Here is a 72,089-nt window from a genome sequence, read left to right as displayed (position 1 = left end):
TTGACCCGGATCATCAAGCATTGCTCTTTCTTGGGTCGGAAGTTAAATTTTTCCTCTTTACCATTTATATGGAGTCGGATTTCTCCGGCCCCAACATCAATATGTGCATCTGCTGTATTGAGGAACGGCCGTCCTAGAATGAGAGTAGTCTCCTTCTGATTATCCATATCTAGTACCACAAAATCGACTGGGACAAAACAGTCCCGTACTTTCACGGGGACATCCTCAGCAATTCCTTCTGGGTGCCGTATTGAGGAGTCAGCCAATTGCAACTGCATGGGTGTCGGTGTCAACTCTGTGTAGTTGAGTTGGTCGAAGACCGCCTTCGGCATCACACTAACACTGGCTCCCAAATCACATAAGGCTTTGTCGAAGTTCTGTGCCCCTATCGAACATCTGATAGTTGGGAATCCTGGATCCTTCTTCTTCTTGGGCAATTATTGAAGTATAGCTGCACTGCATGCCTCAGTGAGCTTGATTACTTCGGTAGTTGGCAGTGGTCACTTGTTGTTGATTATGTCCTTGATATAATGAGCATAGGTCAGAACCTTCATCGCATCCATCAAGGGCACATTGATGTTCACTTGTTGTATTATCTCAACAAAGTGGCTGAACTGCTCAACTATACTTGGCTTCCTTGCCCTCATAGGGAACGACAATACTTGGGTATCATAAGATTCATGCGGAGCCGTCTTCCCTTCATAAACCTTCTCGGGTTCCTCCTCCCGAGGTGGTTCTTCTGCCACCGGGCTTGCTTTCTTCCTGTTAATATGGTTAGGATAAGGTGGGTCTTGAGTAGTTTTACCTCCTCGTGTGGTTATCGCCTTAACATTCTCCAAAGCAGGGGGCATGGTAGCAGCCACTTGAGCTAGTTGAATCTCAATCATCTTGTTGAAACTAAACTGATTCTTGATGGCAGTGGAGAATCTGTCCATCTTGGCATGGATGGTCTCCATAGATTTGTCCATAGCGGCCAACTTCTTCTGAAGGGACTCACTGATCTTCGCTTGGCCGTAGACAAGGTCTCTCAAAGTAGGCTAGTTAGGACCGAAAGAATTCGAATTCCCATTACCTCCTTGGTAATATGGGCGTGGTTGATTCCACCCCTGACCTCCTTGTGGACGAAACCCTTTGCTGCCATTGAGGAATAGAGCTTCTTCTCGGGTTTCTGGGCAATTGTCGCCCGAATGTCCAACATTTCCGCAGACCTCGCATGTCATGCGAGTTTCCAAGGCTTGAAGTATTTGCATCTGAGCCTTATCTTGGGAATAATCCTCAAATTTCTTGAGGAGGAGATCAATCTTCATAGCGAGCATGTCGGCCTCCTTGACAGAGTGCATACCTCGCTGGCGCAGTTTGAGGCGATCATCGCTCCAACCTTGGTTGGAAACCATCTTCTCGATCAATGATGTAGCTCTTTCAATGGTCAGCGAGAAGAAAGCTCCACCCGCAGCGGCATCCACATGATCACGGGATGACTGTGTCAACCTGTTGTAGAAGTTCTGCAGAATGAGCCAATTATCCATTCCATGGTGCGGACACGCCAGAATATACTCCTGAAGCCTCTCCCAAGCTTCCGGAATTGACTCATTTGATGCCTGCTGGAAGTTCGAAATCCGACCACGAAGAGCATTGGTTTTGCCCGTCGGGAAGAACTTCGAGAGGAACGCCTTGGCACATTTGTCCCAAGTTTCCACAGCAGCCTTGTTAGCATAAAACCATTGCTTCACTCTCCCCAAGAGAGAAAATGGAAACAGACGGAGCTGGATTGCATCTTGCGATACACCCTTGATAACAAAAGTACTGCAGAGCTCCAGGAACTGCTGGAGATGAGCGCTGGCATCCTCATTGGCCCTGCCACAAAATGGGCTGGCCTGCAACATGATAATGAGACCTGTCTTGATCTCGAAATTTTCTCCTCCGGTGTTAACCTCGGGTCTGGTCGGGACCTGGCTAGCAGACAGAGCAGAGTAATCACGTAGTGTCTTCTGGGCCATAGCTCTAGGAGCTAACGACGATGCGATGACTGGATCAACTACCGAGAGTGATCTCCGAGGTGATACGAGATGAGCTCGCGTCCTCCTCAAAAGTGACTCTGGATCGGAATGAAAGTTTTGCAGCAAGTCAAAACCGGTCATACACTACCCTGTTTTCATATCAACGAAGACAAGAAAAAAAGCCAAGTTAGCCTATTTAGCAAGCGAATACCAATTTCGATTTTGTTCACAACTCTGTCTATATATTTCACTCTATGCCTTCCCCGGCAACAGCGCCAAAAATGATTGTTGGCACCTACCAACGTCACCTAGCGATGACGCCCGCAGACGCCAATTTGGGACGACAGTATTTCATGAACCACGAATAGATCCGCAAGCGCACGGAATACTGCTGTAGCATTTTACCCGGGAGTATACCGTGGTGTCATTTATATTTCCGCAGGGAAGGCGATGAGTGAGAGAATATATAGATTAGTTGGTGAGCTCTATCTAGATTGGATATTCTCATGCATAAACAGGGGTAAGATAATAATATGGTAGGAGGTAGTGTGACACACACACAAACTACTCCCTTGGATAAAAGAATAAAGATTACTTTAGGCCGGGAGCAAGGTAAAAGTCACAGCTCGAGTCAGCTGTGCTTGGCTAGCTATATCTACACTTTCTCATTAGTTAGCTCACCAGTACACAATAGGGAGATCACTATCGAAGTAACGGGAGGAGCCCATACACCCCGGTGACTTTATGTACCTCCTACCCCCATACCGAATGTGGAGGATTACTAAAAGGCACGGACAGGGCTATCACCACCTGCCGGCTACCTCTACAAACCGTGGGTATAGCTGACATCCAGTAACTCTTAGTTAATCTAGACACCATGTCTACACTAGTAAGGGATACTCTAGTGTCCCGCGCGGAGCCCCCACCCTCCAGATAGACAGACATCACACTAGAGCAATCATATGAATATTGGAGCAGTTGATAGAGTTCTAAGAACAAAAGACTAACCATCTCCAGCACAGGGCGATCATGCAATGCAAGCATTGAATAATAATTCAACCATGACAAGAAGCATATACTCGATAACTCAGAATATACTTCAAGCAGATATCGGTAACCATAGTCTAATTCTATTACGAACGACTGAATATTACAAGAGAGAGCTACATATGAACCCATACCAGACTCTCGAGCAACTCCGGCGATTCGATGACTCCTAGACTTCTCCTAAACTCCACTAAGCCTAAAGACTATGCAAGGAATGCAAGAGAGGAAGTGATGTGTGGTGTGTGTGTGTTCTATTCTCTACCCCCTTCTATTTATACTAGGGAGCCACCAGCCGCTGCACCCCAAACCGACGTTGTGAGCCAACAGGGAAGTGCCACGTGCCTTGGTTGAGGTGGTGGGGCCCATGGCCTGGCCGACCGACCTACCGGGCCGCCAACCGCCCCCAACTTCCTGGAGTGGGCTTGTCTTGGTCTCCCCTTGTCCTAAAGTTGAGGCACGGCCTGCCCCAGCTGGGTTTGCTTCAGTTCTTGGGCTTCACTTGGTCCATTTGATCCTGAATCAGTACTCTGATATTTTCTCTGATTTTGTGTCGGGCCAAAGTGTGCTTTTAACCTGCATATTAGCTTGAAAACACAACTTGCATATTCTAAAAGGTAAAGTGTGATTTAGGAATTTTATTGGATAAGGATGCGTGTAAGAAATACAAACTCTCACGATTTTTTGATCAAGTTGACGCAAGTTTGCTGCTTGCTTAGTTTACTATGGGAATCTCCACTACGGAGTCTTTTTGCCTCGAGTAGTTGACGAGTACTAATCGCTTGCTTGAGATACAAAAAGAACTCATGTTTTCCCTTAGTACTCTAAGTAGTTGTCGAGAGCTGACTGTCCTCTTATCTATCAAGAAACCCCTTATACCTCCTAGATACTCTAAATAAGATCTCCCCCCGATTTGGACAATAAAGTCCACAATAGCTACGCGCTAATAAAACATTTCCTTTGAAAAGGAAACCCATACTAAGCTATGGCTTTGAACACCCCCATAGTGCAATTCCCACTTGGTTAATCCCGAGGGATTCAATCCTAACCGGTTAGCACCATGGTTTCATAACCATACAGATTCGATTCTATTCGAGAATGCCTCCCGTGGCACTTACGGATACAATGCATCGTATCTACTGTTATAACTGAGTGGGCATGATGTCGCCTACACTCAGGACCCTCGAGTGCAGCTACTCAACACAACAAAGGACTCCATAATCCTACCTCCAAGTACTTAATATTACACAAATATCCAACATTTGTTTAAAGTACTTCTGGCTCACACGCCAATTCAATTACAAGACAAGCTTAAGGAAACTCTGCCCTACTCAAGGCTTCTACAATCTGATCAGCCACCCCGGAGGTTGCCGCCAAATACTCACGGAACTGATCTTCCGTACAGTCAACCTTGGCACCTTGTCCAAGGGCATCTAGACGAGTGGTTGGCCAATAAGACTTCACCAGCCCAAGCACGTGACCTACGTACTGACGGGTGATGTCGGAGACAAACCTCTCGAAGGCTCCTGGCACCCTGCGAAGCCTCCCAGCCAGCTTGAACGATTCGTCCCCATCCTCTTGTGGGATGTCCATGGCCTCCATCACCTCCAGGGCAGCATCTCTGACTTCTCTCACCTCCACAAGTTCTCGCTGCAGCGAGTCTCGAGACTCTAACAAATTCTTGAGTTGTTGCAGCACCATCGCGGCCTCATGGTCAGAGTCCTCCTTGATCTTCTTAAGCTTCTCTATTTCATCTGCGTTGCAGTACATAAGAATCTTTTGATCCAGTACCAAGCTTTCTTGAATCTTTAAAGATTCTGCACAAGCTGTGTACTCAATAAAAAGAAAATCTTATAAACACCAAGCAGATCTACTAGTCGAGTGCATATCAAATGCTAAAGACTAACCTTTCTTTGATTGGGAAAGCTTCTTCATCTTCCACTCAAGAGCAGTCTTCTCAGACGAGAGCGTTTTAACCCTCTCTTTGAGAGCATTTAGCTCTGTCTCATCTAGAGACTGGACACTCATTCATCCTAGTGCTTCCTGCAAAACAAAAAGATCAGAATACTACTCGATCTACTCCAAAAGTACTCGAAGTATTCGACTACTTCTAGCAGCTTGACAGCTAGCTCCACATTCTCTCTTGGCAAATTGCTTCCCGATGTGACCTGGGAAGCACTCGCCACCACCTCTGTAACAGCCCTCTTGGGCACTTCTTCAATTTTTCCTACAGTATTCCCTGTGACTTGGGAACCTAAAGGAAGAACATGCCACTTAAATTATAATAAGGGCAAATAAAAGAATACTTTTCCTACAAGGCACTACAAGCTTACCTGCAGGGGTCTCCGAAGGCTGTTTATTATCGTCTCCTTCAGGAAGCTTCTCGCCTTCTCCTTCTTCCGGAAGCTTGACGCTTCCACCACCTTCCGGGATCTCCTTGTTGGCCCTCTCAGAATGGGGTAAAGGAGAATCCAGAAGCATGGAGTCGGCCATAGCCTCCGCATCACAAGCACTCATATCGGGAGTACTCGGGGGCTTCCCCAGCTCCAGCTGAGAAGCCGAGTGGCTCTCGGCTCCCACGTCCTCTCCAGGACTGCATCTCTGCAAAGACAAAGTAGTTACAAACTATTAGATTCAAAACAGATCCTACATATACAAGTTCTAAAGAACTTACGCAGGAGCTCTTATGAGGGCAAACCCCTTGACGCCAAATTTGCAGGCAGGCTTTGTAATCACGGTCAGCTTACCCGCATCGACGGTCTTATTTATATCGGATCTACTCGCTGAAGGAGTAGTCTCGATCCCACTTGACGGGTCCATTGTGGTGGAGGGGACAGTTTGTACCACCGCAGTATCATCCCTAGTTGATGAGGTCCGTGGCATCTTAGCCGCCGGACTTAGAAAAGCAAAAACACAAATCAAAACTTGCAAATCGACAATTAGAAAGTACTCGATTGCAAATATAACTAGCTATTCACCTGTTGCTAGTAGTTTTGGAGGAGCTGCTATGCTTCCTCGCCACTGACCGAGTACTCCTCAGGCGCTCGGTCTGGGCATCAGCACTTGGAGTGGGGCTATGCTCCCCATCACTCCTTTCTCCAGACACTTCTTAATCTGCATAATCAAGTCTGGACATCAGTACTGTTCATATGAAATCTCATATGAGCATACTAAGATTTGATTAATAGATTGACGAAATTGGAAGAACAAAAGAGCGAATAAATGCCTGGTAGCGAAGGACTACTCTTAAAGCGATCCACATCCTCCTACAGAAAGCAAATCCTATCAGATTTACACTATAGTAAAGTACTCGATTTCTATGAATCGACTACTCTTATCAAGTACCTGCTTCGGTGGATTCGCAGCAGAAAATGTACCAAGAACAACTGGGATAGTATTTACATTCTTCAGAAGTCGTTGCATTTGACTAAAAACTAGATCATCCGAGATCTCTTCCTTCGAGTATCTTGACGGATCAGTTGTTCCCTGATACTGGAATCCAAGCAATTCCCGAGCCTGCAATGGCTGGATTCTTCGCTTCATCCAGTCAAACATGACTATTTCCCCAGTCAACATACTTTGCCTTAAAATGGCAATCCACGCGAGTAGTTCAGAGATTTGACTCTCGTCGGCTGGTTTTTTATTCCATTCGGGCCATTGGAATGGAGGGCCGGGGGTAATGGATGGAAAACTTCTCGACTGGTTCTCGAAATAGAACCACTTGAGTTTCCATTCGATTACTTTATTACTAAGGTCATAAGGGATATATACTCTATCCTTCCTTTGCCTAAGTTGGAGACCCGCGCCCCCTACTACATCTAAGACGAATCTATTGGGCTGCGGTTTCAAATGAAAAAGAAAGCAAAAGAGTTCGAAATGGGGCTCGATGCCCAGAAAAGCTTCGCATAAATGCACGAAGATGGAAATATGGACAAAGGAATTGGGTCTCAGATGATGCAACTGGATCCTGTAGTAGCGCAGGAGTCCAGAAAAGAAAGAAGAGCAAGGAAACCCCAATCCTCGTTCCAAGTATGAGGTGAAAGCAACGATTTCCCCTGTATTTTCATACGAATGATCTGAACCCAAGGCAGGACGCCATTGGATAACAGATTTGGGAACTAAAAGACCCTGCGACACTAGAGAATCTAAGTCAGATTGAGAACACTTACTTGTGTTCCAACCCTCATCATGGGTTGGCTCTGCAGCCACACCCTTCCCCTTGGTCGCTTTCTTGGGGGCCATCCGGAAGTCTACGGATCGCTACACGTGCATAAACTAGCGGAAACCCTAAGAGGGAGATGGAGAACGACAAGGAGCAAGAACTTTGGATTTGGGAGCTTGAGAGCGAAAGACAGATCTAAAGCAGTAAAAACTAGTGGCGGCCGGTGGGGTAAAACCTAAGTCACCATTTCATTTTATAATGACGGTGGCAAACATGGTAAAAACACCCAACAGGCCAACAGTCCATTGCAAATTGCAAAGAAAAACGGGATTTAAAAGAGACATTCCTTTTTCTGAGATTACATTCTGGAAAAGAAAACACTCACATCCCTAGTCGACTACTCGACACTCGTTTCCTTAATTGGGATTACATTCCAAAACAAGGATAAGTACTTGACCCAGTACAACTACTCGATATTATAACTCGAGTACTTTTTCCTAACTAAACTTTACAATGACTCGAACCTGCATGCCCATCACCTGGATCTCTTGGATCTTCTAGTCGACGTCTGCTGCAGCTAGATTGGCCCGAGGCCATGACAGAGTACAAACTTGTTATTCCCATCAAGGGATTAATGATATTGTATTTAGGGAGATAAGCTACAAGAGGTTTGGAGGCAGATTACAATAATTACCTCGCAAGTCCTCTTGTAGCATCTTACGGAGAAACTCATTTTTCTCCCTGAACACATTGTGACAAGATTATGTCTCCTCACCATAGATACAGTTCTTGGGGGTTCACACCCCGGGAATCCCTAGGATGTGACACAACAAGACTACCCTAATCCCCTGAAAACCTGCCTCATTGGAATATGCTAGGACATGATGTCCAACATGGATCCGATGAGAACATTGGGGATGCAGGAGGAGGCAGCAGATACTTCTCTTGTCACTCGCAAGTTCTCTTCTAGCATCTTTTGCTGGGAAGAACTACACAAATCTCAGGAGGGCGAGAGCAAGAACACCAAGGAAAAGCCATGGCTGCTACACTTTGGTGCTTCTGCTAATTGCCTTTCCCCTACCTTTTATAGCCATAAGGGGGCTTAATATGGAGAACCCGTGAATCAATAGTGCACGTTTTACGGATGCATTCATGCAGCATTCACGGACGCAGTCAAAGTTGCAATAATGCAGATTCTCCAAATAGTAACGTCCAAACATGAGCACTTAATAAAGAGCCGTACATCCTGGGTTTTATTCTTGAAATTATTTCGGGCGCAATCAGTGTGGCAGATCTAATTGTATCATTTTTCTAGAATTTTACCCGAAAAAGAGGCCTTTTCGGATTCCGAATCTGATGAATCCTGCAAATAATCTGAAGGATAAAATCTGATGCCACGACTTAAATCCTTAATTCCAAATCTACGCTCGGGGGCTGCTGGATATAGGCATCAGAGATTTATTTTTCAAATTTTTTGGAAAATAGAGAAGGAAAAAGACTGAAGTGACCATCAGCCTAATTCTGCAATTCAACCTAAGGCTCGGGGTGTCGGTGTTTACCCCCAAGCCTGCTCAGGGATACCCTTAGCAGTAAGGTTTGTAGGTAGGGATCGGCAGCTCTAGAACTCGATGGTACTAGGAACACAAAGATTTAGACAGGTTAGGGCCACGAGTTTGCGTAATACCCTACGTCCTGTGTGGTTTGTATTGCCTTCGGTGTTTATGATTGTTTGGAGGGGGTCCCTGCACACCCTTATATATCCGGGGTGACAGGGTTACATGGAAAGTCCTAGCTGAGTACAGTTGGAGTCCTATTACAATACAATCGGGTAGTTTCCTTTGTATTGTAGCTAGTTCTATGTCTATTCGAGTAGTTACAAAAGAGGTAAGGTACATTCATGAGCTATCCCTTACTCTAGAACATTCTATGCCTATAAGCAGTCCCGCTGCTCCGGGTCTGATAAGCCCCCGAGCTATTCGTAGTCGAGTTCTGCAGGCGTCGAGTACTTGGCAGGGCGTCTTCGAGTTCTTCAAATAATCAGAACCTCCTTCTGGTTACTTCTGGTCCTTCATTCAGATACATCGAGTAGTCCTTCAAGTACTTCTGTTTGCTTCGAGGCTGTGAGGTGCTCAAGCCCCGAAATCTTGATCATATATGGTGTGCGAAGTACTCGCGCTCCAAATGGAGTAGCCCCCAAGCCTTAAGTTGAATCGTAGAATCAGGCTGAGGGTCACTTCAGTCTTTTTCCTTTTTTATTTTCCAAAAAAATTGAAAAATAAATCTCTGATGCCTATATCCAGCAGCCCCCGAGCCTTAAATCAAAATCCCTTTTGCTGCGAGTAGCCCTCGAGCGTAGATTTGGAATTAAGGATTTAAGTCGTGGCATCAGATTTTATCCTTTAGATTATTTGCAGGATTCATCAGATCCAGAATCCGAAAAGACCTCTTTTTCGGGTAAAATCCCCTTATTTCTGCGATTTGCAATGGACTGTTAGCCTATTGGGTGTTTTTACCATGTTGCCACCGCCATTATAAAATGAAGCGGTAACTTAGGTTTTACCCCACCGGCTATCATTTGTTTTTACTGCTTTAGATCTGTCTTTCTGCTCGTGAGCTCCTAGATCCAAAGTTCTTGCTTCCCTTTGCTCCCCAGTATCGCCCTAGGATTTCCGCCAGTGTATGCGCGTGAAGCGATCCGTAGATTTCCGGATGGCCCCCAAGAAAGCGACCAAGGGGAAGGGTGCAGCCGCAAAGCCAACCCATGATGAAGGCTGGGAACCAAGTAAGTGTTCCAGATCTGACTTGGAATCCTTAGTAAAACAAGATTTCTTGGCTTCTGAATCCGTAATCCAATGGAGTCCCGTGTTTGGTGACGCCCGTCCGTATGAAAATACGGGCGAGATCATTGGATTTGTTCCGTATTTTGAGCGGGGGTTTAGTCTTCCCGGCTCTAATTTCTTTTCTAGACTTCTGTATTATTATGGGATCCAGCTTCACCATCTTACTCCCAATTCTTTTGTGCATATGTCTGTCGTCGTACACTTGTGCGAAGCGTTTCTGGGCATCGAGCCCCATTTCAAACTTTTCCGTCACCTTTTCCATCTTAAGCCTCAGCCCAATTCGGCTAGTTTAGATGTAGTTGGTGGAGCGGGAATTCAATTGAGACAGAAGATGGATAGGGTTTATATCCCCTATAAGTTATCTCAAAAGGTCATCGACTGGAAACCACGATGGTATTATGTCGAGAATCAGGGAAACAATCTTCCATTCATCACAGCTGGTCCTCCCGTTCAGCGTCCTGATTGGCTGAAAAAGCCTTATGATATGAGCCAAATTCCAGAACTCCTGGAAATGATTGCAAATCTGAGGCAAAAGGGAATAAGTGGAGAGTCTGTGGCTTTTGACTGGATGAAACGTAGAATCCAGCCTCTCCAAGCTCGAATTACTTTTGGTTTCGAGTATCAAGGGAGAAGTGATCCCTCGCGATGTTCGGATGAAGAGATCACAAACGGAGAAGCTCTTCGTCGAGTACAATGGTTATTCGACAAAGTAGAGCATGTTCCTCAACTCCTCAACACTTTTTCAGTGCTGAAGCCTCCCAAAGAGGTAAGTGCAAAGTAGTCGATTTGCCAAATCGAGTACTTTATTCGGACTTCTCACAATATTTTCTTTTGCAGGATAATGTGAATGTTTATAGGAGTAGTCCTCCTTTGCTAGGCATATTTCGCCCGTCTCATCTCCTTCCGAGTGCTTATAACCCATTTGTGCCTGATTCTGAAGATTCTTCAGAATTTGAAAGTTTTAGTTCTGATAATGAAGCTGCTAATGCAGAAGCTGCAGAGTCGGCTAGAGATGAAGACATGGCGGATAGTCCTAGTCGAAGCAAGGGTACTTGTGCGGATCACCCGATGACTACTCGCTCAGCTGCGAGAAAGCGAAGTAGCTCCTCACAAACTGCTGACAACAGGTATGTTGCTAGTCGACTTTAATCAGGGTCTTCCATTGTCGATTCACTGATTTTGTGTTTTGATTTTTAAGTTCGGCGGCTAAAATGCCATGGATCGTATCATCTGGGGATGATACTGCGGTGAGACAAACTGACCCCTCCACCATAGTGGACCCATCAAGTGGGATCGGGGCTACTCATTCAGCGAGTAGTTCTGATATAAATAAGACCGTCGATGCGGGTAAGCTGGCCGTGATCACGAAGCCTGCCCGCAAATTTGGCGTCAAGGAGTTTGCCCTCATAAGAGCTCATGCGTAAGTTCTTTAGAACTTGTATATGTAGGGTCTGTCTTGAATCTAGTAGTTTGTAACTACTTTGTTTTTGCAGAGATGCGGTCCTTGGTGAGGACGTGGGGGCTGAGAGCCACTCGGCTTCTCAGCTGGAGCTGGGGAAGCCCCCGAGTACTCCCGATATGAGTACTCGTGATGCAGAGGCTATGGTCGACTCCATGCTTCTGGATTCTCCTTTACCCCATTCTGAGAAGGCCAACGAGGAGATCCCGGAAGGTGGTGGAAATGGCAAGCTTCCGAAAGAAGGAGAAGGCAAGAAGCTTCCTGAGGGAGGCGATAATAAACAGCCTACGGAGACCCCTGCAAGTAAGCTTGTAGTGGCTTGTAGGAAAAGTATCCTTTTATTTGCCCTTATTGTAATTTAAGTAGCATGTTCTTCCTTTAGATTCCCAAAATGCGGGGAATACTGTAGGAAAAATTGAAGAAGTGTCCAAGAGGGTTGTTACAGAGGTGGTGGCGAGTGCTTCCCAGGTCACATTGGGAAGCAATTTGCCAAGAGAGAATGTGGAGCTAACTGTCAAGCTACTAGAAGTAAGTAGTCGAATACTTCGAGTACTTTTGAAGTAGATCGAGTAGTATTCTGATCTTTTTGTTTTGCAGGAAGCACTGGGACGAATGAGTGTCCAGTCTCCAGATGAGATAGGGCTAAATGCTCTCAAAGAGAGGGTTAAAACACTCTCGTCTGAGAAGACTGCTCTTGAGGGGAAACTGAAGAAGCTTTCCCAATCAAAGAAAGGTTAGTCTTTAGCATTTGATATGCACTCGACTAGTAGATCTGCTAAGTGTTTATAAGATTTTCTTTTTATCGAGTACACAACTTGTGCAGAATCTTTAAAGATTCAAGAAAGCTTGGTACTGGATCTAAAGATTCTTATGTACTGCAACGCAGATGAAATAGAGAAGATTAAGAAGATCAAGGAGGACTCTGACCGTGAGGCCGCGACGGTGCTACAACAACTAAAGACTTTGTCAGAGTCTCGAGACTCGATGCAGCGAGAACTCGTGGAGCTGAGAGAAGTCAGAGATGCCGCCCTAGAGGTGACGGAGGCCATGGATATCCCACAAGAAGATGGAGACGAATCGCTCACGCTGGCTAGGAGGCTTCGCAGGGTGCATGAAGCCTTCGAGAGGTTTGTCTCCGACATCACCCGTCAGTACGTAGGTCACGTGCTTGGGCTGGTGAAGTCTTATTGGCCAACCACTCGTCTGGACGCCCTTGGACAAGGTGCCAAGGCTGACTGTACAGAAGATCAGTTCCGTGAGTATTTGGAGGAAACCTCCGGGGTGGCTGATCAGATTGTAGAAGCCTTGAGTAGGGAAGAGTCTCCTTAAGCTTGTCTTGTAATTGAATTGGCGTGTGAGCCAGAAGTACTTTAAACAAATGTTGGATATTTGTGTAATGTTAAGTACTTGGAGGTAGGATTATGGAGTCCTTTGTTGTGTTGAGTAGCTGCACTCGAGAGTCCTGAGTGTAGGCGGCATCGCGCCCACTCAGTTATAACAGTAGATACGATGCATTGTGTCCGTAAGTGCCTTGGGAGGCATTCTCGAATAGAATCGAATCTGGATGATTCTGAAACTATGGTGCTAACCGGTTAGGATTGAATCCCTCGGGATTAACCAAGTGGGAATAGCACTATGGGGGTGCTCAAAGCCATAGCTTAGTATGGGTTTCCTTTTCAAAGGAAATGTTTTATTAGCACATAGCTATTGTGGACTTTGTTGTCCAAACCGGGGGGAGATCTCATTTAGAGTATCTAGGAGGTATAAGGGGTTTCTTGATAGATAAGAGGACAGTCAGCTCTCGACAACTACTCAGAGTACTTAAGGGAAAACAGGAGTTCTTTTTGTATCTCAAGCAAGCGAGTAGTACCCGTCAAGTACTCGAGGCAAAAAGACTCCGTAGCGGATATTCCCATAGTAATCTAAGCAAGCGGGAAACTTGTGTCACCTTATTTTAGAGTATCATGAACTTACCCGTGCTCCTTAAGGGATTTTCATAGTTGACCATTTAGGATAGGCCTTGTTTGGTTACCTAGATAGTATGCAGCTATTTACGAAGATGGCCCAAACTACTCGATCGTATCGAGTAGTATGTCCTTTAATGGACTGGATTGGTTTTTGGAATAGGACTGTTAGAATTGAACTCCGTCGAGTTAACCAAGACATGAATATTCTAGAAACATCCCAAACTTACTCGAGCAGAGCAAGTAAGGTGTCCTACCTGAGGACTGGAGTAACTCTTACGCAAGTCTGTTAGGTACTAACCCCGTCGAGTTGTCCAAGACGAAGGTGCCGAAAGAGTATCCAAGACCTACTCGATCCAGCGAGTAGGGTGTCCTTTAACCAAGGACTAGAGTAATCCTTAAGATAGAACTATTAGGTATGAACCCCGTCGGGTTGCCCGAGACGTAAATGTCAAAAGGATATCCAAAGCTTACTCGAGCGAGGCGAGTAAGGTGTCCCTTTAACTAGGAAATGGAGTAATCTTTAAGACAGAACTGTTAAGTACAAACCCCATCGGGTTACCCAAGACGTAAATGTCAGAAAGATATCCAAAACCTACTCGAGCGAGGCGAATAGGGTGTCCTTTTTACCAAGGACTGGATTAACTCTTAGGGTAAGTCTGTTAGGTACTAACCCCGTCGGGTTGCCCAAGATGAAGGTGCCAAAAGAGTATCTAAAACCTACTCGGGTGGGCCGAATAGGGTGTCCTACCAGAGGACTAGAGTGTCTTTTAGGACATAATTGTTAGGTACGAACCCCATCGGGTTGCCCAAGACGTAAATGCCCAAAAAGCACTCAAGTGTGAACCGTAAAAACCGCTCGATAGCTGCTCGAGCTGAGCAAGGCTTTCAAGATGGGGTACTGGTCATGTGAGCGAGAGCCAAGTAGTCGATATATGAAAAATCAACTTTGTTTGGATTTGTCGAAATTACGATAGCTGTAAAGTGACAGATTCGGACTCTTAAGACCTACCCCTTGGTCGTTAGAAGTGAGCAATGGTTTACATGACTGGATAAAATATATTCGAAGAAGGAACTTAGTCGATATGATGATCGACTAAATTCGAGGTAGAACTAGGTGATGCAGAGGTCGACTAGATTTATCGGTGGTGTCTCCTTCTGGAGAGGTGCCCCAAGGGCCTTGTGGAGTGAGTCACACTGGAAGATCGTGTGAGAGCTCTTTGGGTGGATAAAGCACTTGCGTAGCAGTACTTTGTTGATCCTGTTTCTGCTCTGAGACGATTCACCTTGATGCTGGGTGCGTGGTTTACCCTGAGGGCGGGTACTGATGGTTGCCGACTTGTGCTTCTTGAAGGGAGCGGAAGCCTTTGGCGGGATACGGAAGTTGGAAGAAGGGCTGTATATTTTGACTTCCTCCTGTTCCTTTCTTCTTGAGATGATGATGTTGCGCGCATTGCGCCCAACGTTGATTACACTACGGAGGTCGCAGTTTGAGCAGGCGACGACGTTCATAGAGATCTTCTGCTGGATGCTGTTTGTCCAGTTGGACAGTGACGGTCACCGCTGGGGGAGGAGGATGAGTAGGTAAATCCTCCTTGGTAGTGACTTGGGCTTCTGTGATTGTAGGAGGAGTAGTTTCCATGTTGTCGGAAAGGTACTCGTTGAAATCATCAGAATTATAGTCGTCAAGGTTGAGACGCTCCGTGGGATCGCCCTCAGGTTCTTCTGCGATACGAACCATGAGGATTTCACGACAGAGGTCTTGAATTTCTTGATCTTGTTTGCTTGAGGACGGGTCCAAAGGAGTGCTCTGTTGGTAAGGCAGATCCGCTAGCTGTGAGGCAGAAGCTTTGGGATCTTGTGCCTTCCTGAGGTGCACTGTCCGTCCTTGCGGTGTTGCATATATAATCAGGTTAGGGAGGGAGTCCTGATCGGACTTGAGGTTCTTAGCCGAGTTGGACTCGACTTGTTTACTATACTGGATTAGGTCGTCCAGTTGTTCCTCCGGGTCGGAGGAGTACTCGGATTCAGAGTCGGTTAGCCCACCAATTTTTGAGTATGTATGCTTTGGGTGAGCGAGGAGCAGTATGCCCATCTCTACACGGAGAGCATTCTCGTTCATCCATTGTAGCCATGATTGAGTAGGAGTTAGCCCTTCAGGCTCCTTAATCCAGGGTTTGTCATAGATTGAGTCGCTGGATTGTTCTGGGGCCTTGGCTTTTCCTTTTTTTAAGCTTGGCCAGTTCCCAAAGAACGTCGGCATGCTCGATTGGTTTGGCCATGGCGTCCATGAAAAAGCTCGACATTGTCTGACTACTCTTCAAGATCGTCAAATGGTTCAAAGTTCTAGAGATTGTTCATGAAGCGGTCAAAGTCCTTATCGAACTTGGACTCGACTGGTTTCGGAGTTCAAGTGTGAGCAGGTTTCGGTGAAGGGCTCTGAGGTATCCTGGAGATAGACGGTCCCATCCGAACAAGCCGGGGGTTTGTCTCACCAGCTCCCCCGCGGATTCCTCCTCCCGATTTTGGCTCTTTGTCTTGCAGAGTGCTTTTAGCCACCTTAATGCAGTTGGGAAGTTTTGAATTTTCCCGATCGATCCCTGAGAGCATGTCGCCCGACCTCTTCTGTGGCAGGTTTGGTGCGTTAGGGTTCTGCTGTAGCGCAGATGGGCTGAGAGCAGTTTCTGCAAGTTTGATGCAGCCCTCGATTGATCGTGAAACTCGATCTACTCCAGCGAGTAGTTCTGAGCTTTTGATCTTGGGGCGTTTGATTGTCTTCAGACGAGCCAGGTATTTTCCAAGAGTTTAGGAAAAGTAAGGCTTTTCAGAGACAATTCGTGTCGAACTTGACCAAACCAAGAGTTCGGTTTTGAGTTGTCACGTTTCCTGGGTTGTCCGAGTCAAGTTCGGGTGGAACTCTATTCTCGTCGAGATCCGCGGACTCGCGGATGCCGGTGAGTTGGGAGCGGGTTTTCGATTTAGGCGAGTTAGGCATGACAAGGTGGCTGGAAAAGCCTCCCATTCCATCAGCGGTGCAAGCCCAGGAACCAAAAACGAAAGTCGTGCCCTCTGGCACGCTGTTGGCGTTGCTTGATCCGGCCATCGAATTTATTGGTGAACTCGCCGAATCCCCTACCTAGGGCGCCAGCTGTCGGTGTTTACCGCCAAGCCTGCTCAGGGATACCCTTAGCAGTAAGGTTTGTAGGTAGGGATCGGCGGCTCTAGAACTCGATGGTACAAGGAACACAAAGACTTAGACAGGTTCGGGCCGCGAGTTTGCGTAATACCCTACGTCTTGTGTGGTTTGTATTGCCTTAGGTGTTTATGATTGTTTAGAGGGGGTCCCTACCCGCACTTATATATCCGAGGGAACAGGGTTACATGGAAGTCCTAGCTGAGTACAATTGGAGTCCTACTACAATACAATCGGGTAGTTTCCTTTGTACTGCAGCTAGTTCTACGCCTATTCGAGTAGTTACAAAAGAGGTAAGGTACATTCATGAGCTATCCCTTACTCTAGAACATTCTATGCCTATAAGTAGTCCCGCTGCCCCGGATCTGACAGACTGTTTGTTCCACTGCAGCATCATCCCCAGATGCTGAGGTCCGTGGCGTCTTAGCCGCCGGACTGAGAAAAGCAAAAACACAAATCAAAACTTGCAAATCGACAACTAGAAAGTACTCAATTGCAAAGTAACTAGCTATTTACCTGTCGCTAGGAGTATGGGAGGAGCTGCTACGCTTCCTCGCCGTTGACCAAGTACTCCTTGGGCGCTCGGTCTGGGCATCAGCACTTGGAGTGGGGCTACGCTCCCCATCATTCCTTTCCCTAGACGCTGCCTCATCTGCACAACCAAGTCTGGATATCAGTACTATTTATATGAAATCTCATATGAGCATACTTAGATTTGATTAATAGATCGAGGACATTAGAATAACAAAAGGGTGAACAAATGCCTGGTAGCGAAGGACTACTCTTAAAGCGATCCACGTCCTCCTACAGAAAGCAAATCCTATCAAATTTACACTATGGTAAAGTACTCGATTTCTACGAATTGACTACTCTTATCAAGTACCTGCTTCGGCGAATTCGCAGTAGAAAAAGTACTAGGAACAACTGGGATTCTATTTACATTCTTCAGAAGTCGTTGTACTCGATTAAAAACTACATCATTCGAGATCTCTTCCTTCGAGTATCTTGATGGGTCAGTTGTTCCCTGATACTGGAATCCAAGCGATTCCTGAGCCTGCAATGGCTGGATCCTTCTCTTCGTCCAGTCAAATACGACCGCTTCTCCAGTTAACAAGTTTTGCCTCAAGATGGCAATCCGATCGAGTAGTTCAGAGATCTGACTCTCGTCGACTGGTTTTTTATTCCACTCGAGCCATTGGATTGGAGGGCCAGGAGTAATGGATGGAAAACTTCTCGACTGGTTCTCGACATAGAACCACTTGGGTTTCCATTCGATTACTTTATTAGTAAGGTTATAGGGGATATACACACTATCCTTTCTTTGCCTAAGTTGGAGACCCGCGCCCCCCTACTACATCTAAGACAAATCTGTTGGGTTGCCGTTTCAAATGAAAAAGAAAGCGAAAGAGTTCGAAATGGGGCTCAATGTCCAGAAAAGCTTCGCATAAATGCACAAAGATAGAAATATGAACAAAGGAATATGGGGTCAGATGATGCAATTGGATCCTGTAGTAGTGCAGGAGTCCAGAAAAGAAAGAAGAGTAAGGAAACCCCAATCCTCATTCCAAGTATGAGGTGAAAGCAATGATTTCCCCCGTATTTTCATACGGATGATCTTTCCCCAAGGCAGGACACCATTGGATAACAGATTTAGGAACTAAAAGTCCCTGCGACACTAGAGAATCTAAATCAGATTGAGAACACTTACTTGTGTTCCAACCCTCATCACGAGTTGACTCTGCAGCCATACCCTTTCCCATGGTCGATTTCTTGGGGGCCATCCGGAAATCTACGGATCGCTTCACGTGCATACACTGGCGGAAACCCTAGGGCGATAGTGGGGAGCAAAGGGAAACAAGAACTTTGGATTTGGGAGCTCGAGAGCGAAAAGACAGATCTAAAGCAGTAAAAACAAGTGGCGGCCGGTGGGGTAAAACCTAAGTTACCGCTTCATTTTATAATGGTGGTGGCAACATGGTAAAAACACCCAACAGGCCAAAAGTCCGTTGCAAATTGCGGAAAAAATGGGATTTTAAAGAGACATTTCTTTTTTCTGAGATTACATTCTGGAAAAGAAAACACTCACATCCCTAGTCGACTACTCGACACCCTTTTCCTTAACTGGGATTACATTCCAAAACAAGGAAAAGTACTCGACACAGTACAACTATTTGACATTACAACTCGAGTACTTTTTACATAACTTTACAAACAACTCGGGTCTGCACGCACACTTCTTGGCTTCCTGAGAAGCATGTTGTAGATAGATCGGCCCGAGGCTGTGGCAAAGTACAAACTTGTTATTCCCATTTTGGGAATAAAGATATTTGTATTCAGGGAGATAAGCTACAAGAGTATGGAGGCAGATTACAGTAATCACCTCGCAAGTCCTCTTGTAGCATCTTGCAGTGAAATTTCTCTTTCTTCCTGAACACTTTGTGGCAAGATCAAGCTTCCCCGCCAGAGATGTCAGTTCTTGGGCACCCAGAAATAGGCAACCCCAAGGATGTGACACAACAAGTCCCCAAATCTGCCTCATTGGACGATGCAAGGACATGTTGTCCAACATGGATCCGATGAGATCTCTAGGGATGCAGGAAGAGGCAGCAGAGACTTCTCTTGTCACTCGCAAGTTCTCTTTTAGCATCTTTTGTTGGAAGGAACTACGTAAAATTCAGGAGGACGAGAGCAAGAACACCAAGGAAAAGCCATGGTCACTATACTTTGGTGCTTTTGGCAAAAACCTCTCCCCTGCCTTTTATAGCCACAAGGAGACTTGCTAAAGGAGAACCTGTCAATCAACAGTGCATGTTTCACGGACGCATTCATGGCAGCATTCACGGACGCAATCAAAGTTGCAATAATGCAGATTCTCTAAATAGTAACGTCTCATGTGAGCACTGAATAAAGAGCCGTACATCCCGGGTTTTATTCCTGAAATTATTTCGGGTGCAATCAGTGTGACGGATCCAATTGTATCATTTTTCTGGGATTTTACCCAAAAAAGAGGTCTTTTCGGATTCCGGATCTAATGAATCCTACAAATAATCTGAAGGATAAAATCTGATGCCACGACTTAAATCCTTAATTCCAAATCTACGCTCGGGGGCTACTCGCAGCAAAGGGGATTTTGATTTAAGGCTCGGGGGCTGCTGGATATAGGCATTAGAGATTTATTTTTCAATTTTTTTGGAAAATAGTCTGAAGTGATCCTCGGCCTGATTCTGCGATTCAAACTAAGGCTCGGGGGCTACTCCATATGGAGCGCGAGTACTTCGTGCACCATATATGATCAAGACTTCAGGGCTTGAGCACCTCACAGCCTCGAAGCAAATGAAAGTACTTGAAGGACTACTCGACGTATCTGAAGGAAGGACCAGAAGCAACCAGAAGGATGTTCTGACTACTTGAAGTACTCGAAGACGCCCAGCCAAGTACTCGATGCCTGTAGGACTCGGCTACGCAGAGCTCGGAGGCTTGTCAGACCCGGTATAGCAGGACTGCTTATAGACATAGAATGTTCTAGAGTAAGGGATAGCTCATGGATGTACCTTACCTCTTTTGTAACTACCTGAATAGGCATAGAACTAGCTGCAGTACAAAGGAAACTACCCGATTGTGTTGTAGTAGGACTCCAACTGTACTCGGCTAGGATTTTCCATGTAACCCTGTCCCCCCGGATATATAAGGGCGGGCAGGGACCCCCTCCAAACAATCATCAACACCTAAGGCAATACAAACCACACAGGACGTAGGGTATTACGCAAACTTGCGGCCCGAACCTGTCTAAATCTTTGTGTTCCTTGTACCATCAAGTTCTAGAGCAGTCGATCCCTACCTACAAACCCTACTGCTAAGGGTATCCCTGAGCAGGCTTGGCAGTAAACACCGACAATCGGACAACCATTTGAAGGCTCTCTACATAAGGGGCCATGTTAATGGGAAGCCAATTTCTCGTATGCTCATGGATGGTGGGGCCATTGTAAATCTTATGCCCTACTCATTGTACAAAAAGCTTGGCGGGAAGGACGAGGAGCTGATCAAGACAAACATGACTGTTAGTGGCGTGGGTGGAGGGGATCCCATTGGTGCCAAGGGGGTTACTTCCATGGAATGGACCGTTGGAAGCAAGACGCTCGCCACATCCTTTTTCATTTCCGAGGTGCAAGGTAACTTTAGTTTGATACTTGGGCGTGATTGGATTCATGCCAATCAATGTGTTCCGTCTACCTTGCATCAGTTTCTTATTCAGTGGATCGGTGATGAGGTTGAAGTGGTGTATGGTGACACCTCATCTTTCATTGCTACGGCCGATTCAAATTCTGTTGGTGCTCATGACAACATCAAATACTTATCGGGCTTGGATCTGTCCGATTATGAATTGATTAGTTGCACCAAAGATGGCTTCGTCCCTGCTACTCTAAAGTCGATGGATAATCGGCTAAATCATTCAATGTGATCAAGATGAGTCAAGCAGACAACTCAGACGCAACCGGTCATACCGGGTCATGCAACCGGTCGGACTGGTCTTCATCGGATCAGCTACCAGAGCCGACCGGTTAGACTAGTGGGTCTAACCGGTCAGACTGGTCCAATGTAGATTGGCCACAGTAGAGGATTGATCACTATCGGACGCATACGAATGATATGTGTGAAGCCATTGAAGATTCTGGAGATCTAGATAAGTTGGGCCCAGGTTTCACGTCGGTTGATCCTTTAGAAAAGGTAGATTTAGGTGATGGTTCTATTCCTAGGCCGACCTTTGTAAACAAAAATTTATTGGTTGAATATAAATCCGATTTGTTTAAATTATTAGAAGAATATATTGATTGTTTTGCTTGGGAATATTCTGAAATGCCTGGTTTAAGTCATGATCTTGTTGAGCATCATTTACTGATCAAAGCTAGTTTTAGACTTTATAAACAACCGGCTAGGCATTTCAATCCTAGTATTTATGACCGAATCAAAGAAGAGATTAATCGATTACTATATGTTGGCTTTATTCGGTCTTGTCGTTATGCAGATTGAATTTCTAATATTGTGCCCGTTGAAAAGAAAGATTCGGGCAAGATTAGAGGTTGCTTTGATTTTAGAGATCTCAATAAAGCTACTCCCAAAGATGAGTATCCTATGCCTATAGCCGATATGTTGATTAATGAAGCCTCCGAACATCATGTTATTAGTTTTCTTGATGGTAATGTTGGTTACAATTAGATATTCATGGCCGAGGAAGATACTTCTAAAATGGCCTTTAGGTGTCCGGGATTTGTTGGGTTGTTTGAATGGATTGTTATGACTTTTGGTTTGAAAAATGCCAGTGCAACTTATCAAAGAGCTATGAATTTAATTTTCCATGATTGCTTGGTGTTATCTTGGAAGTATACATTGATGATATTATTATTAAATCAGCCAGTTTAAATCATCATTTAGCCGATTTAAGACTTGCTCTTAAGGATGCGTCGGTATGGTTTGAAGATGAATCCACACAAATGTGCTTTCGGGGTATGGGCTGGGTATTTTCTTGGTTTTATTATTCATGAGAATGGAAAAGAGATTGATCCTAGAAGAATTGAAGCCATGAGGAGAGTTGAGGCTCCTACTTGCAATGACTTGGAAAGGTTTTTGGGCAAGGTAAATTATTTAAGAAGATTTATTTCTACCTTGTCTGGAAAGGTTGAAGCTTTATTCCTAGTCTTCGGTTAAAGAATGAAGCCAAATTTACTTGGGGGGGCAAAACAACAAGAAGCGTTTGAAAAGATTAAGCAGTATTTGTCTTCACCACCGGTATTGAAGGCGCCTAGGAGGGGTGTTCCTTTTAGGCTTTATGTGGCAGTGGAGGACAAAGTTATTTGGGTTGTTTTGACTCAAGAGACCAAAGGCAAAGAGTATGTTATCACTTACATAAGCCGACGACTTATCGATGCGGAGACAAGGTATGCTTTTATTGAAAGGTTGTGTTTGTCTCTCTATTATGCTTGTACCAAATTGAGGCATCATCTACTATCTAGTGCTTGCATAGTAGTATGTCAAACCGATGTCATCAAACATATGTTGCAAAGACCGATTTTGAGTGGTAGAATCGGCAAGTGGGCATATGCTTTAGTGGAATATGATTTGACTTGTGAACCTTTAATATCTATAAAAGGCCAAATTGTAGCGGATTTTATTGTTAAGCATTGGATTAATGATGAGCATGATATAGAAGTCGGTTATATTGCTTGCACACTGTGGAAGTTGTATTTTGATGGCTCGGTTTGCGATGATGGAAGAGGTATTGGTGTTGTTCTTATTTCTCCAAACAGTACTGTTTTTGAGTTCTCAAACCGATTAGAAGACTATTGCATAAATAATCAAGTTGAGTATGAAGCACTTCTATTTGGCTTGGAAATTTTGTAGTCCATGGGCTTGAAGCATGTTGAGGCTTTTGGTGATTCGTTTCTGGTGGTGCAGCAAGTATCCAAGGTATGTCAATGTTATAATGGTTCTTTAAATGCATATCTTGATAATGTCTCGACATTATTTCTTCTTTTGATGAGTTTGTTATAAGACATTTACCAAGGGAAGAGAATGGACAGGCTAATGCTCGGGCTCAGCAAGCATCTGGTTACAGAGTTGAAAGAAAAAAATTTCAACATTAGAAAGCCGATGCAAATCAAAGCCGAGATACAGGTTCTGGACGAACCAGTCTGACCAGTCAAGTCAATCGGTCTGACCGCCCTGACTGGTCTGACCGCCCAGACAATTGAGAATACTGATTCGGTAACAAAAGATGATTTAATCATTAAAGCCGAAGATCAGGACTGGAGGGTTCCTATAATCTCCTATCTTAATGATCTTGGTCATGGTGCAGAGAGGAATATTTGGCATGTGGTATTTAAATATGTTTTGATTGACAATAAGCTTTATCGTCGGACCACCGAAGATTTGCTTCTAAAATGTTTAAACTCAGAGCAGACCAGAGTTGCTATGGGTGAGGTTCATGAAGGCATTTGTGGCACTCATCAATTGGCTCCTCAAATGAAATGATATCAGATTGTTTTGGATATTATAAAGGATGTGAAGAATGTCAGCGGTTTGGTGATTTGCAATCGGTGCCTGCTACGTTAATGCATCCTATTATTAAACCATGGCCGTTCCGAGGTTGGGGGTTGGACTTCATTGGGCAAACTAATCTTCCATCTTCGAAAGGGCATTGCTTCGTATTAGTTGCTACGGATTATTTTAACAAATGGACCGAAGCTATTCCTTTGAAGAATATGACACATAGAGAGGTAATTGAGTTTATAATAGTGCATATTATTCATAGATTCGGTACTCCTCAAACTTTGACAATGGATCAAGGTTCTTCATTTGTAACAAAGGAGGTGCACGCATTTATCGAATCTTATAAAATTAAATTACTCAATTCATCTCCATATTATACTCAGGCCAATGGTCAGGCCGAGTCAAGTAATAAAGTATTGATCAAGCTTATTAAGAAGAAAATAGAAGAGAATACCAAGAGGTGGCATGAAGTATTATCCAAAGCATTATGGGCTCATCACATATCTCGTCAGGGTGCTATGAAACTTACTCTTTTTGAGATTGTGTATGGTCAAGAGGATGTTTTACCCATTGAGGTGAATCTGGACGCTTATAGATTGGCAAAACAAAATGACTTTTCTGTTGTTGATTACTACAACTTGATGATGGATAATATTGATGAAGTAACTGACAAACGATTAAGGGCTTTGAAGGAGATTGAGAAAGATAAACTTTGGGTTGCTAGAGCTTACAACAAGAGGGTGAAAAGTAAGTCTTTTTAGGTTGGTGAACTGGTTTGGAAGAAAATATTGCCTCTTGGGATGAAGAGCAATAAGTTTGGTAAGTGGTCGCCAAGTTGAGAGGGTCCATATAAAATTGTTAAAGTTGTCTTCGGAAATTCTTATATGATGGAGACATTGCAAGGAGATTGTCTACCCAGGGCTATCAATGGAAGATACTTGAAGAAGTATTATCCCAGCGTGTGGCAAGATGCATGAAGACAAAGATGGCCGATTTATGAGATCGCCCTTAGTGGTATTTTTAGGCCCACGTATTGTATAGTATGATTCTGATTTTTGCTTTTTAGCTTATAAACTCACTAAAAAGCAGGGGGGCATATGTTGACAGCCAATTTTGGCACGTCGAAGACCGACCGGTCTGACTAGTTAGGCTGATCGGTTATACCGGTCCGAGTTTGTAATCCGAGTACATTTAGATTTAGAGATAAAACTTCTTTTGTAAATCAAATCGTGAAGGGGTACGTCTTCCCCGGCCTATATATATGAAGGCCAAGGCCGATTGAGGTAAGCCCAATCGAATCAAATACAATCGCATTACTCTTTTTATCTCTCAAACCCTAACCTTTTCCAAACCCTAATCTATTATTCTTCCCGTGTCTCGACGGTGTTTGAAGGCGTTCTGAGTGGCCTGCCGATCTCAGAGCAACCCTAGTTCCACGAGCTCCGACGGGGTCCCTCCCGAGCTCACTGTGCTAGGTCTAAGCGAAGCTCTCCACAAACCGGTTAGACCAATCGGCAGCACCAGTCAGACCGTCCAGACTAGGGTTTCGTCGGTGTTGATCGTTTTGACGATCGTTCGCACGTTCTAGCGCATTCGAGTGTGTTCGGCACAATTCTGTGTCAACACACCGCTTCAGTGTCTGTACCGAGGAGATCACCAAGCAGTCGAGTGAACCAGAGCTCCTGAGTCGAAGTGGTGGAGACCGCTATGTACTCAGCCTCGCAGCTGGACAAAGCCACCACCTGCTGCTTGACCGACTACCAGCTAACGAGGCACTTGCTGCCAAGAAAGAAGAGAATTCCGCTCGTGCTCTTTCTAGTGTCGATGTCGCTGGCATGGTCGCTGACGTAGTACCTGACGAAGTGTGCCGACCCAGTGCACCTCAGGTAGTGGAGGCCGTGGTCAAGAGTCCCCGCATGTAGCGGATGATCCTCTTCACAGCCTGCTGGTGCTCCGTCGTCGGTCGTTGCATGAACCGACTAACGTAACCGACGGAGAATGCCAAGTGCAGCCGTGTGTGGGCAAGGTAGCGAAGGCTCCCCACAAGACGCCGGTACAGCATAGCATCCACTTCCTCCATCGTGCTATCGTGGCTCAGCTTCAACCTCTCCTCCATCAGAGTGAGAGCTGGGTTGCAGTCGGTGAGCCTAACTAGCTCAACGATGGGCTTGGCATAGGCAGTCTGTCGAAGCGTGATCCCGGAGTCGTCCTGGTGCATCTCGATCCCAGGTAGAAGGAGAGAAGCCCCAGGTCACTCATCTAGAAGGTGGCCTTCATCTCTTCCCTGAATGCTGCCACCTCCACATCCTTGGTGCCGGTGATCACCAAGTCATCGGCGTAGACACCCACCAGCAGGGCATTTCCTCCATTACCCCGCCGGTAGATGGCCGCCTCGTGCGGGATTTGCTCGAAGCCCATCCCCTTGAGCGTGGAATCCAACTTGGCATTACACGCCCTCGGTGCCTGACACAAGCCATAGACCTTGGGTAGGCGTAGCACCTTGCCTTCCTAGCCGGGGATTGCAAATCCCGGCGGCTGGTGCATGTAGACCTCCTCCTTCAAATCACCATTAAGAAATGCCGACTTAGTGTCCATGTGGTGAACACGCTAGCCTTCCTGGGCAGCCAACGCAAGGAGGAGTCGCACAGACTCCATCCATGCCATGGGGCGAAGGCATCATCAAAGTCGACCCTTTCCTGTTGCACGAAGCCTCATGCCACCAAGCGAGCCTTGTGCTTGACAATGGTGCTGGCTTCATCCCGCTTCAGCTTGAACACCCACTTGAGGGTGATCGTGCGGTGACCACGAGGGAGGTTAGCAAGCTCCGAGGTGCGGTTCTTCTCAACCGCGTCCATCTCCAACTGCACTGTGGCATGCTATGCCACGTGTCTCTTGGCCTCTATGAAGGACTGAGGCTCGCCGTCGTCGCACACAAGGTGCAACTGTGCCTCCAGGTCGTGAGGCACCAGTCCCGGCACCGGCTGGTCGCTGAGAAGGTCCTCCATCGTACGATACCACAATGGCTCATCGTCGTGGTACACATTGATGCACTCCTCTTGTTAGTGAGCAGCGTAGCGAAACTCCACTGGGTTGTGCTCGACATGAGTTGGTGTTGGAGTAGACGTACCCGGAGGGGTGGTTGTCGGTACTGGAGTGCGTGGCATCGCCGGCTGTGGTGGTGTAGGTGAGGGACTCATCGCAGCCAGAGTTGTGGCTGGAGAGCGTGGTGCTGCCGGTGTGGCAGGTGCTGGAGTCAGTGGAGGCTCAGGAACTGGGGTAGGCACGCTCGGCGAAGAAGAGCTGCCTACTCCCCCAGCTCCTTCGAAGTGGACGTACTTGACTGTGAAGTCATCATACGTCAGAGCCGAGCCGTCATCCACCGCCTTGTTCGATGGCCATCCTCACCCTTCGTTGAACACAACGTCGCACGCCGTGCGCACACGCTGTGTCTCCGGGTCGAGGATGCGGTAGGCCTTCGAGCCCTCCGCGTAGCCGATGAACACTCTCGGAGTGCTCCTGTCATTGAGCTTCCCGGTGTGGCCAAGCTCCTTGGCAAACGCGAGGCAGCCGAAGACCCGCAAGTGGGAGATCGTTGGCTTGCACCCATTCCAAGCCTCATACGATGTCCTACCGTCGAGTGATTGGGTAGGCAAGCGATTGAGGATGTAGACAACCGTCACCACCGCCTCTCCCTAGAAGACAGCCGGCATCCCCCTCTACTTGAGGAGGGCTCGAGCCATCCCCACAACCATCTGGTTGCGCTGCTCGACAATGCCGTTATGCTGCGGGTTGTATGGCACGGAGTAGTGGCACTGAATGCCCTCATCAGCACAGTACGACGCAAATTCATTTACCGTGAATTCGCCGAAATTGTCTGTGCGATAGCCTGTGCACGCCTGATGGCGTCTGCAGCTTCTCCCTTGCTGCCAAGAACCATTACCCACATGTAGCGGGAGAGGTCGTCGATGAGCAGCAGGAAGTAGTGTTATCCTCCCGGTGTGGCCGGTGTCGACGGGCCACACAAGTCCTCATGCATGAGGTCGAGCCGCTCCTTGGCTTGGAAGCTCGCGTGCTGGGGAAAGGGGATCCACCTCTGCTTCATCAACACACAGATGTCGCAGAACTGCTCCACATGGTCGAGGCACGGCAGGCCTCGTACCATCTCCTTGGCACTTAGCCGCTTAAGGGCCTCGAAGTGAAGGTGCCCGAAGTGCTCGTGCCACTGCCACGCCTCATCATCCCGACGAGCAGCGAGACAGAGGGGTTGTGCCACCTACACATCAAGGTCGTAGAGTCGACTTGTGTCTCTGGTTACCTTAGCAAGAAGGTGATGATGGCGATCCCAAATCCTCATGACTCCGTCCTTGATCTCTATGCATGCACCGTTCTCTTCTAGCTATCCCAGGCTGATGATAGAGTTCCACAACGCGGGGATGTAGTAGACTCTGGTGAGTAGCCTGTGGTCAACAGACTCGGCGGTGAAGATAACGGAGCTAACTCCCATGATCTCCACACTGGAGGTGTCCCCAAACTTAACGGAGCCTCAGACACTAGAGTCAAGCTCGGTGAAGAACTCCCGATGACCGGTCATGTGATGGGTGGCATCGGTGTCGAGGACCCACCCGTCAGTCTTGTCATTGTTGGAGCGGTTGCCAAGGGAGGCACACGCCCTCGGCTCGTCGAAGTGGAGGAGAGTCATTGCGGGCGATGCCGCTGGAGGTAGCTCGATGCTTGTGTGTGCCATGACTAGAGCCGACTCCTCCTTTGCCTGTGCGATGTGAGCTTGGCTGCGTCTTGGCTGCGGATAGTCCTTGGCCCAATGACCAAGCCTGCCACAGTTGCAGCACGCATGGTCTTGTGCCGGCTTGTGTCTGCCGGCTACACCGCCCTGGGCGCGTCCGCGGGCGTCACCCTAGGCACGTCCTCGCGCTCCGGCCTGAGCATCTCGGCGTGCCTTCCACGGCTTGCCGTGCTTGTGGCCGCCTGTCATGGAAGAGGGCTCCCTCTTCTTCCTGTCACCTTGGCAGGCGTCCCACTATTCCCGAGTGAGATGGAGCTTCCCGCCGATGGAGATAGGCCTCGAGAGAGGTTGTGGCTCATCGCCGTCAACTACCTTGAGGCGACCAATTGCCTCCTCGATCGACTTTGTGGAGAGGTCCAGTAGAGACTCAATCGAGCAAGCGATCTACTTGTACTTCTCGGGGACACAATGAAAGAGCTTCTCGACAGCTCTCTCATCATCGTAAGTGTCATCGCCGAATTGCACCACTTCTGTAGCAGAGTGCTAAGATGGAGAGCAAAGTCATCAACGTCCTTACCTAACTTGAAGGCCATGTTCTCCCAATCCTTGCGAAGTGCCTGTAGTGTAGTCTTGCGGGCACAGTCGCTACCGATGCGTGCGGCAGCGATGGCGTTCCAGGCCTCCTTGGCAGTCTGCTTCTTTATCAAAAACTGCATCTCGGGCGGGATTGCAGCAATGAGGGCACCAGCGCCCGTCGGTCCTCATCGTAGCCGAAGTCGCTGTACCGGACTACCTCCCACATGTGTCGCACCTGGACCCTCACCCTCATGGCTATGGCCCACTCGATGTAGTTGGTCTTGGTGAGGGTAGGCCATCCACCACCAAGAACGATGCGCCTGACCACCGCTTGGACCCTGCGGTAGCCATGGCGCTGGTCCGGGGAGGGAGAGCCACGTCCCCTGTATGGGTCACGCTCTCCATCAACTCTGCCGCCGCCGGGAGTGTCGCCACCATGCACGCAGCCATCAAGGATGCCGCCGGCGCTTCCACGCCTGTCTGGGCTGCCGCTGCTGCGCGCGCCACCACCAGGGGCCCTCGCCATCCTGAGCTCCACATCGGTTCTGCCGTTGGCAGAGACGGAGCTGCTAACGCTACTGCCGCGTAAGGCTGCACCGTCTACTGCCGCCGCACACGCTACATCCGCCGCCGCCGTTGCTTCCACTTCCGCCCTCGCTGCTACTAGTTCGCACCACTAGCCTTGCCGCCCTTGCCACCGTTGCAACGGTCTACGCTGCCGCCCGCTCTCATTTCTCTGCCGCGGCGAGCTCAGCCTCCTGCTGGAGACGCGCACTCAAGGCGACCGAGCATTGAGACGGTTCTATGGACATGGTGCGCCATTGGAGGGTTGCTGCGTGGGGAAGAGGCTGCCTCTGATGAGCTATTGCTCGTCTGTGCAGGGGAGGGAGGATGAGCAGGGATAGCAGGTGTTCCTGCTGCTGCTCGCTGGGAGCTAAGGGATGCTTGAGAGGGGGATGAACAGGAGATGTTCAGGCTACAGGATATTACGGTTGTTAGAATCTGAACTTTTACTCTCATCGAGAGGATGACACTAGGAGTTGGGGCAATTTCCTGGTTTACTTCTCACACAATGCCATGCCACCTGGGGGTTGGGGATACATATTTATAGCTGGCCAAGGCAGCCAAGCATATGCCAAGATGCTAGTCTAAGATGTTGTCCTATATGCTGTCTAAAGCTAGTCTAAGAAGTGTTGCTGCTGTCCTCTAAGATGTTGTCCTAGATGTTGTCTAAAGCTAGTCTAAGATGCTGCTGCTGCTACTATCCTAGATGGGGCAGCAAGGCCAATATGCGGAGACCCATAAAGACTAATAGTGCAGAGACTTATTCCCATCATCCATCACGTGTTATGGCATCGGCCTCGGAGGCTTCGACATCATCCTAGTTGTTGAATTTCTTTGGACTTTAGGCCCCATCCTGTGGGACTTTGAGGACCTATGCATGGCGTTCACACGAGGCTCCCGGCGCATCCTGTGTAAGGGCATCGGCTCCGACCGTGATGACATCCGCGAGCCGGTGGCCCGCGCTATGGCAGCAGTGGATGCCCAGCCCCTGCTGGACCACCTCCTCCACCAGTTTGACGACGTCTTCGCCGAACCTCGCGGGTTGCCCCCGCCTCGGCCCTACAACCACCACATCCACCTGCTGCCTGGGACTGTGTCGGTCGCCGTTCGCCCGTACCGCTAACCCCAACTCCAGAAGGATGAGCTAGAGTGGCAGTGCCCAGCACCTCGGCATTCTCGGCTTCGGTCCTCCTGGTGCGGAAGGCCGACCACTCATGGCGCTTCTGCATCGACTACCACGCGCTCAACGACAAAACATCCAAGGACAAATTCCCGATCCTCGTGGTCGACGAGCTCCTAGACGAACTGCACGGTGCTCGCTTCTTCACCAAGCTTGACCTCCGCTCGGGCTACCATCAGGTGCGGATTCACCCGAAGGATGTTGAGAAGATGGCGTTCTGAACACTTCGAGTTGCTGGTCATGCCCTTTGGGTTGACCAACACGCCACTGACTTTCCAAGCCCTGATGAACGATGTCTTCCGCCAGTTCCTACGCAGGTTCGTCCTTGTATTTTTTGATGACATCCTCATCTACAGCTCCTCCTAGGCCGAGCACCTGCAGCACTTCCACCTTGTCTTCGACGCGGTCCGAACGCACTGTCTCCACCTCAAGTGCTCGATGTGCTCGTTGAGGGAGCCCTCGATCGCCTACATCGGGCACGTCATCTCGGCAGCCGGTGTCGCCATGGACAGCGACAATGTGGAAGCGGTGGCATCGTGGCCGACACCGTGTTCGGCTCGTGGGCTGCGCAGTTTCCTCGGCCTCGCCGGGTACTACCGCAAGTTCATCCGTGACTTTGGCATGATCACGGTGCCACTCACATGGTTGCTGCGCAAGAATTCCTACACCTGGTCGGAGGAGGCCTGTAACACCCTAATGTAATTTTCTAGTATTTAATAATAAAGGCTTTATTTAATTTTCTAGGATTTAATTTGCTTAGCCTTGCATTTATAATTTATTTTTGCTTCATAAAGTAATTAAAATTTATTTTAGGTTCAACATGTTTGTGCATTCATGCTGGTGCATATTTTTAATTGGTTGAGTGCATAGTATTTGAATTCAAATTTGGTTTGAATTCAATTAGATTTGAGTGTGGTTTGAGTTTGGTTGGAAGAGAGGAAAAGAAAAGGAGAAGACCCAAACCCAGTTTCCAACCCAGTCAGCCCAGCAATCAACCCAGCCCAGCCCGCTCCCCTCTCTTTTCCCACAGCCCAGTCACGCGGCCCAGCACACGCCCTCCTCCCCTTTTGGCCCAGCGAGCCACTCCCCCCGCTCGGCCCACCCTCTCCCGCAGCCCAGCAAACCTTGCCAGCACTCGCGCCCTCTCCCACCGACGCCCCGGGCCCACCTGTTGGCACTGTATTCTCCACCTTCCTTCCTCCCCGCGCCCGACCTCCTCTGCTCCCTAGACCACCTCACCCCCGCCTCCCCCGCTGCGCCGTCGACCACCCGGCCTCGCAGGCCCACTGGCCAGCCACCCAGCGCCCTTATCCTTCTAGAAGCCGCGCCCCGATCTTGAATCACGCCGAGCAGATCCGTTTTCCTCGCACCACACCGGCCTGGCCGCGATCTCCGCCACAGCTCCGCTAGGCATGCGCACCAAGTTTCCATGCCTCCTTTATTTGGCGCCTGCGGCCTCCTGCGTCCAATCTACACCGCAGCCACTGCCCTAGCCACGAGAGCAGCACCAGCGCCGTCGATTTCCGCCAGGACTGCCGCCGCAGGTGATCTCGGAGCTCGCCACGATTTCCTCGCCGCCGGCCATCGCCGAGCCTCCCTGACCACCGTGGCTCCCGCGCAGGCACTCCGCAAGACGACCTGCGGAGCCCAGGGACCCGGAGGCGCTGCCTTCAGCCTTCTCCACGAACACCGCGTCCTCGCCGTCGCCGATCACCACCGTCGTTGTCCCTGCACCGGTTCTTCTCCTATTTCCAGAGCTCGGTGAGCACTTCAAGACGCCCCTCTTCCTTTTGCGCGTGCTGTAGTGGCATGTATGCCACTCTGGTGGCCAGAACAACACCCCGGCGTTCCGCCGCCGCCACTCCGCCGCGGCCATGTCCGCTGCAGCACGACACAGCCCCGCACGGGCCTCGTTTACACTTGAGTTAGAGCCACGCACACGCACCGGCACACTTGCGCCCAGACCCAAAACCCATAGCAGCCTAACACATGCACGCCGGCGAGCCTCGACGTGCAGTTCCGCCCTCCCCGCCACGCACTCCATCCCAAGCTCCTTTTCCCCAACCTGAGTGCCCAAGTGGTTTAGCCATGTCGTGCTGAGCATCCACGGCCAAACCGCACCTCAAACCGAGCTTTGGAACGCTTGGAATGGCGAACGCCGGCGAACCCCGCGCAGCGCCGCCGTGGAATTTGACTCCGACGACCCAGCGCCACCGTCCCGCGCGCGAACGCAACCCAGCCATCAGATCTGTGACCGACGATCACGATTAGAACACTAGTCCATCAAATCCTAACCCTCAGATCCAGATCCAACGGCTCAGATCTAAAAATACCCCTTCGGCCTGGCTGTTTTGCTAAAGAGTCCCTGGACTTTTTAGAAATGAACCCGCAGTCTGCTCCCGTTCAAAAATAATTCCAATCAGGTCCAGTTTTTAGCGCTTAGACCCCTGAGCTTTATAAAAATAGAACCCGCGGTCCAGCCTTGATGTTTTTGCGGTTAGACCCTGTGTCTATCCGTTAATTATGTTTAGGCCCTCAGTTTTTGCACAGAACCCCCTGGAACTTCAGTTTTCTTGCAGATAGGCCCCTAGACCTTGTTTTAAGCATAGTTTTCACGTTCTAGCTCCGTTTTAGGCATTCTTTATGTCCACGCGATCGTTGTAACGCGTAGAACAGTTCTAGCTTAGTTTTGTTTGCTGTTTTTATGTATTGTTGTACCGTTTCTTAGTGTTTGCCTTTGTTTGCATGTATGTGTTTGTGCTGGACTTGTTTTTGGCGTTGCGATCGTGAGTAGACGTTGATCCTTCGGAAGAGTACCAGGAGTCACCTTTAGAACAGTTTGAGCAGCAGAAGAACTTTGAGGAAGGCAAGTATAATATGAACAACACCTATCACTTTAAATACATTTTCATACTGCATTTTAATACTGTATGTCTATAAGGACTTTCCTAGCCACTTTATATCCTTTATATATATCCTTTATATATATCCTTTGGGTTGCATTTTGGTTGGTTGTGCTAGGTGCCGCGCTACAACACACTTGGTCCTTTTTAATTAATTTGATTAATGTTATATGCAACTTAATTCTGGGAGTGGCCCGTTTGAGTGGCTCACGTCTCGTTTAAAATTGGTTTTTCTAGAAACTTGGTTTAGGGGGCCAGCACGGTGCTTACTGCTGGGTTGGCCACTCTCCATAAGGACCGGTTCATAGAGCGACAACCTGGGACAACAGCGCTACCACAAGATTGGAATGGGACGGTCTTGGCTTACTAATTAGGTCATTTTGGTTCGGGAGTAACTTACCGACGGGGCAGGAGTGGTGGTGAGCTTCAATGGTCCCTGCGCTACGAGGCTTGGTCTGTGTACCCCCTCGAGGTGGGCCCCATCGTTGCGGAGCCTGATTTCTTAGCGGTTACACCTTACCAACGTGATCCTTTGTAACGGCCTCGTAGTGAGTTTGCTAGTCATCTCACCTAAGGAAGTGTGATGAACAACTAGCGTAGCTCACGACTTGTGGGTAAAGATGTGCAACCTCTGCAGAGTGTAAAACTGGTATACTAGCCGTGCTCACGGTCATGAGCGGCCCAGATCCTCCTTTTGATTAGTGGGGTTATCTTCCTTTGGTTAGGGAGGTTTCCCCGGGTGGCTTGGTATAGTTTGGTTTGGTTCTCAGTAGTTCATAATTAATTTTGATTAATTACTATGTAACTGGGGTATGGTAATTCATCAACTTGTAGTAAATAGCTTTAATAAAATTTTGCCAAGATTAAAAGCTAATGCAGTTGAGTCAGTCAACTTTAGTGCCTCATAGTTTGTGTTATACTTGTTGAGTACAAGTTGTGTACTCACTCTTGCCTACTCTACTCTTTTTCCTCTTGGGGATACTCTACTACTGCTCAGTTCCTGCCGACGCAAGGGAGTTCACCCGGAGCTACCGGGAGTACGAGGACTTCTAGGCGTTCGTCTCCCAGTCGACGTCCCTGTGGTGCCCAGCTTCCGAGAGGCTTCGTATATATTTTACGCTTCCGCATACTCTGTATCAGACACTTTGTCATTAATGTAATAAATAACATTCGTACTCGCTTTATTATATCTTTTTACGTGATATGTGATGTGATATACTATTCATTCTGTTGTATATACGTGTGACTTGATCCTGGCACGTATATGATTGCTCGGTTTATGTCCTTTTATAAACCGGGTGTTACAAGGACGACGCGGCCTTCCAGGCGCTCAAGCGCGCCCTCTCTACGGGGCCGGCCCTGCAGATGCCTCGCTTCAACAGCTTGTTCGTCGTCGACTGCGATGCCTCCAGCACCAGGTTTGGGGCGGTCCTCCACCAGGATGAGGGACTGCTAGCCTTCTACAGCAGGTAGTTCGCCGTCCCCCACCTCAAGCTGGTGGCATACGAACGTGAGTTCATCGGTCTAGTGCAAGCTGTCCGCCACAGGTAGCCGTACCTGTGGGGCCGCTGCTTCCTCGTCCACACTGACCACTTTGCCCTGAAGTTCCCGCTGGACCAACGTCTCTCGACTGTGCCTCAGCACCAATGGACCAGCAAGCTGTTCGGCATCGACTTCACCATCGAGTACCGCCCTGGCAGGCTGAACACAGTGGCCGATGCCCTGTTGCGCCGGGACTCAGACGAGTCTCCAGCCGATGCCTCGGCGCTCGCACTCTCGGCCCCCTCCTGCAGTTTCCTCGATGAGATCAGCACTGCAATGACTACTACCGATGACGCTTGCCGTCTACACCAGTAGCTCCTCGATGGAGAGCTCGAGCCACCTTGGCGCGTCGCTGAAGGGCTCCTCCTCCATGGAGCCCGCATCTAAGTTCTAGCCCATGGGGATTTGTGCCACCAGGCTCTCACCCTGGCGCACACAATTGGGCATGAAAACATGCAGAAGACACTCAAGTGGCTGCGGAATTTGTGTGTATCAGATTTATCCCCTAGGCAAGGTCTATGTGCTGCTTGCTTATCCACTTGTTCTTCCTTATTTTTTGATTCGCTTGCAGGTTTAAGGTTGTTCTTGGCACATCAAGAACAGCACAAATTGAAGGCGGTGTAACTGTCGCTAAGGCGCAGCCCTTGTGGTGTTGTAGTCGGACAGCACAACGTTGATCCTCCTTCAAATCGAGTTATCCCCCACCCTCATCGAAAGACCGGGAACAAACACTAGCAGATTCTATCATATGGTCCATGAGGAGTCTCTTCTCTCTGGCTTGTAACCAATCCTAAAGCAGACCATCCCGAGTGTGCCTATTCCACGGTCAAGACCTCCAACTAATACTAGGGACATCTCTCGAGGAGTTCAACCACTGAACCCACAACCTGGGGCGGCAAGAGCTCAAATTAATCTTAGGGACATTCTGACGTATTTTGAAGCAGATTCGATCTGGACCTACATTTTCTACATTCTATTAAGCGAATAAGTTGTCCCATGCTTGAAGGCTGAAGCAGGCTTTGTCTCGCTTGTGAAATTTCAGCTAGGAATTCCATGTATTCCACTTTCAACCAACAAACTTAGTGCGTTTTGGATCAGCTATATATTATATAAATAATATGGATATGGATTGTAAAAAGTTAGATATTAAAAATCTGGCTAGCATTGAGTTGTACTATGTAATCGCAAAAAAAAACAATTTGGAAGATGTTTGAATCACTTGATTATAGGTTGTGGATACTAATAAAAATCTGTCTATTATCTGGTACTAGCTCGATGGAGCCAGATTATATATACGGTCATAGAATCGTTGCATTTTTATTATGTACACCATATTTTGGGCTATTTGGATGAGCTAGATTTTTTTTATTTTGCTGGTTTTGATAGTCTATGGCTAATCCAAGCATTGCTTAAGAGATTTTTGCATGCGTTCTTTGATGCGGTTGTGGATAAGTGCTACCTATTTGAAAGCAAATCTTTCATCAGGAGGTCGCGGTCTCTCGAGTGTCGATCATAGCAAACCAATATGGTACCATAGCAAACCAATATGGTAACTGACTCATGAGCGCCATGCAACATTCTTTTCCCAACTCTGGTGATGACAGATAAGTATGCACACCCTCCATCAGCTAGCGGGTCTCAGAAATTAGGCTGAATGCCTGAGCTGAACGTGCTTTGAAAGGGATAGGTGGCTGGTGGCCATTCCCAACGTTTACAACCCGTTAAGTCGTCCTCATCAGTGAACCGCAATCGCACTCAGGGTCTTGACTTCCGCGCCCGTGCTCCTATTATACAGAATTGCAGTTCAGCCTTTTGCTGTTACAACTTGCAAGTACCGAGCGAGCAGCTGATAGCTAGGAGATACAGACACGGAATGGAAGCAACCAGGTCGCAAGAACCTCTGCCCAGCCGTAACCTCAGCGCCGATGTCGATCACAAGTCCCTGCAGCAGCAGCCCAATGGTGGCAGGAACCACAAGGGGGGATGGATCACCTTCCCCTTCCTCGCAGTGGCGATGCTCGGGCTGGGTGTGGCGAGGGGCGGCGCGACAAGCAACTTCGTCGTCTACCTCGTGAAGAAGTACAACGTGCCGCGCGTCGACGCGGCGCAGATCTCCAGCATCGCCCTCGGATGCCTCAGCTTGGCCCCTGTCGGCCGCGCCATCATCGCCGACGCCTTCTTTGGCTGCTACCCCGTCGTCGCCGTGTCCATGGTCTTCTCTGTCCTGGTCAGTACGGCATTTGTAACTTCTAATTAATCTTCCTGCTTGTACCAATGCTCAATGGATAGGCATACCGAACATGGCATCTAATAAGCCTTGATCTATCGACACCTGCGCACTCGCAGGCCTTGGTCATGTTCACCCTCACGGCGAGCCTGCACGGCCTCCGCCCGTCGGCGTGCCAGCCGGGCGCCGAGCCGTGCCAGCCGGCCTCGACCGAGCAGATGGCGGCGCTGTACGCCGGGGTGTTGATGCTGTGCGTCAGCGCGGGCGGCGCCCGGTTCAACCAGGCGACCCTGGGCGCGAGCCAGTTCGACGCCGCGGCCGACCGCGACGTGCTCTTCAACTGGTACTTCGTCTTCTTCTACGCCTCCTCCGCGGTTGGCTCGACCGCCATCGTCTACGTCCAGGACAACGTGTCGTGGGCGCTCGGCTACGCCCTCTCCGGCGCCGCCAGCTTGGCGGGGCTCGCTGCGCTGCTCGCCGGCACGCCGTACTACCGCCGGCCCGGCGCTCGGGGCAGCCCGTTCACGGGGCTCGCGAGGGCAGCCGTGGCCGCGGCCAGGAAATGGAAAGTCAAATTGGCGACGTCAGAGGAGCTGAGGTTTTACCACGGACGACGCAGCAGTGCCACTGACAGGGACGGCGACGTCAGCGGCGCTACTAGCCTTGCAGCTCCAAGCAACAGCTTCAGGTAAGAAAACGACGCCGCTCCATACATTCGTTGCACTGTTACGAAAAGCATATGTAGGGATAGCATTTGCACGCATTTTTAGAGACGAATATCGTACCTATTGCTAGTTTTTGCTGCTAAAAATATTTTTTTCAGAGACAGGTAACAAAACTGCCCCTAAAAATCTATTTCCAGGGGTGGATCACCCCCTCACTTGTCCTTGGAAATAAATTTGTAAGGGCGGGTCAACCCCCACCTGCTCCTGAAAATTGATTTATAGGGGCGGGTGGGGGTGACCCACCCTCAAAATCTATTTCCATGGGCGGGTAGGTGGTGGCCTGCCTCTGAAAATGCATTTCTAGCATGGTGGCAGCGGGTTGGGGCCGGCAGCGCTGCCCCTGCTCCCTGTGCCACCAAGCAGGCTGTCGTGCGGAGCTGGAGCTCAGGCTCCCCCATTGCCCGCTGTCGCTGCCCTATGCTCTAGCATGGTGGGGAGCTCGGGCCTGTCCTCCCCACGACCTCTCTGATTCCATCGCCTGAAGCAGCCTCCGGGGTGACCTTCGGCAGCGGGTGGCGGATTTGGTGAGGGGCAGCCTTTTCTGCAACGGGTGGCGGATCCGGCGAGGGGAAACCTTCGGAGGCAGGGGGATTCGACAAGGGATGACCAGTAGTGGTGGGCGGCACATCGTGAGACTGGTTGAGCGCTTAGAGATGTGTGAGAGAAGATAGAAATATGGGGTTGGGGGGAGAAGGGTTGGCCCACAAGTCATAAGAAAAAAAGAAAGTTGGACAACCACTGATGGGCCTGATCTGTCACAATAAAAGTAGGAACTTGGTTGTAGGGGTTGTTGCTGTAGTTAAATGCAAAAATTAACGACCCAGAAAAATAAGATCTGAAGTAGAAGCTATTGCTGGAGTTGCTTTTACTGGAAGGACATTGAGGTAAATAAATCAGTCGTGGACAATAAAACATACAATAAGGTGTCACTACTTATGACTAGGGTGCATCCACTGTATAGATTGGGTTGGCTGCCGCCCTAACTACTCACCAACGAGTACTACTCGTATGTAACATGTCTTAGGGCGTGTTTGGTTCCCGAGGGCTAAACTTTATTCCTGTCACATTAAAGAGAATTTTATGATTTATGAGTATTAAATAAAGTCTAATTACAGTAAGGATTGATGGAGGCACCGCATTAGAGCAGATGTTTATGCGTCAATGAAGCAAATCAATGATTAATTAGTCTTATTAGATTCGATTCAATGTCTGCTCAAATAGGAATGGTAAGCTTTTGTGAATTTTATCAGGAGGTAGGTTTTTAAATTTATTTTTTTACAGCATCTCCATTGTAAAATCAATATAAAATCAATATCAAGCGAATGGTGTTTTAAAATACCAATGTATTCATAAAACTTTTTGTACACTTGACTCTTATAAATTTGACTTGTAAGCACCTGAATAATATGCATTCAGTGTTCCAAATCCCACTTTCAGAAGAGGCTTTTGAGCACTACCTTCCAGAGCGTTGCACCCCTTCCCCTCCCCAGCCTCGCCGCCGCCTGAGAGGGTCGTCGGAAGCCCGGCGGCCGCAAGGACAGCGGCGGCAAGGAGCTCCACAGCTTCTCCCCGGTTTTTCCCTCCCCTTTTCCCGTTCTTCTAGATGTAGATCGAGTTGTCTTGGGTGGTGGCAGTGGTGCTGGCGCGGGCGTCTGCGGCGGTGGCGCAGCCGTCTGCACCGGCGACGACGGCTTGCGACTCAGGTCCCCACGGTGGAGGTCTGGTGGTCGGTGACCTATGGTGTGGTTGCTCGTGAGGGTGGCTCCGCGGCGCGGTGCAGGCCGTCGTGGTCTAGGTTGGGAGCAGCGTTCGCTCCATGCGCGGCCGGCGAGTGCTTCGCCACCGGCTACAATGGTGGCGGCTAGTGGCTCTTGCAGCTCTCGGCGCACGCAGAGTCCCTCTCCTTGGCGGTGCTCAAGTTGGAGATGTCTTCTTCGCTCCAGTAGTCACCGCCATGGGGACTTGACTCCGGTTGCCGCCTCCCGTTGGTGTCCTATTTGGCGCTTGCCGTGGTTTGCTTTTTGGTGTGTAGGTTCTCGGACGAAATCCTAGATTCACGATTAAGTGGTTCGGACAGCGGCAGCATCTTAATGTTGCTCTTCTCTTGAGGCGTCGTCTTGGTGTCTTTGATGGTGACACCATAGGCGACAGGAAAGTATAGGACCATCGATGATCCTTACATCATGAGTTTCTAAGAATATAGTTGATGTGAGATTTATTTTACGATATAAGGACCAAGCAAGGTTAAAGGAAGAACGTAGAAGAAGATCGAAGCTTAGTCTTTCGCTTTCTTTCTTATTTTTTCCTTCCTTATCTTTTGTGTTCTTCGGTTAGAGGTTTGGAGTCTAAGTACTTGTGTAAGCTTCTGGCTTTGCGGCCAGATTTGTTGATTTACGATCGTAGACATTCACATGTGTGTGAATGTTCAAGACTGAGATTTTTCCTTAATTTAAAAAAATTTAATTGTTGGTTCTATGTTAGTTATTACTACTACTTCCTCTCACAAACAAATAACATTACTGAAACGAACATGGCACCATTTATGCCATTTCGAGTGATTTTGGTGATCGAATGACAACATAACATTTGGACTAATATGATTGTTAAGATGACCATTCTCAGGCTTTTAGGTTCAAGTGATGACAAAGAGAAAGAAAAGATAGGTGTAGCAAGGCCCGAAGGATCAGGAGCACCGGAAGAACCGATGCCTAAGCATCGGTGCATCCGACGCTTGTCGGAAGAACCGACGCTATGATGTTTGGTGCAGGAGGAAATCGAAGCCAAGTCAGCCTATAGGAACCGATTGAACCGACGGTCCAAAAAAAGGGCATCGGTGCATTGGGCGTACTATGTTCCAGAGACGATGCAAGTCGCACAAGAGCCAACTCTTCAGCACCGGTTGAACCGGTGAAGCATCGGTGCATACCATCGGTGTAATGACGTCAGCGCCCAGAAGAAAATTCTTAAGCGCCGGATGAACCGGTGATGCATCGGTACATGGCATCGGTTCAACCGGTGGTCACTGCGTCAGCTGTCAGAAGTTCAACGGCTACTTCGGGTTATGAGTGACTGGAAGAACCGACGCTACCCCAGCCAGAGGCATCGGTTCTTCCGGTGATACGCAGATTTTCAGCTGACTGTTGGAGCAATGGATACAAGACTTGGTGGCCTATATATACACCTCACCCCGGCCATTTGAAGATTGCTGGAGTTGCTGGATATCTCACACACAACCAAGAACATCTTCAAGCCATACAAAAGCATCAAGATCATATCCTTAGCCTTAGCACATTTTGAGAGTGTTGTGTAAAGGATTAGCTCTTAGTGAGTGAGATTGCAAGTCTTCGAGCCTTTGTGCTGTGGTTCATTAGCAAACCAAAACAAGAGCTTGGTGCGCCGGCACCTTGGAGCGTGAAGCTCGCCGGCAACGTCATCGACCCTCCGACTTGGTGTGGAGCGGCGACGGCATCTTTGTGCGGGGGACATGGAGACCCCCATTCTTTGTGGAGAAGCTCCTTAGTGGAACCCAGGGCCAAGGTGACCGTGATTGTGTTCACGGAAGAGACTTGGTGGCCGAGTAGCAATACTCTTAGTGAGTGCTACAACAACGTGGATGTAGGTGTGTCTTTGTGGCTAACCGAACCACGGGATAAACACCCGCGTCAAAAGTTTGCTATCTCCTATCCTGCTCATTAAACTTCCGTATTTCATACTAGCAATTTGTGTATCTTTACTTTCATAGAATAGTTTCTTGATAGGAAAAGATATAGGTTGCTAAACTCTTTTGGGATAGGGGTTTCACACTAGAATAACCTAGTTGCACATCTAGATAGCATGTTTTAGTTTAAGTTTTGTGCAAATTAGTTGGAGTCATAGGTCTAAATTTTTATTAGTGCCTAATTCACCCTCTCCCCCTCTTAGGCTAGAGCACCAAATTCCTTACAATTACCACAACTTTGTTACATGTATGGAAGCCTGACTAAACTAACGATATGATATCTGCTTCGACATATGCAACCCGATCTTAGCTTCCTGAACCGCGCTGCCCTGATCGCCGACGGAGATGTCGCCCCGGCGGATGAGTCCGTGGTCCGGCCGTGGCGCATCTGCACTGTGCAGGAGGGGGAAGACTTCAAGGCGGTGGTCCGCATCCTGCCGCTTTGGAGCGCGTCCATCATCCTCAGCGTCGCGTTCGGCACGCAGATCAACTTCACCGTCCTGCAGGCCCTCGCCATGGACCGTGCCCTCGGTCGCTTCACCGTGCCGGCGGGTTCCATGAGCGTCGTCATCCTCATTTCCATCGTCGTCTCCCTCATCCTCCTCGACCGCGCGCTCCTCCCGCTCTGGCGGCGCCTCGCCGGGCACACCCCGACGCCGCTGCAGCGCATCGGAGCGGGCCACGTGCTCGCCATCCTCGGCCTCGCCGCGTCCGCCGCCGTCGAACGCCACCGCATGGTCACCGTGCGCGCACACGGCGAGGAGGGCCACCCGGCGTGGGTGTCGCCACTGTCTGCGATGTGGCTGGTCCTGCCGCTCGCGCTGGCCGGCGCCGGCGAGGCGCTGTACTTCCCCGGGGCGTGACACTGTACTACGAGGACTTCCCGCCGTCGCTCAAGAACACGTCCACAGTCCTCGTCGGCGTCGTCCGGCGCACAACGGCGTGGCTGCCGAACAACAGGAACGCGTCAAGGCTGGAGAACCTCTACCTCACCGTGATGGCGACCGTCAACTTCGGGTACTACCTGTTATGTGCCAAATTGTACAAATACCAAAACGTGGGTAAGTAGTAGCTCGACCAATTGTGCACAGAGTAACAAAAATGTGCCGCGTATCATACTTATTAAGTTGGGAACAAGTCACACCTTTGCTCTGCTCTTTGCCTAAGTGGAATGGCGAAATATGGGAATCAACTAGACACGCTTCCATTTTATCAATTTACACCTTCCTTTCATTTTTTCAAAGTTTCATCACACAAATTTATAACAATCACCTTCTGCCATTCAAAATGTTTGGCCAACAAATAGGCTGATGCTGATGCTTTCATATAGCTTTGCTTTGGCATAAATTATTTATTAACAGGTTAGCAAGTTCCCAGCCAGAAGCATCAACCAAATAATTCTAAGATGGATTGGGGAAACCCCCCAATCTTACGGGCAGGATGATAACAGTAAAAGCCAAGATAAGAAAACAATCTAGCATGATAGACATTCTTTACATTTTATTTTCCATAGCCATCACTACGCCTTGTATGGACTGGACGTGCCACTGTCTACTTTCAGGCTACCATCTGAATTTCTCTCAAACAAGTCATCGAAGAACTTGTTGGATGAAACATAAGATGGCCTGCGAGCCCCAGCAGAAAGAGGTTGCTTCATGTTCCGATTTATTGGTGAGTCTAAACTTGCAGTTCGAAGTGGCACTGCAAAAGAATGTGATTGCTGCAGGGGCCTCAAGTTTGGTGGTACGTTAATAGGTGAGTAGGAACTTGGCTGATGCGGAGACGATGCCACCACAAAAGGGTTCGACTCGGTGCTGTCATGGGAGGCCCATGGTGGCGGTGGATAAGCCAATGAGTTGTAGGGCAAAGGAGACGGGGCTGGTGTCTGTTGCTGAATGCTTGTGGTTTGAGGCTGAGGCTGCACCCATGGAGCGACATAATGTGCAGAAGCATGTCCTTGGTTTACATGATAAGGCTGTGGATGGTCACTAGCTGTTGAGCCACCTTGATTCAAGGCTGGTTCAGGTGTTACTGGGGTATAAGGTGGTGATGAGTTTGAGGATATGGTGAGTGCAAGAAGGTCACTCATAACCTGGTCTTCTGGAGAAGTCCTCACGGGGGCTGGTGGATCAGGCAGAGACAATGCATTGCTTGGAACTGATGCAGAAGTTGTAAAGGGAACAGAAACTGCTGATCCTGGTATTCCCTCATGGATCGTTGACAAAGATGTGCCCAAACTAGAAGAGGTGGTGTCGCTGCTTGTGGATTTGAATCTTGAGTTCCTGACCAAAAGTATCTGTCAGTTCTAGATGATGCAAGGAGAAGAGGTTAACTGCAAAAATGCGAAGATTGGCATGGTGACAGTGACCTGCGAGCTAGCTGAGAGAACTCGTCGTCTTCATCTTCTTCCTCATCATCCAAAACATTGGTTGAGGCGACTGCAGTTGTAGGAGCAACCTTTTCACCTAGGTTTGGAGTGGTTCCTGCTGGCAATTCACTCACCACATCTGCTACTTCGGCTGATACGGGAGATCCTGGTACCATTGCATCATGTTTCTCAAGCAGAATTTGTAATTTATCATTTAAATCAAGGGCTTGGCTCAAGAGTTCCTCATCCCTATATTACAGAAGAGATTAATGCAATTAGTTTGATAGAATAGATTGACAGTAGATACCATTATAAAATATTTACATCTGCCATCCTGAAAATCATCCCCGCCTAATGAGTGCTTGCTAGAAGTCAACATTGGTGTGCTGTAGGAAGAGTTTTCAGATCACAAGCTTTCTTATTATTATTCAACAAATAGACTCGATTGGATGGCTTCAGAGTTCAGACTAGGAGGTATTAACGCACTGTGATCAATTTACCTTATTTTTCTAGTGAACAAACTCCATAGAAACTAGCTGTTAGAAGGATGCCATAAACTAGAACTAATGCATGAAAATTTGTATTTATCGTATTCAGAACTCAAAGGCTACGAGACTACAATGAACAATCATTAGTGTTATCTGGACCCATGCTTTCAAACGACGTGCTCACTTAGCAAGATGTAACTAATTGATGCAATATGTAACTAATTGATGGCGATAATCTTTGTCCCTAGCCTCATAGATTTATTGAATAATCTCAGTAGCTTGTAACTGTAACATTCAGATGCAAATCAAATTTCACAACAACAGTGTAGTGGCCAAAACTGATGGTATTGGTACAACGTCTACTCAAGAAACGGATCATAGATGAAAACCAAAAGTGTGATGCAGTCACATACCTTAGTGAACTTACCAAGCTCAAGATCTTTTTTTGGTCCGACCTACATTGGTTCACAAGTTCCGCGATAATTTCATCGTTGACAGCCTAAGCATTAAAAAATATGTCAATGCTACTTTACACATGCACATTTATTTCATAATAGGGTCCATAAATATATAAGAGAGATGGGCCAGATGATTATTACACAGGTGTTGCACAAATACTTAACACGAACCATACAATAGGTACCAACCAAATGACTAGTCTCTTCAACACCTAAATATTAAAACCATATATATCTTATATGCAAAATGCAGAGCCATGCACTCAAGGATACAACAGTAATGGAATTTACAATCTAATTATTTTATTATTTAACAATATGAACCCTATTCATTGAAAACATTGACAATGACAAAAAATCCAAGGCATATGCTTACATCCTGATCATTGGGATCCACAGCTCTCAACATCTCATTTAATAGTTCCACAGCTCCCAGCATATGTTCCAAGTCTAGCATGCTAATCAGATAAAAGCATGTCATGTAGCATAGAAGACAAAAGAATACTACCAACCAAAATATCTTTTTTTTTTTGCAAGTAAGATTACCTCAGAGAAGCTCCATTAGATGACATTGCCACATCAAGCCTTGACAAAGAATCGACTGGCATTCCATACCCTGCTTGAAGATATGATGGCAAAGATGCTGGACGTGTGACCGGAGGAGTAAATATCGGTGCAGCATCAGGTGAGCGCTTAGGAAATTCCACACCAGATCGCTGCATGTAGAAAGATTCATTGGCTCATCCAAAATAAACTACCAACTGAAGTAAGACCTTCTCAAAGGAACACTTTATACATGTGTATAAAAATATATTTTGAATTTTTTTCATGAAGTCATAAAGTGCTTCCAATGTAAACTCAAGTAGTTTAAATTTCTCCTAAATCACACATGGAATTATTTTACAATATGGTTCTTGACAATTCTCCAGAAAATGTGGTTCTTGAACAATTTTAACTAGAATACAAGACAGAAAGGTGAAGAAAGTAGAGTTAATTTCCATTAAATTATCTTATTGGTAGTTCTATGTAACTTGTAACTTGTTGATCCTTTTATGCACTCAAGGTTACAGTTAGCACAGGATAAGAAATAAAATCTAGTAAGGCTAAAAGTAAATGTGTTTCACGTGTAATTTAGCTATCTGATAATGCAAGAGACCTTAACCACACCTTCAATTCAGCATATGCCCAGTAATAATGAGGGTGCTTTCCACCAGGCCCGCCAAATGCTTCATGCCAAGAATCCAGGAGTGTTAGAATTTTGTCCCTCACTTGCATATCTGCCTGGAACAGAAGTCAATAAACTTAATCAGAATGACAAAAATAAATAAATAAATAAATAAGAACGAGCTCATATTTACAGTACATATGGCTATTGAAATGGATAGCATAAACTCGTGAATCTAGCATTTAGCAAGTTATGTCTTTGGTCAAAGATCGGATAAATAGATGACAACCAAAAGGGAACAAAAAAAAACATGACTTTACTATGAAGTGCAAAATATTATTTTTAGAAAAACTAGAATTTCAGAAATATACATCATTTCAAATAGAAAATATGGTTTATTTCAGTGATAGAAATACCAAAAATTCACTCTAAGTGTTGCATCCAAATGTACACTGCTTGTAATAGTCCTTCAAATTTTGAAGAGATAAGATACGCATTTTTCAGGACACCACATTTTAAGTTTATATCATTGCCTTTGCAAATATGTTTAGCTTGTAAGCTAACTAGATCATATATACCATGCATACATTTAGTTACTAAAGCAAAATGATATTTTTCAGCTGTGCGACACATACAGTTCCACAATTCGGAATTACATTACTGAGACTCACTAAGTACAATGCTGTAACTTAAAAAAAAAAGTAAAATGCTGTAGGTTGTGTTTTTTTTCTAGCACAAACAAGAGGGGTATGTAGCTTAAGGCCCAAAAAGGCCATAAAGGAACACAAAGAACTGACCTTTTTCTTCACAATTTTCATCATTTCCTCCAGTATATTGCGCTCTATGACTTGAACATGCACGTGATCCCCACAGTTCTTTATTAGAGTCTCTAAAAGCTGGAAAGCAATTTCAGAGCATTCATAAGGATGAACACTTTATGAATGTTTAGTACATCAAGCTGGGAAGCATACCGTCAAAGCAAGAAATTGAACATTCGCATTCTTGTGCTGAAGACGTTTTTTCAGAGCTTTAATCACTTCTTTTGCTTGCCTGAATCAATACAACATTGTTAGCACAGCCATTCTCTTGTAATATATGAAAAATAGCATGCTCAATGGCCTAACATTCCAATGGAAATATTTCCAAAAACTGTAACACCCCCACCGCACAGCCCAGCCCTTCTGAGGGGCGAGCCCGCTTACACATAGCACATCACTTACGCTTTCGTCCTCGCTTCGCGTAAAAGGGTCAACCCGAAGGTACTATGGCTGGAGGATAAAAGCTTATAAGTTGGCTCCACCCTTACTCAACTAGTAAGGTGGTACTAAATATGTGCACGCAGCACTCATGGATCACTACTGGGCCATCCAAATTGGGCCGGATATCACACACCCCCCACCCCTCAAAGAACCCGACGTCCTCGTCGGTCCAACTCACCCACATTGGGCAAATGTCCAGGAACGTTCCCCCTTGGCGCACGGCCGCACGTCCAGTGCCGGCGCCATATGCCATGTCGTGTGTCCCTACCATATGCCCGCACACTGACCCGTACACGCAACCGTGAGGGTCGGCTCTAATACCATTTGTAACACCCCGCCCCCTAACACCGCACAACCTAGCCCTTCCGAGGGGCGAGCCCGCTTACACATAGCACCTCACTTACGTTTTCGTCCTCGCTTCGCGTAAAAAGGTCAACCCGAAGGTGCTATGGCTGGAGGACAAAGACTTATAAGTTGGCTCCACCCTTGCTCAACTAGCAAGGTGGTACTAAACATGTGCACGCAGCACTCATGGACCACTACTGGGCCATCCAAATTGGGCCGGATGTCACAAAAAAAAAAGAGAAGAGAAATGAGGGTCTTCTGATTGGTCGGAGGTGTGGGTGTACACCCTCACAACCCAGATTTCAGTCCTATTCATCTTGAGTAAAGGTGCCCATTTCATCTAAATAAAATGTCACCACTTCCTCCTAGATAGTATTAGATTTGGGTTCCTTTATTCAGTGGTCACAATTTCCTGATGCACTATCTTGCTATATCAAATTGAAAAGTGTTTCGGATAAGAATAATACACTGGAGCTTGGGCTCCTAACAAATGCAAGACCTTCATATGGCCTGCTATTCATAACCGCTGTTGGACAGCAGATCGCCTCCAAAAAAGGGGACTACTGCACCCAGCACACTTTCCTCTCTGCGACCAAGAGGATGAGACGGCCCAGCACATCCTCGCTTCTTGTGTGTTCGCCTGGCAATTCTGGTTCAGCATCTTGCAACCCTAGAATCTGTCCACTATGGCACCCATTCAACATACCATCTCCTTTGCTGAGTGGTGGAAGAAGTCTTGGAGGAAGGTGCCGAGGCTGCATAGAATGGGTTTTAATTCTCTGGTCATACTTTGAGCCAAGATCCTATGGAAGCATAGGAACTCCTGCATGTTCAATGGATCGGCATCAAGTATCAAACAGTCTCTACAGTCCTTCAAAGATGAATCTCATTCCTGGATAGTTGGGGGAGCCAAAGGCTTTGCTGCCCTGGGCCTAGTGAGAGTATCTTAATCTTGTTAGTGGTAGAATTGTCCCTGGTCAGGTCCTACATTCCAGTTTATTTGTAACAGTTCTAGCCGGATAAACCTCCCACTCCTCACTCTGATCCAAAGTGGGGTGTGGGTTATTGTATTTGGATCACCTCTTCTTCTTAATACAGAGATACGCAACTCTCCTGCGTAGTCGGGGAAAAAAAGTTTTGTTCTTTAACTCTATATATATATATATATATATATTAAAAAAACTTATGATCCCTTCCCATTTTATTTTATTAAAAATTAAGATCCCGCAAGGAGTTTTGCAAAAGAGGATAAGTTGTTGAGCTCTGTTTCAATAATTGTAAAGTACCAGAGGGTACTTTCAAGTACTTTTCCCTTGAATTTTTGGTGGTTGTTGATCTATGGAAGGTATTTTCAAAAAGCCAATTAATAGTGTTAAGGGTATTCAGTTCCATTCTTTTTGGTACTTGGTCCCATACTTTTGTACCACTAGGTACTTTAGCCTAGGTACTTCCACGTACTTGCTACCTTGACCACCGTACGATTCTATCATATAGACGGTTCTCATTTTTTCTTCAATCATTGTAAAAGTTGTCATGTAGCTAAAATGAGATTATGGCCACTCAGAACATGTAGCTAATGTGGATTGCCACAAAACAATAGATTGCTTCAAGTTATTTCCTAGATGCTGTGATGCTTTAAAATGACTATCCCATAAATATTTTTAGAAAGTGCTTGAAAGAGGGCCCTTGGGAGAAAATGTTCTGATAATACACTTCTTGTTTGATCCATTGCTTATTTATTTTCAAATAAAAGTATTGAATCGAATGGCTTAATTTCTACCATTAGCATAAACTTCAGCAAAGTCAATGCATGAAATAAAACACTGAATCAAAGTCAAGTGCCCTTTTATCTGAAACATTTCTAGTGTTTCTTTTTCTTGTGGAAAATGTAGTAATGGTATTTTAAACCACATATGAAGAGAAAAAATAGAAAATGATATATGGCTGAATTCCATCTTTAATTGTATTTTGCCTGTAGTACAAGAAAATCTATTGCGTCCCCATCAGGCATCAATGCGTGATACTATGATCCTGTTTGGTTCAAGGGTGCTTATAATAAGCCTCCTCAAATAAGCCCTAAATAAGCCTTTCGGCCTCCAAACACCAAGGCTTATTAGAGGGGCTTATTTTTTGCACCCCATAAGCCCATAAGCACCATGAGGGTGTGCTTATTGTGCTTATTTACTGATGGGGTCCACCACATACTCCCACCAAAGTCCTCTTTGTTGGTGCTTATTTGCTTATTGTGCATAAACTCCAAATAGGTATGGGACTTATTTTAAGCCTGTAATGGCAGGGTGCTTATTGGCTTAAATTAAGCCCCTACTTCTCAAACAGGCCCTATATCCTATTGAGGCACTGCTCTAACCTTATTTGAACAAGATTCTCTTAGGTTACCCTACTCGGCCCTCTTTGGCACAGGTCAGGAGCTCCAGCTTGTCTGACGCAGGTACTTTTCCTCCTATTATAGCACTGCTGTCCATCGGAGCTATTTTTCACTCTAGTTATAAAAAAAAACATGGCCGGGTGGTGAACGGACCCAAAGAGGAAGCAACTCTGCTTGTCTCGCCGCGGAAAAACCCCCGAACCCTGGCCCATGCCCGAGAGGGCCATGCCTCGCGGCGAGCACAGCGAGGGGGGTTTTATTACCCGCAGGCAGAAATTTGCCCCAACCGGAGTTCGAACTCGTGACTTGCGAGGTGCAGTCTAGCTGCTGTCGCCGCTTGGGCTAGCAACCTTAGGCCTCTCTGTTATAATGAACCCTGGAAAGGGGGGAAGAAGCCGGTGGAGCTGGAAATTGTGAAGAAGCTGGTGGAGCTGGAAATTGTGACCCCTCCTATCGGCTAAGCTACTACAGTGGCGCTAAAGAGCGGGAGCCCGAGCCCGGAGCCATACCAAACCAGCTCGAAATACTAAACAGATATACTCTATATATTAGAGAGTGCAGACAGAACAAACTAATCGTGGGAGCAAATTCCTAATGACATGATGAACACAGCAAAAAATGCTACGTTCCCGTGCTTGATTGGACACTTTGTCGGCACGGGAAAGGCCTGGTATGATCACAAATTTTGTTTTCCCAAGCAGAGCACAACAATCATGAGAGCAAATCACTAAATTTCAGGCGACGTGAAAAAACGACTGGGAAATGGAAACCATCATGGGCGCGATTGGATAATTTTGCCACAAAGAAAAGGTGCCGCGTTATCCTTCGAGTGCAAAGGTGATTCCAGAGAAAAATTGGTGAACTGTGCCGTTACTTTCTGTGATGCCGATGAGAAAGAGACCTGGGAAAAGTAATAAAGATGACATGCTGGGGGGTATAATCGATTGTTGACATCAATCGCAGCCCCGCAGCGTGATCATCCCAAGGAAGGATAGAACACAGTAGGGCAAAAATAATTCTCCTATCAAAAATCAAAGGAGACCACTTTTTCCCTTTCGGTTCGTAGGGCGCCAAGAACACGAACCGTTCGCCATTATTGCGGTGGCACAGGAACCAAGAATTCAAAACAGCGCATCCCAGGTTCTCGACGAACAAATAGTAAAGCTGATGGAGGGAGAAAAGACGACGTACCCGTGATCGGAGTTGACGGCGTCGCAGATGTCGATGTTGAGGGTCCAGTCGGGGCCCAGCAGCAGCTCGTTGGTGGCCTTGTCCACCCTCACCGCCGCCATCTCTGCTCTTGCCGATCGAGCGACCTCCAGCAGGTGGAGAAATCCGATACCCACGGCAACAACGTGGGAGAAGGGAGGAGGAGGAGGATGAGGAGAGGCGGAGGGGGGGGGGGGGGGGGCGGTATTCGTGGGACGGCGGTGGGAGTGGAGAATGAGACGGATCAGGGGCAGACGTGAGACGTCTGGGTGGCGCGCGGTAAACAACAAAAAAACGGGCGGCCATTATTAGGGGGCGCAACCGCACAGATTCTGCCCTTTCGGTCCACGCGAGGCTCGCCGCCCGTCGACGCTGCGCGCATGCACATCTGGCTGAAAGCGAAGGGAAAGATGGCGGCAAGCACTTTTGCATAAAGCTTGTTATCTGCGTCAAAAATTCTGTTTTTCTTTTTTATTTGCGGAAGCCGTTTTCTTTGCATACGGTTTCTTTGTATTGCAATTCTGACACGACGAACAAGGTGACAGTACCGTGAGTGGCCGAGATTTTTGCAATAAAGGTAGAGGGAAAGTTAGGGTGATGGAAGTCTTGATGGGGTCCCGCGGATCTGCCCCTTGGTTCGCCAAACCGGCCCACGAAAATGATTCTTATGGACCCCTTTTATGAACTATGAAATCGGCCATGGTAAGTGGATCAGATTTACTCAAACTCGAGTGGTTCGACCCATCCCTCTTGGCTCCCTTCCAAGTGGTTAAGAGCAAGTATTACAGCGGGCTTTAAGTTAGCTAAATGCTGAGGTGCAGGAAAAAGGAGAGGAAAGAGAAGAGAGGTGGGCTGTAAGCTTACAGCCCGCTTATGCACAAGAACAAAAAAAAATTGTGAGAGGGATAAGTGGACCATGCATTAATGATTAAGAGCTCAAACACTATATGAATGGAATAAGAAAAAACTACAAAAAAATCCATATAACCAGCACCTAGCTATATTATGAGCCATGCCCTAAGAGGAGCTCCCTTCCAAACAGCAGCCCTCTTCTCGGGCGACGGTGGCGCCGCTACTGCCATGGGGACGCAAGCACCAGCTTTAGCCACCCGAATCACGCGTGCGAGCAGGTCTCTCTGTGATCAACTCTCTCTCTCTCTCTCTCTCTATCTCACTTAACCTGCGCTCTGCTCACGAAGAGATAGGCATCTGGCAAATTAGCTGACCGGATTGGTAGTTTTAGTGTGACATCTCGGCTCAACGAGGATAACTTTGAGTTTACTAGTGGCCAAAGTATAAGTAGCATGGCATATGTGAGGAGTTGTCCCACCTTACTAGTTGATGGTGAGGTTCACTGATATATAAACTCAAGTGCCAAGTGTATTTCAACATCCGGGTTAACTCTTTTACGTGAAGCAAGGACGAAAGTATAAACGGGGTTGCTGCGAATGCGTATTTTTCTCGGCGTGAGAGTAGGACTGAGCCATATTTGGAACTGGAGCATTTCATTTTTTACAAAGAAAAGATGCAACTGGGGTTTAGACATGATCCGCTCTTTGCTTTGTATTCGTAGCGTTTTTTATATTGCTCATTTTCTATGGGACATTTAGACATAAGCAGATAGGCAGAACAATGGGTCTGCTAGACCCGATGTTGATTACGTGCAACTTAATATTTATTTAGGAATAGAAAAGAGTTATGGGTAGATGAACACTTACTCAAAGTTGTAGGGTAAAAATATATGGGCCCTATTTGGGGGAGTTGCAGCTTCTCCAAAAGCTCTATAGGAAAAGCTCCATTTGCTTTTCTAAGAAGCTGCTTTTCAAAGAAGCTAACTATGTCTGTTTGGGGGAGCTTATGAAAATGTGCTTATCGGCACGAGAGGGAGCTCGGGTGGCATGGCCGTCAGGGCCTCAGGGGAGGGAGCTCCAGCCGGCCACGAGCCTCGGCCGCGCTGCCTAGGGGAGCTCGTCCCACCAGGCCCGAGCCCCAGCCGCGTTGCCTAGGGGAGCGCGCCCCGGCCGACCCCGAGCAGCGATCGTCTCCGCCCAAGGGAGGGCGGCCGCGGCGACGGCGGCAGGCGAGGGACGACGCAGCGGCCACATCGGGAGAGGGAGGATGCGGCGGCTGGCTGGTCGCGGCGGGCGAGGGAGGATGCGGCGGCCGCGGCTCGGGGCGAGGGAGCGCCGCCCAAGGGAGCTCGCCCCAGCCACCACCGAGCCCAGGCCGCGCCGCCCGAGGGAGCTCCGGCTGCGCCGCCTTGGGAGCTTGCCCCCGCCGCCGCCGGGCCCCTACCGCGCACCCAGGGGAGCTCATCCTCCTCCGCACTGTCGGGAGCTAGTCCTCGTCCTCCGCGGTGGTGGCCAGCAAGGATGGGAGGTGAGGGGCAGCGGTGGCCGGAGCAGAGGGGAGGGGAGAGGCGAGGAGGGGAGAGTATTGGCAGCGATGGCCGACGTGGAGGGGAGGTGAGGGGTGGCGGTGGTCGGCGTTGAGGGGAAAAAGGAACGGGGAAGGAGGCGGACGACGGGACGAGCAAAAGCTCGGGAAGCGACTCGAGACTTGCTTCTCTGCTTGCAATGTAAACATCGCTTCTGAAGCTTTTCGCTTGTTGGAGAAGCGACCCCGTTTGGGGGAGCTTTTAGGTTTTGGAGCTTTTGGAAGAAGCAAAAGCTCCCAAAAGCTCCCCCAAACAGGGCCTTGTAATTTTGCTTAGATATGGTCCGGTACGTGTTACTTTTCCCATAAAAATTTCTGGTTCATAAGCGTGGGATGGCATGACCCGGTAGTGTTGGCATTTCTTAACACCACCACTAGAGGGTTGTTACTCCCCGGCAATGGTGCTAGGAATGTCATGCGGTATGCCTTAGCTTTTACAGAGGGGTCCACAAGTGCATAGATATACCGTTGTAGGATTTTACCTAGAGAGTATTCGGGTATCGTTATTTATATTTTTTCCAAATGATGGCATGTATGAAGATGGTTTTACTTGGTATATAATCAGGACAATATGCTTAAGCTATAGACATATTTCATACAGGGGTAAGTCATAATAAATGATAATCAGGGTAATGTGGCACACACACTTTGCCAACTCTCAAGTATAAAGAATAAAAGAATAACACTCAGGTTTGCGAGAACATAGGCATAGAATAAGGTCATAAGGCATCTATTCTTATTAGCAAGGGCTACACTACGCACATGATTAGGACTATAGGTGCTAGGAATTCTAGATATTACAGAAAATGTCCCATGCTGGGTCCAATGAACCCCACCATTAAATCTTTCAGAACTCCTTCACCGTATCCGAACGTGGGAGATTTCACAATGCAAGGTTTGTCGAAGTGTGCCTGAAGGACAAGGCTGTCAGCACCTTCCGCCTACCCCTACTACTCTGTGGAGCACAGTCATATCATCATGTTCCCTCATACTTGAGCACCACGCTCCCTTGGGTCCCCCACCCTTCGAATGGACAAGTAAAGAGCTATAGCAGGCCCGAAAGCACAACAAACTGATATCCTTATCTGGATCATCTAGCCTAACTGCATACTGAGCATAACACATGATAAAACAAGCCATGATATGATAGACTATCAAGATAGCTAACAACCATGGATGAACTCTATTTCATAATAGAATACCGACAAGTTGAATACACAGTCATACCAGAGGTCAGGGATTGCTTCTGACCCTGAGGACAACTTGCACTCACTAAGAACTTCTGGCCTAGCTCATCTAGCCTAAAGTTACAAATAATAAGAGTAGAAGGAGGGAGAGAAGCTTGGATGTGTGGTGTGTGGGAGAGGGCTCCTCCTCCTCTATTTATAGCTTGAGAGGTCGGTTCTCGCCATCTTCTTGCATGGAAACACCAGCAACCGCCTTTAGGAGGATAAAGATGATCTTCCTGCCAAAGATGAGGGTGCGGGAGGTTGTCCAGATTTAGCCAGATCTAGAGTTCGGCCAACCCTAGGTGGTGCCTCCCTCTAGCTAGCCTTCCTCTGGCTAGCTGCCATGTGGGCCTTGGTGACATTGGGTAATCGGATAATAGAATTTTTTGTGCACTTCACTTGCGTTTTCTGCGTGTTTTCTTCTTACTCCGTACTTGTGAACCTGAAATGGCTAAATGACAAATATAACTGTGGAGCTAGGCTAGCGAGATAAATATATGAGTAAGGTATATAGTTTTCTTTATTATATTAAGAGTATAGTTGATGATAATATTTTACACTTAAAGACCATCAACAGGTACTAATAATTGGGCGGACATTAGTGCCGGGTGGAGCCATGGCCTGGTAGTAATTCCTTCGGTAATAGTCCTATCTAGAGACTTGGTTGTTGCAGCCGATACCGATGTACCAGCTAGAACAACGGCCGATATTTTTGGCCTATAGGTCGTTCTCTAGTAATGATTTGTGATGGTGGCTATGATGGTTTGCCAGACTCAAGTAGAAATGGGCATGATACAATGAAGGTTACAGACTTATACAGTTGATCACACGACGTGCAGGTGGTCTAAGGCATGTTTGGATGTGCTAAAAATTGAGTGCTAAACTTTAGCATCTATTAGCACTTATACTATTGCTAGAATTGTTAAGTCTTGGGTGAAGTTTAGCGCACCCTAGCTATTGGCACATCCGGTTGGATGAACTAGTGCTAAACTTTAGTACTTTTTAGACATTAGCACTTGGATCCAAACACCATCTGAATCCTTCCGCGGGCCAGGTTGAAATGTTGACCACCTTACCAATCATGTTGTATGTACCACACATATCAATACATTCTCTTTGAACATGACACGCAAAACTAGTTGGTTTACACTATATTTTGTTTTCACAAAAGAGAAAAAAAACTAATTACAAGGGGTCTTGCATTTAAACCACTACCATGAGCTGGTAGTATATATATCATATCAATATATCATGTTATGGAGACTTCACTAACACAGGAGGATGCTCAAGCTGTGAGTGCAGCACATAGGCTCTGATGTTCAACGGAGGGAGTATTTTGTCAGCTTGGCACTAGCGAGCATAATGGTGGGTCCTACTACTGCTCTAGTAATACCGGATGGCGTATCATCAGTTGTCAAGAAGGGTGGTGCTTAGCTAGATTGGCACTAAGCTACCACTGCACGTCTGCACCAAAGCATTTTGTTGCGGCCTTAACTTGCTCACTCAAGAGAAAAGGGGCGAATGGGAAAGGAACGCATTGCTGATTCAGCTGTTTTACTTGGAGCCAATTAATTGCCTGTTGTTATTCTTTCTTTTGTCTAAATTAAGAGTCGAAAAAGATAGACATATCGTTATGTTGCAGTGGTGATGGCATGACGTGACTGAAATGGTTTCTGTTTCGGTTGTGAATTTGTGATGGAGAAATTAACAGGCGGCTGTCGCAGGATGCAACCAATGCCGGTGCTTTAATTTGCTCCAAGGGGAAGCTGGATCGTGGGCCAGTGAACAGCAAGGGTTTAAGTGCGGCCTGTATTTTCTCGATTGTGCACACACTGCTACTTTTTGGGAGCTACTCGTGTCTCCGCGGGTGCGGTGCCGGATAATGAGCAAAGTGGTAGCGCAAACCGCGTGCAACTAGGAAACCAAACGCGGGCCAGAGATCTGCAGTGCGGGCAAAATGAAATATCATAGGCAACCAAAGAGCAGCCCCCAGGGCCTGCACGTCTTCGCCGGCAACCGAGAATGGGCCAAATGCATAATTGCATATCCACCCAAGCTCGAGCCAGTCTAGAACAACTCTAAGAGCAACTGCAAGAGCCTATGTAAATAGACTTGATTAGATAAAAAATAGAAAAATCTATAAAAACTGGATCCAACAGTTTATATAAATGTCTCCACAAAATATCCCACTATCTATTCCGGATCTTCCGGAAGGCAAAAATACATATCCCGCTCCATTCGGCATCCGCCTCGTGCCTCGCTGCTTGCCTCTCGGCCCGAGCTCCGAGGCCCGAGCCGTTGTCTCCCCGAGCTCCGAGGCCCGAGCCGTTGTCTCCCCGAGCCCCGCCCCGCCGCCATACCTCGCCTCGCCCGGCGCCGAGCCGCACCCCGCCGCCATACCTCACCGGCGCCAAACCTCGTCGCGCCTCGCCACCACCCCAGCACCCTCGCGGTGCAGATCGACGCGGGGTGCAGAGTCGAGCTCCACTGCAGCGATGCGCTCGGCGTCAAGCTCCGTCCGCGGCGTCGAGCTCTTCCTGCAGGTCCCCGAGCGCGGTCTGCTGCGACGGACGGCGGACACGGGCGGGGGACGGCTGGAAGGGGCGTCGGGGATGGCGTCGAGCTTTGGAGAGGAACGCCGGCGGCCATTGCGCCACTCGCGCCGCCGCATGGGGAGGACGCGGACAGCAGCGACGCGGAGGGAGGACGCGGCCGGCGGTGGGCTCGGCTCCCAGGCCGGCGGCGAGGGGAGGACTCGCCGGCGGCGGCACAGGCAAGGATGCAGCTCGCGAAGAAATGGATGGAGTGGATGAAAGAACGATGAAGAAACTGTTGGATTTCTCAGCCATTGGATAGGTAAATGGATAGTTAAATAACTAGCTAAATGGGATATAGCTATTGTGATTTGAAGAATCTCTTGGAGATGCTTTAACAACTTATCTAAAAAAATTGGATAGTTAAAAATAGCCAATAAAAATAAAAATTAGATCCAACAGCTTTTTCAATTGCCCATCAAAGCTATCTATCCCACATCCCTCGCGAGCTATTTTTGCCTCGGCACATCGCTTTGCTATCTCTATCTGGGCTCATCCTCTCCTTTCTCCCAACCACGCCTCGCCGCCCTGCCGCACCCGCCATGCTCGCCGCCGGCCCAAGCTCGCACCCCGGCTGTGTCCCGCCATGCCCACCGCGCCCCGCCATACGCCGCTCGATTTGTGTTGCAACAGCACAAAATCAGCATTGAGGAACTTGATTCATGGATTCAAGAGGTTGATTCGGATAATTGCAGCTTGATTTTGATGATTTACAGCTGCATTGGGCGAATCAACAATGCTCGAAATTCCGATTTGAGGCAGCAAGAGATTGGTCTGGTGATTTGAGGCAACAAGAGCTCAATCACCCACCAAATTAATTGATTCGTGTTGGGAGAATCTTCGATTTGTTCCACGAGATGGTCCTTCACGCGGGGAGAGAGCTCAATGCAGCAGCAGAGACGACACGGTACCGTCGCGCCGAGTCATCAGCCTTCCATGCGAGGAGATAGCTCGATATCACAGCCGCTGGCAAGGCACCATCGCTCGGCGTCGAAATCGAGCTTGGGGAAGATATGATCGGCAGAGTAGCGAGGGCTGCTGGCTAGACGATCGTGGCGCTGCCGGGCTTGTCGCCTACCTTCCTTCTCGCCCCGCCGGCCTGCTTCGCGGAGGATGCGGCGGAGTGCAGCGGCGACGAATGACAAGGTCTGGCAAGCGGCGGCCGAGCTCACCGGGCCGGAGAGAGGTTGAGGGAGAGTGAGTTGATTTGGAGAGGCAATTTAGACAAGCTGTTGGGAACCCCACCCTATGGAAAGCTTTTTATTTTTTATCTAGACGTTGTTTAGTTTCTAAAAAATTTTCTATAGTACCCGCCACATCGAATTTTTGGACACATGCATCGAACATTAAATGCACTTGAAAAAATAACTAATTACACAGTCTAACTGATTACTACTAGATGAATCTTTTAAGCCTAATTAGTCCATGATTGGATATTATTTGTCAAGTAACAATGAAATGTGCTACAGTATGAAAATCCAAACTTTTTCACCAACTAAACACATCCCTAGTCTGTTTACCTCTTCATTTAGTTAAAAAATTTAGCTAATATGTTGGACTTGTTCACCCTTTGGCGAAACCGTCCAATTTACCCGGAATTAAAGCACCCAAATACCTCTATTAGAGGTAACGCTACGGGAAAAGTCAATGTATGCTATGCAAACTATGGAAACTCCCATCTAAACCACCGGATCAAGATTCAAAGTGGGGCGCAGGTGGAGTGGGAGGGGGGATTTGTAAAAGTGTGATTACGTAATCTAGGAACGGACGGTTAATTGTAAAATTACCCCTCTTCTCATGCCTCTTGAATCTTGATCCGGTGGTTCAGATTGGAGTTTTCATAATTTGTATATGAAGGTGATTTGCATAGCATCATTGCCACCGGAAAAGACTGACTAAGTAGAAAACCGGCTTTAGTACCGGTTCTGCAATTGGTACTCGAGATTGCCTTGGTCACCAGGTAAAGCACCAATACCAATACTTCGGTACCGGCTGGTGCAACACGTACTAAAGGTTTTTTTCCTTTTTTTCAAATTCTATTTTATTTCATTTGGTTATTGCAGTTTATCCTTGCAAAATTGCTATGCGTACCTGAGCTACATTCTACTATATGTCCATTAGTCGCAATCAAGTTAAAATAATCTATCTATACTATAAAAGTTGAAATAATTAAAACTCTTTCTCACCAATATTAAGCCCACCATACCCTTTACGAGGTCCCACTTTTCAGGCTAAAAAGTTTGATGAAAGGGTTGGTGACCCAATTTTTGATAAAATGAAAATATTTCTACCAAAATCCAAATATTTTTTATACAAGCAATTTCCTATATCCACCTTTTGTGCCTGCTTATTACTTTTCTTTGGCACACACTTTACTTTTCTTTGCACATGTATTCACCTATAATTCTCGTCATTATTTGTTTTGAAATGATAATTATTCATATCATTGTTTTATGGAAGAAAATGAAAGACATGTATTATTTTTGGAAGAAAAATAAATAACATTGTTGCTTGATGGAAGGAAAATTAAATACGTGCCCGTAGCACATACATCTTCACTAGTATATGAAAATAAATAAATATCACAGTCAATCATGTAATTAAATTATTTAGACATAATAATATTTACAAATATATAAAAAACACAAGTACCAAAAATGTAACAAGCAATTTTCTTATCTCAATTACCGGTACTAATAAGAATCTCTCAACGTTGATGCGGGTTCTTTGTTGATGTGACAGTCGTGGTAGAACGCAGATTTATATCTAGGATCTCATTATTGATGAATCCTATGAGGTGCTCCGACACTGGCGCGATCCTATCCGTATGAATATTTTGGGCCAGACTTCTCATACTATCACATAAATACGCTTGAAGAGGGTAAAAGAATGTGACTGCAATTGGCGAGAGTTTTGCACAGGAAAATCACAATAATATGGTACGGAATATTATATTGAGTAATCATTTTATAGTCATCTTATAGTATTTCCAATGTGGTGCAGCTATTTTTGATTAATCAAGTTATTTTCATCTCTTGCAGAATATGTCTATGACAAGCCTTGCATCATTGAGTTTTGATGCTATTCTATCTCAAGCCCATGAATGAATGATATGACAAGCCTTGCATCATTGAGCTTTGATGCTATTCTTTCAGGGTTTTAGCTGAATATGTCAAGTTGTTGACGTAAATCTCGGTCAACACACGAACGCACTAGATCGTGCGGCGCGAGAAAGAGCTCGATGCAGCTCTTCCTGCGTGGAGCGGTCAGACCGGTCTAAGGGACCGGTCAGACCGGTCGCCTGTGAGAATCAGCGACGGCCGACGAACGCGAACCCGAGAGGGACCCCGTCAGGGTAGGCGCACGTAGGGTTGTTCTAGGATCGGCAGGCCACCTAAAACGCCTTCAAACGTCGCGGAGACGAAGGAAGAACAGCAGAGGGAGTTGGAAAAGCTAGGGTTTGGAGAAGAGGATAAAAATTAAAGTTTGTATTGATTTTGTTCGATTGGATTCTCTAATCGGCCGTGACCCTTTATATTTATAGGGTGGGGTGGACTTATCCCGCAAGAAATCTTGTTTACAGATCTAAATCCATAAAAATCTCTAGTTGTACTCGGACTCTACCTAGACCGGTCGGCCCTTGCCGGACAGGCCACAGTGCCTTGACCGGTCAGACCGCTCGGTCATACCGGTCAGACCGGTTGGTGCCAATTTTAGCTGTCAACATATGCCCCCCTGTTTTTTGGTAAAGCTTGCTTACCAAAAAATATTCTTCTAAGCCAAAATTGTCTAAGGGCGATGATTAACACTACATCGGCCATGTTTTGCTCAAGTCAATATTGAAACAACTTGTTTGGGCCGCCACACCTTCTTCATTATCGCTGACGTCTTTGGCATGGTCTCCACTTGTTGTCACATTGCCTCCTTCTTGCGCATACGTTGCAGCCTTCGCTTCTGAGTATGAGACAAACCTGAGGGACACCACCTCGGCTGTAAATACTTTGAATCTTGCTCCTTGCTCTTCCCATTCTCTTTGCTGCAATCAACATCTTGCTTGACCGGATTATTGCTAGCAACAATCGGACTTTGTAATAATGCATGATTTGGATACATAGGAGGATATTGAATATAATATGATTGAATATGCATCCTACTATAATCCATAGGTGTATAAAAGTAAGGATACCAGCAATACCATGGAGCAATCGGTCCACTAGATAAAGTATAATTACCTTGACTCGATTGCTCTTGATGTCTTGATGATGATCCTGTATCCTTGACTTCGCTTGGTCGCCCCTTCTGTCTCTGAGCACTTCCTTCCTTCTCATATTTGGCCAAGAGTTCCTTAAAACTCGGCCTTGCCTTGATTTTGGAGGAGTTCCCAGATTTATTGGGCGCACCGGTCAGACCGGTCCCACGACCGGTCAGACCGGTCGAACCGGTCAGACCGCCGCTGTGGCCGGTCAGACCGGTCGACTTGTTGTCGGCCTTCTTCTTGTCTTACCCCCCGAGTGTTTTTGCACCTTGAGGGATCTCCTGTGCCAGCTTCTTTTCAGGTCTTTCATCACCAATAACTACATTCTTCCCCTTGGTTGATTCGGCTTGACTCGGCCGAACTAGCACTTTAGAATTTTTCAATTCCAACACATGCACTGGGAAAGGATTCTGATCAACTTGCATATTAGGAGTAACCAATCGTCCTTCATTAATGGCCGATTGAATTTGTCTACGTAACACATTGCAATCATTAGTAGCATGTGAAAAAGTATTATGAAACTTGCAATATGCTCGCCGCTTCAACTCTTGAGGCGGCGGTAGAGTATGTGACATCTTAACATATCCAATCCTATATAACTCATCAAATATTCTCTCGCACTTGGATACATCAAAAGTAAATCGTTCATCTTGCCGATTTTTCTGAATCGGCTTAAGAGCAGAACAAGTAAATGGTTTATTTTGAGATGGCCAAGCAAACTCAGCAGCATACACATCATTAGATTCATCGTCCGAACAAATTGAATTGCATTCTAAAGTATGCACACTAGAACGATGATGTCTTTGAGACTCTTGAGGCTCTTTGCTTCGGCTTTCTATAGCCAAAGCTCTTTGATGCACCTGAGTAACAGTAAAGAAATCATAGCCCTCTAATGTTTCTTTAATATGAGAGCGCAAGCCATTAAAAGCCAAATCAGCTAAATCCTTTTCTGCAATATTCACACTAAAGCATCGGTTTTTTGTATCGCAGAATCGTCTTATATAATCATTGACAGATTCATCACGCGATTGTCTAACCGGTGTTAAGTGAGACAATTTAAGCTCATCATGCCCACAGAAAAAGTGCTCATGGAACTTCTGCTCTAATTTTTCCCATGAACCAATAGAATTAGGTGCCAAAGATGAAAACCATGAGAAAGCGGTTCCAGTTAGAGATAAAGAAAATAAACACACTTTCAACTCGTTTAATGAACCAGCTTCTCCTAATTGGGCAAGATACTGACTAATATGCTCAAATGTACTCCTAGTATCTTCCCCACTGAATTTAACAAACTCAGGCAACCTAAAACCAGCAGGGTATGCAACCGAATCAAACGAAGTAGGATACGGCTTTTGGTATGTGCGGGTTTTACCTCTAACATCCACTCCAAAACTTTCTCTAAGCAGATTAGCCAAATCATTCTTATAATCAGTAAACATTTTATCGAAATTACTCGAAGAATTTGGCTGTGTGGATGTAGATACCTCCCGCTGGTTTGAAACAAACTGACCGGATGGACCGGTCGGACCGGTTGGGGGGAACCGGTCTGACCGGGCTGATATACCGGTCTGACCGATCTCTGCCGGTTTTGCCAACGCTGCACATATCGGTCAAACATCTCGTCGGAGATAGGACCGGGGTGTGGCACTGAATTCTTGGAGATTTCTGGTGGTGTGTACTGAACAATCTCGTTCGTTCGGCTAATGTTGGCCGAACCCGGAATACTCATAATAGGATCAGTGTATGTGGGTGTAACAGTTTGACCACTGAAATAATTTATCGGCATCCCATATTGAGGTTGACTCATAGGAGATGCTGCCGATGATTGAGGAACATAAAATTCAGAAGTAGAAACAGATGGAGGTTCATCGGCTGATTCTGGTTTCTTACCAGCCGATTCCCTTTCCTTAGAGCTAAGCCAATTAACCCAATAAACATCACGCTCAGCTAACAATTTCTGAATTTGTTCCATAGTAACACCAGAAGGTGGAGCAGTTGCAGCAGGTGTTACCTCAGTAGATGCATCCGAGGAGGTAGAAGTGAAGTCGATCTCTTTGATCTTGGTGACTTTGCCGCATCGCCCGACCTTGATGCTCGCAAGCGCCGCTTGTAGATCTTCTTCATCACGCTTCTTCTTGCGCTCCTCCAGCAGCAAACAAACGTCCTCCGGAAGATGCTTATATGAAGGGATGATGTTCTCCTTGTCGATTTCTGTGTTGGAGCCCATCTTCTTTGGAGTAGATTAGATCGGTTCTATTAACCAAGATCTTTCTTCCCCAGTGGAGTCGCCAAAAAGTATGTTGACGCAAATCTCGGTCAACACATGAACGCACTAGATCGTGCGGCGCGAGAAAGAGCTCGATGCAGCTCTTCCTGCGTGCTGCGGTCAGACCGGTCTAAGGGACCGGTCAGACTGGTCGCCGGTGAGAATCGGCGACGGCCGACGAACGCGAACCCAGGAGGGACCCCGTCTGGGTAGGCGCACGTAGGGTTGTTCTAGGATCGGCAGGCCACCTAAAATGCCTTCAAACGTCGCGGAGACGAAGGAAGAACAGCAGAGGGGGTTGGAAAAGCTAGGGTTTGGAGAAGAGGATAAAAAGTAAAGTTTGTATTGATTTTGTTCGATTGGATTCTCTAATCGGCCGTGACCCTTTATATTTATAGGGTGGGGTGGACTTATCCCGCAAGAAATCCTGTTTACAGATCTAAATCTATAAAAATCTCTAGTTGTACTCGGACTCTACCTGGATCGGTCAGACCGGTCGGACCTACCGGTCAGACCGGTCGGCCCTTGCCGGACAGGCCACAGTGCCTTGACCGGTCAGACCGCTCGGTCATACCTGTCAGACCGGTTGGTGCCAATTTTGGCTGTCAACACAAGTTTCATCCAAAGCAATACTCTACTGCAGTATTGTTTACCATAAACAACTGTTCTTCTCGTGTAAGCAAGGGAGAGAGTGCACTCTAGTTTATACACATTGATGAGGTAGTGCTACGCTAAAAAATGGAGATGTTAAGTATCGGACATATAGCGTAGTGGTTATAAGAGTCTTGAAAGCATCTCAGATCCTAGGTTTGACCCGAGGGAGGATTTAACGGCGTTATGCTTTGAAGGACCGGGACGGACGACAGAGAGGGGGGAGTGAATGAAAGCCCTTAAAAGAATTCTACTCGATGAGAACAAGGCCTATATCTTAATTACCACTTAAAAAAATTTTCCTCGATGAGAACAAGGCCTATGTCGAAATTACCACTCCGACACGTCTCTGTTCTAACCGCCAAGGTGACACAAGCCAACTCTTGACGAGCTCATCCTAGAAACGGTTAGAAAAAACTCCACTTAAAGCGGAAGCAAGCGAAAAGCAATTTACTCGAGCAAAGCGCAACAGGAAGTGGAAGCAACGATTTACAAAGCGTCGAAAAAGCTTTTCACTTAACTAAGAATGCAATGATTTACCAACGATTAGCACAGTTCAAAACAAGTGAAAGCAAAGCTTAACCAAAAAATTAATAGTCTCATAAAAAACATTAGAGTTAAGTATTGCGAAAGAGTACTCTTAACTAAGCATGCAATGATTAACTAAAAATAGCTAGAACAAACACCTATTAATTACTAGCTAAAAGGTCAGGCTAAAAAGCTTAAAGCGTAGAATAACTCGTGAACAATCAAGCACAGCAACAGATTGAATATTGGCTAATTCAAATGCTTCAAGAAAATTCAATAAGTTTGCTCACACTGACCATCCAAATTAACAAGCAGACTAGCAGACTAGTGTCGCTGGTTATCTGAAGCTGCTGCTGGCCTCCTGCTCCCTCCTGGGCCACGTGCACGGGGCTAGCCTAGAGCAGCCTGCTGCCACACGCCGCTGCTTGGGCTGCCAGCCTGGACGGTTCACCGCTGCTTGGGCTGCACCAGCACTGGCAACGCGCCCCAGCGCTTGGGTGGCGCCAGGGTTCACCTTACCGACGGTAAAGCGATTTTCGCCAACTAGCGGTATCGGTAAACCGGCGGTAAATCGCCGAAAACCGCTAGAAACCGCTCGAAATGACAATTCAAATTCAAAAAACCGGTAACCGTTGTTTACCGACCGGTAATCGATGTTTACCGACCGGTAACCGTCGTTTTTAACCGGTAAACACCGTATGACTTTGGAAAATTAAAAATTTTGGCAGCATTTAACCGTTTTTGGAAAATTAAAAATTTTGGCAGCATTTAACCGTAATTTTGTAAATATCATTACTGATGGTATATATCAAACAATTATATAACATTTACACATACATAGAATAGAAGTTCATATCTATAAAAATAGAAATTCACATCCATAGTCCATATAGATCATCACAACAATAGTCCATGCAAATCATCACAACCATAGTCCTCACAAACCATCATCGTCAATATATATAATACATAGTAGTGGTTTCCGGTCCAAATGAAAATATATGTACATATTTGAAATATGAACACACATATATACATATAGCTAAAATGAACAAATTAACATCCAACTACCATGAACAAATGGATCCATATAGCTAATATGAACACATGTTTTTGAATATAGCTACACAACAAACATCTAAAAATCAATGTAAATTCAAGAAATACTCACAATGCAGTGGTTTTCGGTCCAAACGCGCCGATTTCCGCTCGGAAAACGCCGAATACCGCTCGGGATTAGAGGATACCGCTCGGGATTACCGGTCCTAAATTTTTTTATTTTTTTGAGTGCCCAAACAGTCAAATATTTGAACATGTTCTATATTAGAATGATGTATGTCATCTCTACTTTCTTACCATATTTTTTCCTTTTTTATTTCAAATATTTTTGAAAATTTAAATTCGGGCGAAATTTTTCGAAATTTACCGCCGGTATGGGTTGCCGCCTAGTAGCGGTATCGGTAAAAATCGGCGGTAACCGGCGGTTACCGATCGGTAAGGAAAACACTGGGTGGTGCTCGCACCTGTGCCGCACGCCTCGTCGGGCCGCTCGCTGTGGCGGTTTTTTTATTTTTTTATTTTTTATTTTCATTTTTTATAAAAATATATTTTTGATTTGGAAATTTACAAGAATATACCCGGCCGCCCCGCTGCCGGGCGGCCGGGACCTGGCCGCCCGACAGCGGGGCGGCAGGGGCATTTGTGAAAAAAAATTCTGGGAGAAAATTGCGCACAGGTCCCTGGGGCCGGTTGCCCGGCAGCGGGGCGGCCGGCCACCCTGGCCACCCGTCTGCGGGGCGACCGGCCGTAATTTTTGTAATTTAGTCCTTTTCGCGAAATAATTTCACATATGTGCCCTTTTTGTAACTTTTTGCAGAAATAGACCCTATGGCCGTAATATGTGGCACCGAGATAACACGTCTTGGCGCCACAGATCACGGCGCCGAGGTGCCACGCACGCACAAGCAATCTAGTGAATTTTCGAATTTGCCTTTAATATTTTCGGACCTTTTCATGAGACTAGAATACTGTGAACCACACATCAAATATAACGGTAAGAATTAAGAACTAAAAACTGCATTACACAATGTAAACCATATGAATTACATCATAATACAACATTAATAAAACACACATCAGACATGAAGTGGCATGGCAGAACCAGTTGCAACTATGGTAAACAGATTTTGAACTAAGCTAGCATGCCTTAGGTAATTTAAAAAAACACAATAAACACAACGATGCAGCATGTCACTAGCACTAGGTAGTCCTAGTAGCCGTACCCCCACGTAGCAAACTGCGTTGAGCCTTCTCCGCAGTATCCACCCATTGCAAGTGGTGCAGGCGGTGGTGCCGGAGGGGCAGGGCCCTTCTTCTTGTGACAAGGGCAGTTGCAGTAAGGAATAGTGTATGGTTCATCCTGTGAAGCGGCAGCATTGTTGGTATCATCATCTTCGTCGTCTTTGTTACCCTCGCTCACTTCCTCGTAATGATTCACCTTGCATTCCAGATCAAAGATCTTTATCTGGAGGTACTCGACGAACTCCTGAACTGAATCAATTGGTGCAGGATCGACCCACCTGGTAAAACCACAGTTTTCTGGAGCATCTGAAGACTGCAAAATAAATTTCATGTAAGGTGTCTCAATGAAGATAAAGAAATAAAACAACCGAGTATTACCCATGCGTGTGGGCATTTGAAGAAACGCCGACCGCCATCCATCACGTCGGTGCACATCTGCACTAGGCAGTCCTCACCATGTCTGCATTTTGGCCACGGTTCTCTACGGTTATCGTATTGTCGAAGAGGAGTTTCATTGGTAAATTCACTCTTGTGCTATGGCGGAAACTCAAACACTGGTTCCGGAAAGGAATCAGGTCCAAGAGGCCCCTCCCATATTATGGGGTCTCCCTTTCTTCCCCCTTTTCCTTTCCCAAAGCCATAATAATTCTTCCCGCTAGACCCACCTCCAGACATTGGGTATACAATGAGCTTTGTTGTTTGAGTGCTGCTGGGAGTTCACAAACTTCGGAGTATTTATAGGCGCACAAAGGTTTGCTACCCGGAGTGTGGAGTGTAAATGCACCTGAAAAAGCCTACATGACAACACAGTGAAGAGTATTCAATTCTCGAACTGACTACTCGATGCATCTCTGTGCATGCAGAGCATCTAATTGCATGCAGACTCACAGCACTGCATCGCTGCCACTCGGTCGATCGTGCCTAGATGCGGCCTTCCCCACTACACGCCACAGACCTTCGCTGTAGAATGACAGTTCCGTCGTCCTCGCCCGAGAGACTGCTTTGAAGGTGAACTGGTGTGGTTGCCGTGTTGTCACATCTTTTTGAAATGGTGAAAGGGCGCTGCTATTGGGCTGTCGTCTTTTGTCATGTTTGTCTGGGCAAACAATGCGACATATGGGAAACCCGTGATCGCCGTGCTGAGCAGTGGCAACATGTGATCTCGTACTCGTAGCTACATACACTGTGGTCCCTATTTTGAGCTATACGAGCGTGTCACGAAGTTTACTCTGTATGCGGTAGTCGTCATCATCGTCGGCGGGATCTCGGCCGCTAACTCCTCCCGCACCTAACTTGTCCTTCATTAAATCACGGAAAATTCGCAAGAACTTCCCTTATTTTCACGAGCATTATGGAACCCACAAACATAAAAAGTTAACATCAATAATATCTATAGAAACAAATGACAAGTAAACTACCACAATCATAAACATCCATAATCCGAACAGTCGAAACAGTCCATAATAACAATAGAGAAACAAGTGCCAACAACTAACCACACTACCATTCCGACCTCTCTTACATTGTGTGTGTACGTGATCTGTAGTGTAGCTATGACGTTCCGGTGGCCTCACGTCTCTGGCAGGACGGCGTAACAGAGCCACAGGTGTATGCAAGCTGGGATCATCGTCCTGGGCAGGCGTAGCAAACAACCGTGTAAAGTCCTCCAAGGAGGCCGCGTCGTTGTCTTCAGACCACCCTACAGATGACAAAAAAAAATTAAGCAACATTCAATAGGGGAATGCAATTCTGTAAAAATTATTGTATGTATCCTGTGTTGGAGGAGGTGGTGGTGGTGGATAGGAAGAAGCTCCTTCATATCCTCCTAGTGGCGGCATAGGGTGATACGAAGACGGCCCCACTCCGGTGAACTGTTGTGATCCTGAGTATAAATAATAACGTATGAGCCTTCGACCATAAAACATAAGCAAATAAAATTATGCACCACATATTTACATAAAGTCCCTCCAGCATGTGGCATAGAGCTAAACTGGGTTCCTTGAAATGGAGCCCCTTGCGAGGCACCTGGCCCTCCATAGGGCTGAGAACCGGGGTACCCGTACCCTGTGTGGAGTCGTATTTAAATACTGCATATAAACATATGGATCGGTAAATATCACACCATACCTTCGTACTGTCGGTGGTATAAGGGAGGCTGCTGCCATGCGGGACCACAAGGAACCGACGTCGATGCTTGCAATGATCCGTAAGAATCCTCGTACTCTGTCCGCGTACCAAAGGCCTGAAGGATGCCTCGGGCTCTATCATGTTGAGTGGTCCAGGCCTCGAGTTGTGCCGGCATGCTCATCATAGACCCGCCATGAATCCTCATTACATTCAGTGAGCAATCTAATTCAACCAACCTACATGTCTCAAACTGCAACAAAAAAACTTAGTATACAAATCTTAAAAGATCGAAAATGCCGTCAACATTTACTCACCGCCCCAGCTAATGCCTCATCCCTGTGTCGTGCATAGCGATCCTGCGAAGTCGCAACATGCGGCTGTGGATGCGTGTTAACATACATCAAACGGCAACGAGTCTTCGGTTCGTACCAAGTCAGGTACGTCCGAAACAATGGCTCAGTGTGTGGACCGGTATCCTCAGCCAACTGCTCGCCTGCATCATCCCACGCAGCCACCCATGGTTGTAATCTAGTGACCCACATTGTCGAGAAAGGATGTCCAGCCCTTGATAAACTGCACGTTAAATAGAAATTAGTTTCACGTTATTAGTACATGGGTGCTCATACATTTTTTTTACCTATGATCGTGGCGCTGAACACGATCCAACGCTGAAGACACAGGGAAAGACTGGCGTCGACCGAATTGCCTCATGACTCTATCCGGGCAGTGGGCCTCAACTGCAACGTCGTACACCAAAGCTGCAGTAGTCATCCATAGGCCCTGGTCCTGTGTGCACACCGAAGATATCCCAAGCGGTGCACGTGCGGCTATAGCCGAAGGACTATATAGCTCCCACACAATGTCTTCTGGGGTCAATCGATCAAATTCGGCAACAAACTCAGGATAAGACCGTCGGGTCTGTACATGTGCCCATGTTTTCTGCAAAAATAAAAATTATGTGTCCATAAGAAATGTATTGAGGGAACAATGTATGACCATAGTATGCATAGAATATAAATTTTTATCGGGTCCATACTTGTCGAGAGTACCAGAGAATCCCCATGGTGGGTCTGTCGTCCTCCGTGTCACCGTACATATCCGACGTGTACGGTGACTGGTCAATCATGGGACGACCGATAGCAATCCTCTCGTAAGACCAAAACTGTAGCAGAATTGGGCACCCCGTTAGGACAACATTCCTATCATTCTGTCGTGATGCCTTGCAGAGTCCACGATATGTGCATGCAAGAACCGCTGAACCCCAACTATATAAGTGTATGGCATCCTCATCTGCATCGGTGATTTCCTGTGCATAGGGCAGAAGCACCCTATCCACACAGTGGCCATGTGAGTTGTTGAACATGATGTACCCAAACAACCACAGCAGGTATGCCTCGAGTGATCTAGTCACGCTGTACTCATCAGCATCGGCTGCCAACAGATCCGACTGTAATGAAGTACGAACATTGAGAATAAGAAACACATGAGGTATTTCAAAGCCATAAAATACATCAACACATCGTTTTGTACGAAATTGTACCTGAAACTATAGGAGCCATGACTTAAAAAGGCCTTTCGACTGTGGGTGCTCATTGAAATCTTCAGGATCAATCATGGTGGCAACACCTGCAAAACGTTCCTCAAGATCCTCCAGCCACGTAGAAGGTACCACACGGGGCCCGACAGCGTCTCCGATGATAGAAAGACCAAGCAGCATCGCAACGTCCTGCAGGGTCGGTGCCATCTCCCCACAAGGGAGGTGGAACGTGTGTGTCTCAGGTCTCCATCTGTCAACAAGAGCTGAAAGTAGAGACCTGTCTAGCTTCACCAAAGCACTCTCAGCAAGACGAGCCACAGTGAGAAGACCTGCCTCGCTCAGCCTGCATCATACAATGCACAAATGTTAATACATTATATAACGAAATGTATAACGGATAAAAATAGAAAATAGATGACATATCACCTGGGCACCCATCGTGGGTCTACAACAACCAACTCTGCAGGTGGACGTGGACGCAGCACGTTTAGTTCTTGGTGCTGAACCTTCGCAAGGAAGGACCGGTGACCCGAGTCTATTGTTGGGTCAAGCAACACAGGAGTAACCCCGGCCATACCTACCACGTAAGATGAAAACAATACAATACA

The 72,089-nt window shown here is 47.1% G+C and overlaps 1 protein-coding gene, 1 long non-coding RNA gene and 1 pseudogene across 2 annotated transcripts; 1 reads left to right on the top strand and 2 right to left on the bottom strand.

The window, feature by feature from the left end:
• Window positions 1-37,049: 37,049 nt before the first annotated feature.
• LOC120699092 lies at window positions 37,050-43,146 on the top strand (annotated as a pseudogene).
• A 23-nt stretch (window positions 43,147-43,169) lies between these two features.
• LOC120699091 (TOM1-like protein 6) lies at window positions 43,170-51,766 on the bottom strand. Its single transcript, XM_039982956.1, has 9 exons — window positions 51,540-51,766; window positions 47,330-47,408; window positions 47,156-47,254; window positions 46,361-46,474; window positions 45,740-45,909; window positions 45,570-45,651; window positions 45,149-45,234; window positions 44,248-44,496; window positions 43,170-44,161 (listed from the first exon to the last, which is right to left on the bottom strand). Exons 1-9 carry the CDS (start codon window positions 51,638-51,640, stop codon window positions 43,399-43,401), a joined length of 1,743 nt encoding a protein of 580 aa, XP_039838890.1. The 5' UTR covers window positions 51,641-51,766; the 3' UTR covers window positions 43,170-43,398.
• An 18,631-nt stretch (window positions 51,767-70,397) lies between these two features.
• LOC120701438 lies at window positions 70,398-70,998 on the bottom strand. Its single transcript, XR_005686100.1, has 3 exons — window positions 70,981-70,998; window positions 70,582-70,883; window positions 70,398-70,517 (listed from the first exon to the last, which is right to left on the bottom strand). It is a non-coding gene; the product is annotated as an uncharacterized LOC120701438 (long non-coding RNA).
• Window positions 70,999-72,089: the final 1,091 nt, after the last annotated feature.

The sequence above is a fragment of the Panicum virgatum genome, chromosome 3K (genome assembly GCF_016808335.1).
Source record: "Panicum virgatum strain AP13 chromosome 3K, P.virgatum_v5, whole genome shotgun sequence".
In the NCBI taxonomy this organism is placed as follows: Eukaryota; Viridiplantae; Streptophyta; class Magnoliopsida; order Poales; family Poaceae; genus Panicum; species Panicum virgatum.
The sequence above is the reverse complement of the archived record's forward strand: the minus strand, read 5'-3'. Positions and strand labels throughout refer to the sequence as shown.

What these genes read in the sequence shown, in the direction of transcription:
- LOC120699091 (XM_039982956.1), bottom strand. Translation starts at nt 51,640, where the DNA reads ATGGCGGCGGTGAGGGTGGACAAGGCCACCAACGAGCTGCTGCTGGGC. An exon ending in GCCGTCAACTCCGATCACGG is followed by an intron (nt 47,409 to 51,539) that starts GTACGTCGTCTT and finishes GTATTGATTCAG; the next exon opens with GCAAGCAAAAGAAGTGATTA. An exon ending in TTCTCTCAGCTAGCTCGCAG is followed by an intron (nt 44,162 to 44,247) that starts GTCACTGTCACC and finishes ACTTTTGGTCAG; the next exon opens with GAACTCAAGATTCAAATCCA.